The sequence below is a fragment of the Sprattus sprattus genome (assembly GCF_963457725.1).
Source record: "Sprattus sprattus genome assembly, chromosome: 16".
NCBI classification, from domain to species: Eukaryota; Metazoa; Chordata; class Actinopteri; order Clupeiformes; family Clupeidae; genus Sprattus; species Sprattus sprattus.
Window position 1 is genome coordinate 12525646 of NC_137914.1, and position 72089 is coordinate 12597734.

General features: G+C 42.5%; 4 protein-coding genes across 5 annotated transcripts in view; all 4 read right to left on the reverse strand.

Annotated features, from left to right (window-relative positions):
• Positions 1-3303: 3303 nt before the first annotated feature.
• acss2 (acyl-CoA synthetase short chain family member 2) lies at positions 3304-18774 on the reverse strand. The gene is given in 21 exon segments (XM_080853358.1): positions 3304-5023; positions 5250-5324; positions 5855-6031; positions 6253-6321; positions 6725-6833; positions 7382-7462; positions 7614-7670; positions 7958-8090; positions 8273-8346; positions 8348-8407; positions 8662-8832; positions 9342-9479; positions 11104-11151; positions 11633-11741; positions 12117-12192; positions 12737-12809; positions 13089-13192; positions 13539-13630; positions 16974-17169; positions 17999-18165; positions 18651-18774. Coding segments are annotated over 20 exon segments (2097 nt in total). The 5' UTR covers positions 18126-18165; positions 18651-18774; the 3' UTR covers positions 3304-4895.
• A 3549-nt stretch (positions 18775-22323) lies between these two features.
• LOC308377205 (WD repeat-containing protein on Y chromosome-like) lies at positions 22324-36804 on the reverse strand (the record flags this gene model as incomplete). The annotated part of the gene is made up of 24 exons (XM_080853789.1): positions 36729-36804; positions 36292-36410; positions 35271-35374; positions 34042-34228; positions 33074-33191; positions 32577-32661; positions 32351-32369; positions 31411-31541; positions 31050-31117; positions 30825-30973; positions 29076-29213; positions 28886-28993; positions 28035-28262; positions 27634-27704; positions 26382-26586; positions 25915-26094; positions 25486-25611; positions 25147-25362; positions 24580-24735; positions 24162-24333; positions 23801-23933; positions 23410-23581; positions 22848-22946; positions 22324-22536 (listed from the first exon to the last, which is right to left on the reverse strand). The coding sequence occupies exons 1-24, from the start codon at positions 36760-36762 to the stop codon at positions 22324-22326; spliced, it is 3231 nt and encodes a 1076-aa protein (XP_080709915.1). The 5' UTR covers positions 36763-36804.
• An 890-nt stretch (positions 36805-37694) lies between these two features.
• mapre1b (microtubule-associated protein, RP/EB family, member 1b) lies at positions 37695-46555 on the reverse strand. Of its 2 annotated transcripts, none has more exons than XM_080854389.1 (7): positions 46460-46555; positions 45391-45518; positions 45080-45225; positions 44059-44257; positions 43647-43756; positions 43365-43517; positions 37695-39616 (listed from the first exon to the last, which is right to left on the reverse strand). In XM_080854389.1, exons 2-7 carry the CDS (start codon positions 45509-45511, stop codon positions 39554-39556), a joined length of 792 nt encoding a protein of 263 aa, XP_080710515.1. In that variant the 5' UTR covers positions 45512-45518; positions 46460-46555; the 3' UTR covers positions 37695-39553. The 2 variants fall into 2 exon arrangements, with proteins under 2 accessions (XP_080710515.1, XP_080710516.1); XM_080854390.1 differs by lacking the exon at positions 37695-39616 and adding an exon at positions 40702-41612.
• Positions 46556-71042: 24487 nt separating this feature from the next.
• The window catches only part of dnmt3bb.1 (DNA (cytosine-5-)-methyltransferase 3 beta, duplicate b.1), a gene marked incomplete at both ends in the record, with an annotated part of 28091 nt that continues 27044 nt past the window's right edge, over positions 71043-72089 (reverse strand). The window contains 3 exons of the mRNA XM_080854165.1: positions 71043-71205; positions 71711-71829; positions 72073-72089. The exon at positions 72073-72089 is cut by the window's right edge and continues 53 nt beyond it. Coding sequence (XP_080710291.1) covers positions 71043-71205; positions 71711-71829; positions 72073-72089 — 299 coding nt within the window. The remainder of the gene's footprint in view (positions 71206-71710; positions 71830-72072) is intronic.

A 72089-nucleotide genomic window follows, 5' to 3' on the forward strand; every position in this document is an offset into this window, starting at 1 on the left:
CATTCAGTCACCTCCACCTCCCTCCTTCTTCCATCAGCTTAAGCTCCACTCTTTCTTTCACACCTCGAGTTCCTGCCTTTTTTTCCTGCTCCAGTATCCACTCCCCCCTGCCTTTTGATCCTAAATTGATCCATCCTTTTCCCCCCCTCTCCCAACCGACTGCTTCCCCCCCCCCCTTTTCTCTCTCCCTCTCTTTCTCTCCTTCCCTCCACATACCCACCTGTCTCAGCGCATCTGAGAGTCGTGGAGTGTGACGGCTGACGCTGAGCACAAACAACAGTGGCCTCTTCGCCGCGCATATGCTCCGCGGGGTCAAAAGCCCACGACAGCTGGGCCAACATGTACCCCTCCTCAAACCTCCCCATCACACACACACTCCCCATTACCACACACACACACCCAGGGGACCCCCAAGCCTTTGCCCTGCAGTCTGCCAGCCCTACCCTGCTGCCTGACTTCTCCTGCCAGACTGATATGGGGGAGAGGGGCAGATGAGTGGCTGTGTCACTGCCCCTGTGTCTGCCTCAACAAGGGTCTCAGTATACCTTGTAAATGGGTGACACGTGAGTGACAGGTCCTGCTCCCCCGAGAGTCAGACATGGCATTCGACCCATAGGTGTTGTGTAACCTTACCGTTAATTATGAATCCACCCGAGACTATTTCTGTACTGGTGCATTGTGTAAGCGAGACTGTGGCTCCGTGTTTGAGTGACACCTCTTTGTGATGGCGACGGCATATAAACATTCATGCAATTCAGGCAACTCTGCAAAAGGCACTTCAACCCACTGAGAATAAATATACTGTGAAGGGCCAGTCTCCCATTCATATGCTAAGCTACAGAAGTAGCCTGGGGGAAAGCTCTTTTCAGGGATGCGGTTCACCATGGATCCGCCGCCAGACAAGTAAGATCAGTTAGATTGGATATAGCCTTACCCAACATAGAGTCTGGATTCATAGGGATATTCTATGCTCAGCCTGTGGTTTTGGTGCATGCTTGAGTTCAATGGATTCCCAACAGAACCATACCCACGTGAAAAAAAAAAAAAACAGGATGGAAGATCATCAATATCTCTAGGAGAGAGGAAGAGGATGGGAGGGAAGGCAAGGGAAGGGGAGAGAGATGACGGATTGGGAGGACTGGTGAAAAATAGGACACGATAATTAGAGACAGGGGGAGTGTGGGGAGAGAGCAGGTAGCAAACCTGCCTCCGGTTTCTAAAAGAGTGGTGTGACAGCTGTGTCAGGACCTGCTGGGAATGGATGTGGACTCAAAAGCACAAGGCTGGGGAGAATCCCAAGAGTTATCTCACACCTCCTCGCAGGGCAGTGGGAATCTTAAAGCTAACAGTGAATCAGTGTTAATGAATGGGTGAGAGCTTTTGCGGCTGGTGCTTTTCCCCATTCGTCTAAACAGTGAGTTGATATAAACACACCATGTCATACTGTAAAGGAAAGGAAAACACCAAGCACATGTCTGTCTGTACATAAGTGTGTGTGTGTGTAGGTGAGTGACCATATACTCACAAAAACCCTTTAGTCAGTCACACACATGGCAAGTAGAGATCCTCACGAAAACCTGACACTCTAAGCATTCTTCTCCCTACAGCTCTCCTTCTTTCTCTCCAGAACAGGGACGAAGGGAGTCCTCCTCTAAAAGCTGTCGTGGTGATTAATGATCAGAGCTTTGTTGCTCATGCACAGGCCAGCACTTTGGCAAAGAGCGCTAAGCTGCAGAGAGACGAGATGGAAGACATATAAACCCAAATACACAGGGACACACCCACACATACAGACAGACAGACAGACAGACAGGCACAATCAGGCTGCAGGCTGTTGCGGTACGGCTCTCCCCCACCTCCATACCCTTAGACACCAAAACAAGCAGCATGACATGAATTATTCAATCAGAGGTAACCCAAAGAGCAGCAGATGGCTTGTGTGCATGTGTGTGTGTGTGTGTGTGTGCATGTGTTACTGTGTATGTATGTGCACAGATTCATAATTTGAGACATCCACCCCAGTTGTGTGTTCTCATGTGATGGGTTAATAACCAGAAGGAAGGGGTCTCACACTGTAAAGAACTGATTCTCTTCAGTTCATCCACAAGGCTAACAAATGAAGCACATTGTCATTGTGCATATTGTCTTGACTCTACTGCCATCTTGTGGTCTCTCTTTGTCCAAAATGACAAGACACAGCTGCTGTCTAGACTCATTACTGAAGGTTATATCATGGTTATAAACCCATGGACAAAAGGAGGTGGAGAGAAATGCACTTTCATTAACATTCCATTTATAATATACTATATCCTGCAGGTCCCAGGTGAAGACTTATATGTCACCTTGTGCTTTTGCCGCTTGGAGCATACTGGACAGATATGGTTTATGGGTTAACTATGGTGGGCGCTGGTTTTCTTTGAAAATGGATTGATGTGCAAGTCTCATCAGTTCCTGACATAAATGGGGTGCTGTGTGCTGGTACATGTGCTAATGGGGCCCTGGGGTTGACTCAGTTCACCAGCTTGATGTACTCGGGCCCAATGAAGGCTATGGGACAGCTCTTATTCAAGGCCAGCAATTAAGAGAACTCAAAACATCTCATTAGCCACCATTTCAGAGACAGTGTAAGTAATTGTTACTTATAATGGCCACTGAGTACAAATGCTTGGACGTTCCATCTTCAAACTGAAATGAGAATGGTTAGAACACTGATAAAAAGAAGAAAGATGTGGAGCGAAATCCAAAAGATGGAATAGAGTAGAGTGGGTCAGCAGAGGACAGAGGTAGGGACAAGCATTTACCCCCCACCTCAGTAAGCTGTTGTCGGCAGGTTAGCCTCTATTAATTAAGGTGGATGGGGAGAAAGACTATTCATTATGTGACCACAGAGAAAAACCAACAACATAGCCCTTAATGGCCTTTGCACACTGCCAGCCATCACCAGCCTGGTCACAATGGTCAGGCAGAGGCTAATGAGCGTCCATCTTTACCAAGATTCCCGTAGCGCAGCACAAAATAACAAACAATAAGCAACACGGCATTACCCAACTAGACTGCAGACGACAATGGAGATGACTGTGTCCAGGCCAAATATTAAATCTGAACAGGACAATGGCAGGAAGACAGAGTCAGATACCCAGAGTGCCAAAAGACTTTCACTGAAGACATAGCCAAAGGAGGAAGCAGAATTCCTTTAAGTTGTTTGTTTTATTCTTTCACACCTACGATCATTAAACATTGTTTATGACCCTTGGATGCACTGAGATGATACGAACAATAACAACAAAAAAGGATTATCAGAAAACAACAAAGAGCATTTCGTTAACTCAAAGGCATGACATCTGAGGGCTCCGAAACCTGTCTTTGGAAATGTATTTTACAGTGTTTACACAAAAAAGAAATAAAAATGTTTTGACAGCTGAATGTCTGTAGTTAACAATAAAGTGGAAATGTCTTTTTTTCTTATTTGAGGCTGAGGTCCACTAGTTGCACTACAGGCTTGGAATAAATCAAATCTGTTAATTCTCCTACAATAGGAACCTCAATTGCAGAGCCCAAACACAATGAAGTGAAGGAGCACCACACTCTTGTCTCATGGTAAGACACCGCTACAGGCTTGACTTGACAAACACAAAAAGATTACATTTAGTCATTTACCAAAAGATGTCACACTGAACTCATTTATTCAAGCGATACAATGCACAAGGAATAAAAGGTTCTAAAGAGGAACCACGTAGCTGACGCGAAGGCTCGGTTTGGTAGCATTGACACGTCAGGGATCTCCTGAGGAGGAGAGGAGCACTTATGTAGACCCACGTCACATCACGTCACGTGTGGCAGGTGGACAACCGGACATGAAGCACAAACACAACTCATGCATGAGTACAGGAACCTGAGGACAGAGGAGTGGTTTGTATGTGTGTTTGCGCGTGACTGTCTCAGAAGCGTCCTCTAGAAGAGAGAGAACTCAAGCTGAGGTGGAAGCAAGTTTTGACGAGGTTTTAACATTCTCCACTGTAAGTCTACAGACAATGTTGAAAGATTGAGGCCTCTTTAGAGAATAATGTTATTGCCCTGGGTTTAAAAAAGAAAAGAACATTAATAAAATAAAAAAGGACTTTCACCCTTACAACAAGCTAAGGGTATAATATTATTTCATGGTAAGGAAAAAACATTAGGACACAAGCAAAACTCAACTCTGTTTGTCAAAACAGACACACTTATAAGGAACCCATTTTCCAGGTTGTTGGCACATTCACACACGAGCTTTAAAGTCATGAATACGACATGCATGACTATGACCACAAAAAGCGCTTCACAGAAAAAGAGAAATAAAACCTGACACCCTGACTGCTTAGTCCTTTCCTTCTATTTAAATACAATCAGTTGTATCATCCTACACAGAGAATGACCCACGAGCGGTTTAAGCAGCAGCCTACCGGGTCAACTCTTGGAGAGGACCGGGTCTGATCTCAGTCATTGCAATGTGAAGCGTGTCTAACAATGGTTAGAATGGCATGAAAGACAAAATACATCTACAAAAAAATAAAAGGACACATTGTAGAAAAAAAAAAAAAAAAAAACATGGTTAAAAACAAAATAATGCTAATATACAGATCTACTCTGTCCCTAGTGTAGAACAGAGATATTTCTTCTCTTCTTTTCATATTTTAGTTTCCTCTCTATCTGAAAGGATCCCAGATGTTCCTGGCAGTCTGGTCTTCACAGAGCGATTTATACATCGCCACGGTTCTTCTGGCCCTTTCCTTCACCTATTTCTCTATGCTTTAGCCTAACTCTACTCTACTTTACCCTACCCCATAGACTCTGCTCTCCCCCATTAGCCGCCCCATTGGACATGGAGTGTGCCACTGCAGGCCGGCTCCCCCTGCTGGTCAGACGGTAGTGCAGCAGCGGTTCTGGAAGAGTTGGTCGATGACTGAGCTGTCGGCCAATGTGGACACGTCGCCCAGGTCACGCTCGTTACTGGCGATCTTGCGCAGCACACGCCGCATAATCTTCCCTGAGGGAGAAGGAGGACAAGGTGAGAGAAGACAAGAGAGAGCAGAAAAAAAGGTTAAGTTAAAAGAAGAAAAGTAACAAAACCTACATTCATTATGAATTAGACAAAAAGGTACATTCACTATTTTGAAGCCCTGTATCACAGCTTCATTTAACAAGAAAAGACAATAGATGGCCATACAAATGAGAAAGATCAGGACAATCTGAACTTTTAAGTGTCCAATCACCTGATCTGGTTTTGGGAAGGCTCGGAGCATTCTGAATGTAGTCTGGTGTGGCAATGGCACCAATCTTCTCCCTCACTGCAGAAGAAAGGACAGCACATTAACAGAGAACGCCCACCACAGCAGTCAGCAGTGAGGGCCACCAGAACATAATTCCTCAGCACTTCTGCTGGGATAAAGACATTATGTGGGATAACGACATAATGCTCAGGAGACGTCTTATTTGTGGAGGTGGTTAAAGCCAAGAGGGGGACCCTTTGTCAGGTCTAATGTAATGCCACGTCTGTTCAGTCCCAGGGCTGCAGTCACTATAACCATGCCTGAGAGATGCAATTGAAGCAAATTACACTCCCAGACTGTCTGCAGTACATCATACTCACAGCTAAATATAACCAGTGCAGTGCGATTATGTACACACATACACTCAGATTTTCCACACACACACACATCCTTTCCTTTTTATGTATAAATCATATTGTCTCACACACACACACACACACACACACACACACACACACACACACACACACACACACACACACACACACACACACACACACACACACACTCTCTCTCTCTCTCTCTCTTTGACAGACAGACACACATACCCTGCTGCTTGAGTTCGGCCTCCAGCGTGCGGTTGTAGCTGACTCCGTCGTTGAGCGTGACGAAGCAATATAGGCTCTCGCCTTTCACCGGGTGAGGCCGTCCCACCACCGCTGCCTCCGCTACCGCCTCATGCTCCACCAGTGCTGACTCCACCTCCGCTGTGCTCAACAAGTGACCTGAGAGAGAGAGAGAGAGAGAGAGAGAGAGAGAGAGAGAGAGAGAGAGAGAGAGAGAGAGAGAGAGAGAGAGTGAACAAAAACAGAAGAGCAGAGTTTAAAAGGGGGGCACATGGGTGGAATAGATTGTCTCAAAATAAAATGTATGGACCAATTTCCAATAATGAAGTACTACTGAAGTATGCATGTGAAGAACATCAGCTAAGACAACTGCAGCTCACCAGACACATTTAGCATGTCATCTATCCTCCCCGTGATCCAGTAGTACCCATCCTTATCCCTACGGCAACCTGGAGGAACAATATCAGATTGTACATTAAGTGGGTCTCCATGACAACTGGCATTTACATTTTTCAACAGGGCAGGAGGGGTGAAATGCTTGCAAAGACTCTCATCAAAAGGAAATGTTACTTCACTTAGCCACAGCCCTAAACGGATCAACAAACAACAGAGCCGGGATTGACGAGAAAAAAAAAGCTTGGTTATGTTTGGTGAGTCCTCTAATCCTGGAGAACCGTGGGGAGGGGGGGGGGGGGGGGGGGGGGGCAAGAGGGTCACATTCAGCCTTTGTCTGATTGGACTTGAAATCCAGTGCCTGTGTTGCACACTAAATGATACGGTCCTATTCAGACTACAATGATCTGCTTGTCTGATACCTCCACAAGAGCAAGAGCGAGAGAAAGAGCTTCTCACCATCTCCTGTGACATAGTATCCAGGGAATTTCTTGAAGTAGGTGGTCTCAAACCTTGGGTGGTTGTTGTACACCGTCCTCATCAGGCCTGGCCATGGCTGTTTGAACACCTGTGAGGAGGGAAGGGAGGGAAGAAGACCTTAAACTATAGCCTCTAATATGGGACTATGGCCGATGCAGCCTCTAAAAAAACCCTGTCTCTTTCAACATCATCCTCACTAACCTGTCTATCTGGAATTGGCTGTCCTTTCCTCATTCACGGTCTAACAGATTACAATGTCCTTGTTGTCTGCCAAATAACTATGCATTGCAAAATGTCACCACCCCTAGGGTGATGACCTGGAGCATTGGTGCAACATGTATAATGTCTATTTCTTCGAAGGGACTCTATAAACCAAATATTTGGCAAAACAAGTGTGTCTAGAGTGAAGAGGTGACAAGTAGAATTTGGAGGGGGTGATGGTCAAAATAGTCTAACTTATTTCACTCTTTTGCAAAAAGGATATCATTTTTGTTACAAAGATTTTTTTATAAAATGAGGTTATAAATAGCAGATTATAAAGCCACAGGAAATGTCACTGGTGTGAATGAGAATGAGGAAGTAAAAGAAATAAAGGAACTACAATCAAGCAGAAATGTGGATAGTGGGTAGACTTACCAGGTAACCCTCACTTGGTCCCTCCAGCTCCTCTCCTGACTCATTCAGGATAGCAGGAACAACTCCAAAGAATGGAAATGTCTTTTAGGGAAACGAAACGATGTTACTATGCATACGCAACACGTGTATTACAGATATATTAAAATTAGGAACACACTCATTTGCTGTTCTAGTTGATGAAGCTGATTTTCATCTTTAAATCAGAACATCTTCCAAGATGAGAATAACTCACTGCTGATCCCGGCTTCATGGGTGTAGCTGCTGGAAGCGGTGTCAACACGTGTCCACCCTATTATACAGGATAAAGAGCAGCAAATGTGAGGACTGATGGGAAAGGGATAATATTCTAAACAATATCAGGGCATTAAGTGACAGTGAAAGATTCTCAATGTACAGTATTTACAGGCATCTAAAGACATTAAACTTAATAAATATAATGAGGGCACATACTGGGCAAAGTGTGTGTGTGCGTATGTGTGTGTGTGTGTGTGGGGGGGGGGGGGGGGGGGGGGGGGGAAAGAGCGGGGGAGAGTGATAGAAAGATGAGGTGAGTAAGGTGAGAGAAAGAGTGCCCACCGTTTCCGTCTGCCAGAAGGTGTCCACCACCGGGCACCTCCTCTCCCCCACCACGCTGTAGTACCACTGCCAGGCCTCCGGGTTGATGGGCTCCCCCACAGTCCCCAGCACCTTCAGAGAGTCCCGCTTACACCTGAGGGGCAGACGGCAAAGGACATGTCAGAGGAGCTCAAGGACTTCAGGATGACACACACACACACACACACACACACACACACACACACACACACACACACACACACACACACACACACACACACACAGCTCCTAATTCCTGAACACAGAGCTGGTTTTGCTCACAGAGTAGAAACTCACTTCTTCACGGGATCACTGCCGTACTTCATGAGCAGGCGGATGGCGGTGGGCGCTGTGTAGAATTTGGTCACGCGGGTACTTATCAACAATCTCCCACATGCGGCTCACCTCAGGGTAGGTGGGCAGACCCTCAAACTGGGTTAAACAGGAAACAGAGACAAAGCACAGGCCGATACATTTTAGCATGTAAACCCTTAGAGAGGCCTGAAATTATACGCCATAACCTCCTCCCATTACTCTACTGTTTTGTTCCTGTCGTAACCTTAGAAACCTACAGACCTCTGCCCATACATAAAGCAGTATGTATGAAAATGGCAAATCCTCTGACTGTTCACAGTTAAAGAAGGCAAGCTGAGTTTTGAATGGATAGTTAGGCAGTGTTCCCTCACCAGCACACTGGTGGCCCCATTGGCCAGGGGGCCGTAGGTGATGTAGGAGTGACCCGTGATCCAGCCGATGTCTGCTGTGCACCAGTACACGTCTGACGGCTGGTAGTCAAACACCAGCTTGAAGGTGGTGGCTGTGTACAGCATATACCCACTCACTGTGTGCAGTACTCCCTGAGAGAGAGAGAGAGAGAGAGAGAGAGAGAGAGAGAGAGAGAGAGAGAGAGAGAGAGAGAGAGAGAGAGAGAGAGAGAGAGAGAGAGAGAGAGAGAGAGAGAGAGAGAGAGAGAGAGGATGACACAGACTGCGTTAGAAGAAGTGAAAGTTGGCCAGGGAGGAGGAAGGATGTCAACTTAAAGACAGAGAAAAATATGACGGAGCCAGTACTGTAAAAAGCCTCTTACAGGAGCATTAGAAAGGGTATGCAAACTGGATCACAGTCGGGGGAAGGGAAAAATAAGAAAAATAAGGAAGCAAAAAGACAACCATAACAACACAACCATAAATGGAGACATAAGGAAGAAAAGATAAGGAAAAAAGGAGGGAGCGGCCACATATAAAAGGAGCTGAACCGAAGGAGGGGGCTACTTAGAACTGCAGGTTTGAGGAAGAGAAACATTACGTGGAGGGGGATGGGGTGTGTGTGTGTGTGTGTATGTGTGGGGATGAGGGTGGAGTGATACCTTGGGTTTCCCGGTAGAGCCGCTGGTGTAGAGGATGAAGAGGGGGTCCTCCGAGTCGCACCACTCCGGTTCGCACTCCTCCGACACTCCGTTCATCAGCGTGTGCCAGCACCGGTCTACGTCCGGGTTCCATGGCACCTGGGCGCAGCGCAGAGGCACGAGTTTACCACAGCACGCACCATCATCAACATCTCCACGCGTGTCTGTGTCTGTGTCTGTGTCTGTGTCTGTGTCTGTGTCTGTGTCTGTGTCTGTGTCTGTGTCTGTGTCTGTGTCTGTGTCTGTGTCTGTGTCTGTGTCTGTGTCTGTGTCTGTGTCTGTGTCTGTGTCTGTGTCTGTGTCTGTGTCTGTGTGAGAGTGTGCATGCAAGTGTTTATATGCTGAGAAAATGTACGGAGACTGCACATTTTCCATGAACACAAGACTTGTTAAAAAAACAAAACAAAAAATGAATAAAAAAAAACCACAAGACTTGTTAATGTTTTTGATCTGTTCTGGAAGCGCTCTGGGACTCGACACCCATCTGGTAATTCTGTAACTGTCGAGCAGAGCGGTGAGTTATCAAGAGACCCTGTGAAGATAAACTCCACATCCAAAAGCTATGCTAGATGACAACTACTTAATCTATGCAGAGAGAGAAACATGATTAGATCACCCATGATCTATCTGATTCTACTCAAAGTGACAGGGGGAAAAAAAGAGAGATTAAATATGACATGTGGATGAGGGGCTGAGAACAGATCAAAGAGGAGGGTGGGGGGGATGATCAGAAACAGGTGACTACTAATCACTACTGGTTTAGCAAGAAGACATGTAGTACAGAACCTCGTAGACTACCTCATGCAGCCCTGTGCAGTGTGCAAGAGGTGCACTAGCTCGGAAAGATATTCGACACCATTTCATTTAAGTGACGGTCTCATTTAAATGAAGCTCAAGAGGAAAAAGTACAAGTGGCAAGTTGTACCGACTTCACAGCGAGCGTTCAAATCGATGAGACAACGAAGCCAGTTCTACATAGCATTGACTTAAGGGCCCTCATTCACTTCAGAATGATCTGACTGAGTGAGAGGATTTGTATCAAGGGTGGAGGGTTCAAAAAGGCACTGGACAGGAACACGGACCAGTGCTGCAATGTGTTGAAGTCGGATCAACAAAATAATAAGGTCACGGCTGGGGGTCAATATATAATCAAAAGAAGATAAAGACAAGTACTATTTATTCAATTTATATACTGTATATAACTATTATACTAAAAGATAAATACTGTATAAAACATGTATAAGATAAGTACCGTTTAAGCTATGTTAAACAATAAGCACTAGAAACAAAATGGGAAATAAACCAATTGCTTTTTGCTTGCAGAACATCATTATGGGATTCATTTTGGGGTTTGTATGCCTACAGTGACCTCCCAGCGGTGACATTGTCATGATTAGTATGGGCCGTTAGTGGACACAGGACAGTCAGCCTGTCAGTTGTAAGCATGTGGCAGGAGCAAGAGACAGGAAACAGCCTCCCCGCCCTATGGCTGCTGAGAAGCAGACAAGACAGGTGTTAAAGGACGGAGAAGGAAACGAAACACCCAGGGGTGAGAGACGGTGTGAGGGTGATATAGAGATAAAAAAAGAGTGTGTGTATGTGTGTTTGAGGGGGTGGGGGTGTTGTGTGCGTGTTTGGGTGCTTGAGGGTGAAATATATATACAAAGAGTGAGTGAGTGAGTGAGAGAAAACAGTTGAGCACAGGGTGGTCTATGTGAAATACCTGGGGGACGGGGCGGACCCTCTTTACTCTTTCTTTCTGTTTCTCCTGCTAGAAAAGGGGTTAATGGAAAGGTTATTTCAACGTAAAATTTGAAAAAGGAGAAAAAAGGGGTACATGGTAACACTTTAAAATGCAGGATCCAACACATAGCTCCATTTCAAATGCTGACACAAGCTTTCAAGTGACAGCAGACTGTTGTGGAACATGCTCCACCTCGCATAAGGCCAGCAGTGTCAGGGAAAGCTTCTGTGAGCATATGACGGGTCTATGACATCAAACCCTTCAGCTTAAATGTTACCAGTCATTTATGGTTCTACTGCACTGGTACAAAACCATACAAGATGAGAACAAGAGGCTTGCAAGCTTATTGGATACAAAACATGACAGGGAAAAGGGTTTCAAAAATAATGTACACATGAAGAAATAAAGATGTTATATTAGTTAGTTGGGGCATAGATAGAATAAAATGTGAAAAGCCATTGTTGAAGAACCAGAAGAACAGGTGATGAGGGGGAGGATTAGCCCTCACCTGCAGGTCAGGACAGGGGCGTTTGGCAGGAGGAGACTGGGAGCCGGGGGCAGCGGCCTCCTCTTTAGACAGATGCTTCAGTATGATACACCTCTTAACAGGAACACCTCTGTGTAGGGGGAGGGGGAGATGGAGAGGGAGAGCGAAAGAGAATACTCATTAACCACAAATCAGTTGCGTAACATTTTCCTGTTAGAAACTCCAGCAGTATTGTAATAAATACATAGTGAGGAGAGATGGGGCAATACATGGGATTTGCAATGAATGGGCAATCCTCCAAGGCGTGCAGACAATAATTGGACAAACTCAGTGACATTTTATGTGTGCATGCTGGGTGTGTGCAACACAGGCTATGCTATACATACGGTGTATGTCTGTGTGTGTACGTGAAAATATGTGTGTGTGTGTGTGTGTGTGTGTGTGTGTGTGTGTGTGTGTGTGTGTGTTAGGGAGGCTGTAAGTAGGGTGTCTGCGTGGCTCTTACTTGTCCCTGCACTTCTGCAGTGCATCGTCAGCGATCACCTTCAGGTTGATCAGCTTATCTCCTCTATAAAAGCCATCTGAGATTGGGGGCGGAGGGGGGGGCAGGCAGGGAACCATGAGAGACAACATAATTAAATACAGGACTTAAACAGACAAATCAAATAATTGGAACACACAGGCATTTCCTGTGCAGAGTGCTTTTCACAATGGCTCAAAATAGCCATGGACAGGAATGACTATTCATAAAGCCCATATAACGTGTACAGTATGCCAGCGAAATAATGTGACAAAAGCACAACAACTTCTATCACAAACATTCAGCTGCTAAATATCCAACACAAATCATCTTAGGTCCCTGATTAAACTGGCAGCCTGTGCTAAGGAAATGCTAGACCTTGACCACCCCTTTAGTCAAAACCAAAGCCCCTCACTAAATGGGCTTTGACCCTAATCCGATTAGTAGCACTCCAAATCCACAGTCTGGTGAGGAGTGTGGTTTGCAGACCTTTCCCTTTTCAAAGGAATGAAAATCAGCTAATTGACACCAAGATTAAAAAGGCAAGGATAATCTCAGGGAATATAAACCATCTGAGCAGGCACATTCTCAGTTTGATTTCTTACCGGCAGTGATAAGCAACGAACACTGCGAGTCCAAGATCCTCTCGCACAGGGATTCCGCCGAGAAGCCGGCAAACTGAACGTGCAGAAACACACACACACACACACACACACACACACACACACACACACACACACACACACACACACACACACGTCAGTGAATCTACACACTGATATGGGAAATATCTATTACCCATGAAACACCCAGTTTATGAAGTCATACCATAAAAACCCTGTGGCAGAATCATCATAACACAACAAATGTCAAGTTATACCATCATGCTGGTGTTTCTAACACATTTCTTTGCCCATTCCTCTAGTCCAGCCACAGTGCTGATGACTGGCCACTCACCACGATGGAGTGCACGGCCCCGATGCGAGCACAGGCCAGCATAGCCACCACCAGCTCCACCACCATGGGCATGTAGATGGACACACGGTCCCCCTTCTTCACACCTGTGGGAGGAGAGGGGGGACATGAGTCATTGGGAGAAAAATAAACCCCCTTTCACTCACACAGGAAAAAAAGGATTTCAAATTCTACTTTTTTATATCCTGGCTGAGATTACAAGCTTGACATACAGAGCCAATCATTTTATGAAACACTACACATGACTGAATAAACCAGTAGAATGTTGTATATTGGGGAAATATTTAGCATGTTGTACTAATACCCTAGTTGCTTATTGTAAAAAGTTGGAAAACCAACAAATGAGGCCACCATATAAAACGCACATACAGCCACACACACACACACACACACACACACACACACACACAGAAAGTCCTGAAGCTGTTGTACCTTGTGACTTCAGGACATTGGCGAACTTGCAGACTCGCTGGAGAAGCTCCCTGTATGTTATGGACATCTCATCCCCTGGCTCATTCCCTTCCCTGTTGGAAAAGATGCACAGTTACATCAACAGACAATGAAAATCCATACTTGTTTTGAGACCCAATACTCTATTAGGGCTGTATTCAGAATGGTCTAATTTCAGTAGTAACAGACTGGCATTGAAACAAGTGTGGACAGCACTCCAAAACTATTGTAGATCTTACAGACAGACATATAAAAATGTTTTATCACATTTAAACGCTGTGTATTTGGTGTCCACTGTGTCAAGAAGTGCTCATAAATACAGCAATGATTAACGTTTGCCTTTTAAGAGGCCTGACTTATGCAACATCACTGGTGTAGCAATCTTTTCAACTGAAAGCACCCAGTTGCGATTGACAAAAAAAAATGTGCAGCTCTTGGCACATAGCTGAGAGAACAGGTTATACCCGGAGTCAGACTGTGTTTCTGAGTTTCAGAGTAGGACAGAACAAGGTTCACAATAAGCAACATGAACATCAAGTAGGCTATTTCTATAAAACCCCCATCAATGGTAAAATATATTCAGAAAGAGTCAGCTGAACATACACACAGAGCTGGAGCCAACTTTGGTAGCAAACTCCATCCTCCACATCTTAAATGAGGAGCATTCAGGAAAACAGAAGAAATCAACAGCACTGCCTACCACTCTTATTACTTCCAAACACATTGACCTAATATATACCCGTTACAAGCACCAGGACCTGAACGCAGAGACAATACAGGCCCAGATGTGCACAAACACAACCCCCCCCCCACGCTAACATTCTAAAAATAGCACAGGGCGGAAGAAGCAATGATAAATGCAGGTACTGTTTCTCCCCACCACCTGTGCCAAGATCAACATGCAGCATTCCATCAGCGCATGGGTCTAAATAGTGAACCTTGTTGCATAGAGTGGATGACTTGATGGAGCAATTTCTGCCCTGTGCAGGCACAGGGGACAACGGGGGATGTCGTAATTTCCCCCCACACAAAGTCTCCCTTGGTAGGTTGGACTTCAACTGTAACAGTAATTGAATTTCAGGCAGCAGGGCAGCAGACACGTGCTCCATTCCAACACAGAGCAAGGCTCACTAAGGCCAAGTTCAACTTTTCAGGCCAGGTCTTTTCCCCTCTGCCATATTTAAAAGTCAGAAGTCATGGTGCAATCCGATGAAGCCCTGAGCCCTGAGCAATTGCAAAACACACAGGAGAAGGAAAAATATTGTCATGGTGCCCAAAAGCAACCTCCCAGTACCGCCCAACCCGCACTGCCCAGATCAGGCTGACGTTTACATAGTGGCACTGCTCCTGTTGGGGCCGATACAAGAGAGATCCTGTATGCTGCTCTGTACGCAGTCACAAAGTGTCCTGCCTTCACCTTTTAAGCTGCAGTAAAAGTCAAACATTCTTTCTCTGTGGAGGGGGTGGAGGCAATATGTGACACAGAGGACATGACAGCAATGTAGTCGTGCTTATTGACACATCTCTGTGCAAGGATCCACATACAGAGAGATACAACAGACACGCAGGCCTACTTGGCCGGTGACGCCCAAGTTGCAAGTCAGCTGACAACAGTGAAAAGGTGCCATGGGGTGACAGCACAAATCTACCATGAAGACACAGGGAGCCTTTACACTTCAAAGCACGGGCCATCTCTCTGTGATAAACCACGAGAGCTTGAACTGCTTGGGAAATGTTCCCTGTGCACACAAGGCCAAAGAGTAAGTAAGCCTCTAAGGCTTAAGGATATTTCTGTGTTACTTCTGCATGGGTGCAGACACATCCATACCTTTTGTCTGCCTGTGCTGAGGCAGAACTGAGTTTGAAAGCCCATTAGCAGTAATGCATTTGCAGGTGCGGCCTATCAGAGCAGTGCAGCGGCCAGAGGACGCAACCCGGCCCAGTCAATTTACATGAGCAGATGATTCACTATGAGTGGCCTCTAACCAACATTAAATCATACACCATGGCAAAGCACTGTACCGCCAGGCAATGCATGCTCCTTAACCAACCTCACTTTCTGAAAGAACCTCATTTACACAACTGTTGCCCATAGTATGTCAAACAAAGGGTATGTCATTTAGGAAACAAGTAGGTTGTGTAACTGATAACTTAGTTGAATAGCCATATGACTTAGGGCAGAGTCCATCACAAATGCCTTCTGTAGGTTAGTGTTGAGACTAATGCAGATAACTTAAAATGGGGAACAGGACACAGTAGATCCACAGTGGAGATGGCACAAGCTGGATGAGGGAAATGAGAGTGAACAGGCCCAACGATGGGAATTAAAGCTGACAATGGGAATGGCTGACTGGACCTAGCCTGTCCAAAAAGACATATATTTTACACTTGACAGATCGCCAACTTGAAAGGCTTGAGGAGGAGCAGCCCCCACTCTCTCTGACACCAGCGTGCTAACACACGCACGCAGACACACACGCAGGCAGACAAACACGCGCACGCACGCAGACACACACGCGCACGCACGCAGACACACACGCGCACGCACGCAGACACACACGCACGCAGACACACACGCACACACACACACAGGTCAGGCAGAGAGGATACTGGAGGCAACATTGACTGTCAGGCTATATCTCAACAGAAGAGCTTTTGCTGGGATTATAGTCTAGAAACACTGAATTGAGAAGAGTTTGGGCAAATCAATTTCTTTGCCCGGCCAACCAGCGAGGTAAAGATAGTAGTTCAGTTGATGACAAAAAGGAAGCACTGACATCCTGCAACAACAACCATGGTGAGGAGAAGTGTGGTCGGTAAAGATGAATCGATTAGATTTGTTCTATTAGACATTATATTGATAATACAGTGAAGACCTGGTGTCTGTTGGGGTAAATAGGCTAGATGACATAACTTCACTCTTCTTTATTTAGTACGATTGATTAAACAGGCTCTGCCTCAGGCTTGCATAGTGAGTTTGTATTAAAATAAATAATTTTCATTTGACGTTAGAGTTAGTGTAGTGAAGAAGAAATTGAGCAATTCCAGACTGCAATGTGCATAGTGAAATTTCTTGTATGGTATATAAGAAAAACATCTAGTCCTTATCTTCCAGACCAGCATATCAATTGTGAGGTATTTATATGGGACCAACTTGCTATACCATAACAAACCTAACAACCTAGATGACCAAGAGTTATTTCAGAATGAAATGAGTGGCAAGGTGGGTGTGCTGGTGCATAGATTGGAAGATCTAGTGCTGGTGATTACACGTGGCTCTAAACATAATACAATGAGCCAACACCTTTAGACAAGTCTAAAGTCCATAGAATGAACACCTTCAGTCAAGTCTAAACTCAATAAAGTGAAGGTCAAGATGCCTTAAATATTTACTCCACTCAACACACACAGACTGACCAGTAGAAGGCAATGTTGTCCCCCAGTTTCTTCTCATGTACGTTGCGATCCAGCACATTGTAGCAGATGTTGGTGGTGGCCCCTTCCATGCACTTGACGAAGATCTCACCCTTGGTGACATCGAAGTTGTAGTCCATAAACTGCCCTGTGTGCTTCGTTTTCCAGAAGAAATCTTTGGAAATGTCTCCCCAAAACTCTACAGAGGAAAGAATTTGATCTTTAAGTCAACGACCATATAAAATACTCATTCCATGAATCTACGAAAGATCTTCTCAGACCTCATAGGAACACTAATTATTTATTCACACTTGCCTTCCTCAAAACGTTTTGATCTATCACACTACATCAAAGTCAAACATAATAGCAGAAGTATTTATAGCGACCTCAAATTAAATGAAGTTTCGTTTTTGCAACCATAGAAAAAAAAGTATTTCACTCATACAAGCTAGTCAATGCTTTAAATGGACTATAGGTCCCTAGGCACAGTTTCAGTGAAACAGGGTAAGTGCAGGCCTAAAGACGTGGATCATCACACACGAGAGCTGCAAGTTGACAATGAACGTCTAAACAACAACAAAGCTCCATTTGACAGGCCGTTTTAAATATAGATAGACAGAGAGGCGCATTACATGCTATTTAAAAACGGAAAGCTATTTATCAGACCCTGCAGATGACGAACATCCAATAATAGCGGGTAAATGTTTTAGAGTAAAACAAAGCAGACTGCCACCGGTGAAGGCAACTTAAGTGTGCATTTGTGCACAATAGTTATCGCACGAAAACGGAGTGTGAATGACAAGGACACCATCTCCATTACAGAACACTGCATTTGTAACGTCAGGTGAATAAGCACTGCATGATAACTATTATTATAACACCCGGGTGTGCAAATTAATGAAAATTAAGAATGCCAACCACTCCAACTCAAGTTAACTCGCGAAGGGAAGCTAGTTTTGGTCACAGATAACTCACCCCACAGAGGAAACGCCAGCTGCCTCACTTATAGGGAAATTGAGGCTACTTACCGTCAGGGTTCTCAATCGATTTCATATACATTTCCTTGTATTTCTCAAAGCTGGGTATATGGGCCTCCTTCTTCAAATCACCACCAGCATGATATACGTCCTCCCTTGGTGCTTTGTCTGGAATCATCTTGACTTGTTTAGCTAGCTAGTGTTCACCACTGTCAAGTCTGTAAAAAAAACCTGTTATGAGCAACCTGGCGGGAGTAATTACTGGGTAACATTAAATATCCCGCAGTGTTTGATGATTCAGTTTGGTTTGCCAACTGACGCTCTATTCTGCTCTTGATTCAAAAAACGTCAATTAGCATATTTGACTGGTACTTAATAAAAAAGGCTAGCCATTTAGCTAACAGTTAACTAGCGAGGGACTGATACATGTCAGCTAACTTATCTAGCCTGGCTCTCAAATTGTTTGATTTAATCTACTTTTACCTTCCTCGTCATTATTCCATGACTGTTAGCGTTACAGATAAAGCTTGTCAACTAGTTAGTAGATGCAAATCAATGGTTTACGGGTCATACGATAGTATTGAACATCTATTAGCAAGCCAGTTACCAGCAGTTGCGAGCCCTGTGTTGTGGCTAACCTTCGACTGTCAGAACGCGCGAGATCAGGCCGTAAGCAAAACCATGCTTTCGATAAAAGTCTCACCTTTTTTAGTTTTACTGCAAGTATCTAACAGTGTGCGCCAAGAACACCATCAGCCCCCAGAGTAGACCTATTTTACTCTGAAAGCTTAAATGTTGCTGTGTCCTCTTCCCTCTGGCTTGAATGCAAGACAACGAGACGTGCTGCAGCCACGGCCAGAGAGACGAGGCTTTGCATGCTTGTCCCTCCTATTTTTTCCTCCGTGAGCAAACAGTAGCCCCTGATGGGTGAAAAGGTAACCAATCGGCTGAGAAAATGAAGATGACGTAAATGTCTATTTTGCATGTGGCAGTACGAGTAGCATACACACGTCTGTGAACTTGTGGAAGTGGTTACTTTGGGTTACAATTGTTTTTTGGGGTATTTATGTTTGGTCACAACCACAGACACGTTAGAACTAATTGGATAGCAGTTATGGGGGAAAGTGTATCGTACATTAAAATGTAGTTGTCATGGAGGGATTGTTTAGTTCATTCTCAGCAGAACAGACAAAGCATAAATGAAACATTCTACTCAAAGACAAGACAGTGCCAGGCTGTGTCAGACACACAGTCACTTACTGTAGCCCACAGAACAAGAGCTATCTGGTCTCATAACAGCCTTCAGAAACCACCGGATCACAATCGCCCTCAGTCACACAATCACCCCCAGAAAATGAGACTCCAATGCTTCCTTTCAAGGGGGAAAAGGAGCTGCACATGCAGTGAGAAGACATGGGTGTGGTGCAGCTTCTTAGATGACCGTAGAGGAACACCACCAGAGGAGGGTTATTGGTCATTCTAATAGTTCTTTTCAGTGTTCAATCACAATTTTGGTACAGTCACACAGTTAAAGTACTAAAACACAAAATGTGACATTAAACTAGACGTAACGCAAAGCGTTACAAAATATGACCGCCGAACTGTTCAGTAGGTTTTGGCACAGAATGAGTCATGGTTGTCAGTGTGTTTGTTTGATTTTATGTGTTTTGTGTGTAAATTGGTTTGTGTTTCATTTGTATGTATTAAAGGAATTGTTTGTGATAGATTTTGATGATTTGGTTATGTAATGTTTTGTGTACTACTTTTTTGTGGATTGTTTTGGTATATTTTTCTTTTGCAATGTAGTTTGTTAAAACAGGTCACATAAAGAGGTGTGGAAACAAAGTGAAGTTTCCAACCACCAACAGGTGACGCTATAGGTGATATCAGTCAGGCCGGATCCAGCGTCCACCCTAAGACATTTTCTCTGGATCAAACAATGTACGCAAGAGTTATAAGAGACTTTGTGTTTTGTGGCAAGCACTGGCAAGTTGGCAACGTTTGAGGGTCTGCCACGCCCACACCTTCCAACTAATGAGAAAATCTTCTATAACTTTTAGTCGCCCATGGCTGAAGAGTAACCTGACCACATTTCAAGGCGTTACCATTAAATCTGTCTGAGGAGTTCGATCAGAGGTGTGCAAACGCCGTCAAAACGCATCTTCCACTCAAAATGGCGACTTCCTGGGGACCTGCCACCATGGCGTCAAGAGACTTTTTGGTGCGTCCAAGCATAATGAAGACGTGTACCGAATTCCGTCAAGCTACGCCAAAATAACCCCAATGCGCAGGTTTTTTTGCAATGTTCTAGGGGGCGCTACAGAGCCATTTTGCGCCATCCATGGACAAAAACTCTACTGAAGATGGACGGTTACAGGCTTGATGTCCCTGGCAAATTTGGTAATTTTTCGAGCACTTTGACATATATGCCATTGAGTTATAATAGACTTTGTGATTTGTGGCAAGCACTGGCAAGTTGGCAAAGTTTGAGGGTCTGCCACGCCCACACCTTCCAACTAATGAGAAAATCTTAAATAACTTTTAGTCGCCCATGGCTGAAGAGTAACCTGACCACATTTAAAGGCGTTCCCATTAAATCTGTCTGAGGAGTTCGATCAGAGGTGTGCAAACGCCGTCAAAACGCATCTTCCACTCAAAATGGCGACTTCCTGGGGACCTGCCACCATGGCGTCAAGAGACTTTTTGGTGCGTCCAGGCATAATGAAGACGTGTACCGAATTCCGTCAAGCTACGCCAAAATAACCCCAATGCGCAGGTTTTTTTGCAATGTTCTAGGGGGCGCTACAGAGCCATTTTGCTCCATCCATGGACAAAAACTCTACTGAAGATGGACGGTTACAGGCTTGATGTCCCTGGCAAATTTGGTAATTTTTCGAGCACTTTGACATATATGCCATTGAGTTATAATAGACTTTGTGATTTGTGGCAAGCACTGGCAAGTTGGCAAAGTTTGAGGGTCTGCCACGCCCACACCTTCCAACTAATGAGAAAATCTTAAATAACTTTTAGTCGCCCATGGCTGAAGAGTAACCTGACCACATTTAAAGGCGTTCCCATTAAATCTGTCGGAGGAGTTCGATCAGATGCGAGGTGTGCAAACGCCGTCAAAACGCATCTTCCACTCAAAATGGGCGACTTCCTGTGGACCTGCCACCATGGCGTCAAGAGACTTTTTGTGGTGCGTCCAAGCATGATGAAGACATGTACCGAATTCCGTCAAGTTACGCCAAAATAACCCCAATGCGCAGGTTTTTTTGCAATGTTCTAGGGGGCGCTACAGAGCCATTTTGCTCCATCCATGGACAAAAACTCTACCAAAGATGGACGGTTACAGGCTTGATGTCCCTGGCAAATTTGGTAACTTTTCAAGCACTTTGACATATATGCGATTAAAACACCTCATTTTTGCTTTTTAATTTTTAACTAGGTAGCACTATACATGTAATGACTGGTTATGGTATGGGCTGACATGGCCCCTTAACACAAACATACAAGAACAATCTGGCCCTCCTAGGCCCTACGGTTCTCGGGATATTAGAAGAAAATTGTGTCGCGCCACCTACAGGCCAGTTGTTGTATAACTATATAAATCAATTTATTGCATGAAAGTGTCATAATGATCCCACACCTTCGATTTCGTGCAGTTCTGACCTTGTCAACTTACAATTAACATTTTTTACAACACTCCATTTTTGCTTTTTCATTTGGGTGGCGCTATACATGAAATAAGTGGTAGTGGAATGGTTGACGTGGCCTCTTAAGACCAACATTCACGGTTTTCGACATATTCACAGAAAACTGAATCGCCCCACCCTCTTTAAAAGGGGTCCAGTCCGACGGGGGTGCAACGGATCAAAAACGAAAATCAATGGTTCCACGCTTATCTAGTGGGGCTACATGCCCACCAAATTTCGTGCACCCCGGTGTTCGCGCAGTGGTCATAATAATAGGCCTACCTGTTTTGTAAAAGACTAAACATGCTGTAGGGCTGCATAAGAATAGTGAATGGATTCTGTTCTGCTGTATCGATGTTTCCCCATCCTGAAGTTGCACACTAATAAGGAAATGTACCTCAATGCAGCTTTGCAACAAAACCCCCTACTAATTATATGGTGTGCGGTCATGGTAACAAGGTCAAGGGCCAAGATTGCCAACTGGTGGCCTCTTAGCTGTAAGAGGGGCAGCCGCCTTTTCAAATCAGCTACTGTTGGGGTACATTTTCACAGTGAGAGTAAATGCAACCAAGGCAAAACAATAATCTCAATAAACAAATATTTTGGATGTTCTGAAGTGTATATTATAGAAATGCTTTGTAAATTTGTTAATTTCAGGCTATGAGGCTCCAGGTAACAGACTCATTTTTTTTGAAACCGTGCCATAACAGCCTTTTTTTTGATCAAAGCATTGCAGGTGGCCAGAAAGCGCCTGGGCATCCTCTTTGGCTTGATCTGCTTGATGGCATCTGCACCCTCTTGGGTCTTCTGCAGCTGTTCCTTTAGCAGGTCGGGCACTGGAGGCTGAATTATGGGTAGGAGGCTTTTCATATGTATTGTCTTGTAAACTCTTAGCTACAGAAATGGCAAAGAAAGAGAATAATGGCAGTTAGTTCGGCTAACACATAAACAGAGAGAGAGAAAAAGAAAGAGAGAGAGAGTGAGGCGAGACTCATAAACATTAGTTTCAACATATACGTTCATAAAGCAGATTTAAACCATACATTAGCCAAAACAACATTACCACTATGAATTTGTCGAAGGAATAACTGACTGAATTCCATAGCTTAATACCTTACATAAACAGTCATCCATACTTAGTAAAACACAATATAGAACTTTGTCCATTTGGACATCTGAGGTGAAAGCTTTGAACTATGACATACCTGCTCACGGCTGCTGAAGGAAGTTTGCAGATCAGGGGGGAAGGTGGGTAAATGATGCCTCACTTTCTGTTTGTAAGACTTTCCCAGAATGCAGCTCTTCTACAAAAAAAAGATACCGTGTTACTTGTGTGACCTTCCTGCCCACAAGAGGAAGGAATGTTAGTCAACCGAATGCAGATGTTGGACCATTACATCTGTTGCACACTGCATTAGTAGAAATTACAGTGAACTACAACACAGAACTGTGACATAGAAAAATTAAGATTTATTGTCATTGGCCAATTGGAGAATAGCACTACCCTCAGGGGAAACTGGTTGTGTGCTCTGAGTAACTGGTTGTCAATTAATGGACAGGTGATACAAAGAAACATCAATGAACAGAATTGTTTAGCAACATAACGTACAACAAAGTGGCTGTACATGTGTACTGAAAACTGCCTTGAACAAACAACATAATTTGATAACGTTTCCTTTGACATTTACAATGCTTACATCTAACTTTATTTGCTTAAATCTGCTACATCTTTTAGCTGTATGTTCCCAAATGGCGACATGTACAAACCTGCTTGCCCTTAAAAGCCCATTTATCCCAGGTCGCTTCGATCTGCTCATCAGTGTACTTGGCAATGCGTGGGTCAGTGGCCACCAGCTCCTGCAGGTGATCTGCTGCGCTTGACATTGAGGAGGCCTGCTGCCGTTGCAAAGTGAGTGTGTACAAAATACGCCGGGCACAACTACAAAGAGGGTTGAATGGAAAATGAGGGATAGCTAAGATTAGGGGCTATATTCTGCATTGTTGACATATATTGTGCCTTGCACATGAGCAAACATGAGAACTGACAAACTTCACCAAGGACACATAAGTGGGAATGGGATAATAGACACAGAGAATCATATTTAGGCTACATTTTCTTTTTTTTAGTTCTTTCTCACTCGTTCCCACCCAAACTTACTTCCAGTGTGGTCTCATGCCTTGATTGAGCACCTTCAGCGTCTGGGAGGACCCTACCCTGCGGAGATCTATGGGCACATCTGAGGGGATATCCATACGATCTCTCACACGCCAGGTTGCCTGCCCAAACGTACCTGAAAGGCATCAACCAGCGCAGTTCAGATTACCTTGGGCTCATTCTTTTTATACACATTAAAGTAGTTTCATAGTGACAAACAGACAATGAATAGGATGAAACAATAATTTAATCTACTAGCTTCAGCACTTCTCTACCTGAACACACACCCAGTTTGTCCAGTCATGAACTGTGTTTCAGACTTTATGATATATTCACAACGAGTTGCTATTCTCAGAACACTCACCCACGTAGCCTCCTTTGATGGTCCACACGCGTACGTTACAGTCAAGGCTTGCCGTGACGATGAGACGGAAACGTTCCACATACACAAGACTGACGATGCTCTTCACGTGACCACGCCAGGAGCTCAGCAGACGGGGTGGGACCAGGGAAATGGCCCATCCATCAATCACCTGCTGAGGTGAAAATGCAGACACATCCATGTATGAGCACACAAAATCCACATACTGTAGATAACACAGACTGACAAACAGACACAGAAACAGAAAAATATGCCTATATCAGAATATGCCTTTATCAGATATGAAAAGAGAACTATTTAAGAATGTTCTGACTAATGACAGAACTGTGCATTCAAATGAGGCTTAGTAGTGAGCTTTAAAACATTCTTCCACTCCCACTCTGCCTCCTCCCAGCCTTACTTCTGTTACATTCTGTGGCACAATCTTCCGTGGCCCCTCCAGCTTGCAGTACTTCGGGATAAGGCTGTGTAGTTTAACGGTTTCTTTCTGTTGGGCTTGGGCCAGGACCTCCTGTCCCCCTTGCATGCAGTAGCAGTACTTCCCAATATCCCAGAGCTGGTGACAGGGAGAGTGTGTGCATGAGGGACATCAGTAGAAAGGCCCACAGTGTAAGAAAAATACATGTAAGACTTCCAAGTTTCAGTTTTTATTGTTTGCTTTATTTTTGCACTAACATGTCCAACTATGGCAAGCTTGACAACACTTATATTACTGCCCTTACATTTAAAAAAAGCATTCCACCTCTTGGAGCAGCCATTTATGTAGGTTAAAGGCTAACTGTCAAATCCAAATATCACAGAAGTAATAATTTACATATGGTTTACATGCCCACCCCCAACTGAGGAATTATCTCCCAAGAAACACCATCATACACACATCAAAATCCACTGTCACACAGACACAGCGTCAGTCTAAGCTCTTTAAGTAGTCTAAGCTCTCTGGTCTCAGATCTCCAGACTGGCTCACCATGATGTAGCCCTTGCTGTCCCCAGTGAGTAGCATCTGGTCCTCGAGATCAGTAGACATCGAGCTGATGGAAACAGCTTCTCCGTGCACTGCTTTAAACTTGCCGAGCAGCCCCCCCTGGTGGTGGATAGACCAAGCGTAGATGTAGCCATCAGCAGCACTGGTCAAAAGGATGGCTGTGTCAGGACTCCTCTCTCGTGTACCCAAGAAGAGAGCCTGTTGGGTAGGAGAGATATCAGAATTCAGCTAGATCTGCTTGAAGCTAACAATGATGGAAGTGTCACATTTAGACGTGTGTATGTGTGTGTGTCATGAAGTCTGAATGACTGAGTCTGAGACCTTCTCCACAGCAAGTCTAGGCTTATCCAGCTGCTCATCACCCATGGGTCCTAGCTTAGCTTTCCTCTCCTTTGGTTTTGGTCCAGGTGACTTAGTGGACTTATTCTCCACCTCCTTTGTGAATTCCTGTCATAGAAATAAATGTAGTTGAAGTAAAACATCTGCAACAGCCCTCGGAGAACTTATCGTTTGTAATAAATCACAAGGAAGGGGTTTTGTATATGCAAAAAGATTGTATGATGGTTTCATAAATGGAACTTATGGAAGACATAAGTGAAACATTGTATAAACGCTAACTTCTAACTGCACATAAGTAGATATGCCAATTAGACATGTAGGCAATAAAGTGTAAATTAAGGTTGAAAGACTGCAGCTCACAATGTGAGTATAACTTTTACACATGAGGGCCTGGGTCGTATCATCACTGACCTGTGGCATCTCAATCTGGCTGGTGCTTGACCGGCCTGCCTGGGGAGAAGAGTTGTGGAGGAGGGTTTCACTGAAGCCCTCAGGTCCTTCCATGCTATCCTCTTCATCATTCCTACTCAGTAATGATGGGCAAGACTCACAGGCCTCATAGGCCTCAAAGCTACGGCTGTCGTCAATCACCTGCAGATAGATGACAACTGAAGCCAGAGACATGGAAGAAAGGGGGCATAGTACCAGCAGCTTAAACAGTCTAAATCCAGTATAACAGTTAATCACAAGGATCAAAGGCTAATTACCTACAGAGCTAATGTGTACTTATACTGTCCTGTCAGGGATCTGGTGACAAATGTCTGTTAGGAAATGTAACGCATTGTAAGTGTTTTAAATATAATACCAATGGTATGGAAGGAGATAAGTTAAAGTTGCTGAGTTCAAAATGGTGGATAGATTCAGTGTTGACATCTTACCCGATTTGGCATCAGTGGTCGAGGGCTCTCAGAAGCATTGAAGCGAAAGAAGGCTCGTCCGGAGTCGATGTTCCAGACAATGATGTCACCACTGTATGAGGCAGTGACTAGCATCTTATTGCCATGGGCGTCCATGGAGTAGATGTCCTCAGTGTGATACTGGTTCCACACACGGTACTCCATCTCATCGTCCTCTTTCACATCTCTGTAGAGGGCAAACTCCATTACATCGCATTTGTTTGCCATTGTGAACATTACCTTATATGCAAGCACTGGACCAGAGGCAGTGAGTTAAGGCTGATTCATGGTCGTACGTTTACGGAGACACGGAGAGCCTCTCCGACATTGCAAACCCTCTCTGAGCACCTCTCCGTGGCGTGACGCGCCCCTCCTAATTTTTTTTACTATCTGACTCTGTCAATCCGTCAATACTGTACATTGCTGTTTACCTTGTGGGTAGTAGTATGCTAACATTAGATAGCTGGCTCAGACATTTTTCAGTCACAATAACAGGGTTATTACATTGCACAGTTTCTATTTCTCGGTAACTTAAAAAAAAAAAATCAACTTTTATGTACAAATATGTCCATCTACGGCAGGGGTCACCAACTCAGGCCCGCGGGCCAATTCTGGCCCCCCAAGCGATTTGATCTGGCCCTCAAAGTTCCATTGATAAAAAAAAAATAGAAAAGTTCCCTTTTTCATATCCATATATTTTTTTGTGTTTGTATTAGGTTATCCCAACCCAAAATTGCATTGTGTGATTGCCTGGAGCACAAAGGACCTTGTTTTAACCCAAGAGAGGTGCTAAAGACAGGTAGTAAGAGTGCCCCATAGGTCAAGACAGCATACACTTGGTTATAAGCAACAACATATGTTCATGGTATAGTATTTTTAACAATTAAAAGATGATTCTGAAGAAACAATACTATAGTTACTGTGATAACATTTAGTATTTTACATTTAGTCATTTAGCAGACGCTTTTGTCCAAAGCGACTTCCAAGGGAAACAATAATTATTTGAATTATTTGCCAATTTAACGTTTTAAAGGAGCCTGTGGTGTATTACTAACAAGACGGTCGTATTACACACGTTGACATTTACTGAGAGAACTGTAACTAAACACAGCATCCATTTAGGCAGGTAACGTTCAACTAACGTATACATGAGCATGCGCAGTGCGCATCAATCACTAAAGTATAATGATCCAATCAGTACATCACAGAGCCCACAAAGAAAGCATTTACTCACAGATACCACATGACTTTCTTGCTCCACCCAGACACATAGATCCTTTGGTTAATGTATAGGATCCCTGTCACCTTGGAGGACCATAACAGAAAGGGCACAAAGTAAACTAAATGGTTCATAATGTACAACATGGTCAACAACACTGTCTTTATACTTCTTATGAACGTGAGAGTAGAGAGAGTAGTCAGGCAATTTCTCTGAGGTGACAAATACAATAAATGGGGCACAGTGTGTTTTTCCTTTAGTTAAGTTGAATAGTTTTGTTGGGAACCATAAAGATCCACATGTATCTATTGGTTTTCACTCCACTATCTCTACTATGACCAACAGAGTGTTCCAGTATAAACAAACTGGAGGGTTGGTATCAGTAGGAATGGATCTGTGTTAGTGTGGCATAGGACCTCATTTTCGTCAAGCACAGGAAGTGTGAGCAGCAAGGCTCCGTTGTTGTAGTTCCACAGGCGGATAACTCCATCTTTAGAACCGGTGATGAGGCGTCTCTTGTTCCCATCAATCGACATAGCAGTCACCTCTGCAGATTTCTCTGTGGACGTCTGGAACTGCATGACCTTGTCACCGGTCAAGATATCCCATGCACTAACAATGCCATTATGACAGCCACTCACCACCTAGACATAGACAGGTCGAAAGGTGAGATTAAACGTAATCTAATGTATTGCTGTACTTGTTGTTTTATTTTTAATTTTATTTCACGTTTCCGGCTTAACAGAGTGGGTTAATAAAAACAGTCTGAGCAGTATACACAACATTTTCTATTTGAAATTTGATAGCGCTCTGCTGATATCTCAGAGGTCAAACGAAGGTCTGACAAATCTGACAAAAACTACAACTTCATGTGTCATGTCCATTACATATAACATCAAATTTCCCCTAAACCAGAGACCAGTATCACTGTAATTTGGATTACTGAAATCCTGTTATCCTTGTGAAAAATCCTGTAGGATTATCTTCTATAAGAATACCTGAATATTTGAAGGACTTTGATTAAATACCTTTTGGTAACTGGAGTCTGGATTTGCTTGGATCTGGTAATGGCAGTGTGTGACCTGAATCATCAGTGTTGTGTTTTTAAACATGGAACTGGCCGTAATACAGAAATGTGGTGGACAACATTAGAGCCCCTGACCTGTTTAAAGTTGGAGTTGTAGATAGCGGTACACAGAGAATGTGTATTTAAAAATGGAACTGGCCGTAATACAGAAATGTGGAGGACTACATTAGAGCCTCTTACCTGTTTAAAGTTGGGGTTGTAGATAGCGGTACACAGAGAATGCTCATGGGACGTCTTCAGGTTATCAAGTGTATCCTCGTCATCTACCACTCCATGGAGAACCCCTATCTGTTTGAAAACATAAACACACAGGAAATACCACGGCATATTGTCATAGTGACAAGCAACTTCAGGTTGAATGTTTACCCACCACAAAGGTGCCCATCACTAGTGTGTGGGTGTCCTGGTTGTAATGGACGCTGAAGATGGGGAATCGGCCCAAGGGCATGTTTCTGGAGTGGATGTTCTGCAGGCAGGCACAGTCCTGCAGGTCCCACACGCGCACATTCTGGGGACAAAACCACGAACACAGTTAACATAAAGATCTGTGTGTCTGATTTGATTATCTATCAAATACTGTCTAATAAATCCAAAATTGATAGATTTTACAGTGGGTGAGTCTGAATCTCACAGAACTAGACGTAACGCAAAGCGTTACAAAATATGACCGCCGAACTGTTCAGTAGGTTTTGGCACAGAATGAGTCATGGTTATCAGTGTGTTTGTGTGTTTTTATGTGTTTTGTGTGTGTACATTGGTTTGTGTTTCATTTTTATGTATTAAAGGAATTATTTGTGATAGATTTTGATGCTTTGGTTATGTAATGTTTTGTGTACTACTTTTTTGTGGATTGTTTTGGCAAGCACTGGCAAGTTGGCGAAGTTTGAGGGTCTGCCACGCCCACACCTTCCGACTAATGAGAAAATCTTATATATCTTTTAGTCGCCCATGGCTGAAGAGTAACCTGACCACATTTCAAGCCGTTACCATTAAATTTGTCGGAGGAGTTCGATCACATGCGAGGTGTGCAAACGCCGTCAAAACGCATCTTCCACTCAAAATGGCTGACTTCCTGTGGACCTGCCACCATGGCGTCGAGAGACTTTTTGGTGCGTCCAAGCATGATGAAGACGTGTACCAAATTCCGTCAAGCTACGGCAAAATAACCCCAATGTGCAGGGGTTTTTGCAATGTTCTAGGGGGCGCTACAGAGCCATTTTGCTCCATCCATGGACAAAAACTCTACCGAAGATGGACGGTTACAGGCTTGATGTCCCTGGCAAATTTGGTAATTTTTTGACACTTTGACATATATTCGATTAAAACACCTCATTTTTGCTTTTAAATTTTTAACTAGGTGGCGTTATACATGTATTGACTGGTTATGGTATGGGTTGATATGGCCCCTTGACACAAACATACAAGAACAATTTGGCCCTTCAAGGCCCTACGGTTCTCGGGATATTCGAAGAAAACTGTGTCGCGCAACCTACAGGCCAGTTGGTGTATAATCGTATAAATCAATTTATTGCATGCCCCCCCGTGAACGGAATTCCACAAAACTTAACGTGCAGTCAGAAGGTGTCATAATGATCCCACACCTCCGATTTCGTGCAGTTCTGACCTTGTCAACTTACAATTAAAATGTTTTACAACACTCCATTTTTGCTTTTTCATTTGTAACTAGGTGGCACTATACATGAAATAAGTAGTAGTGGAATGGTTGATGTGGCCTATTAAGACCAACATACAAAAAAAATTGGTCCTCCTAAGCCCTACGGTTTTCGACTTATTCACAGAAAACTGAATCGCCCCACCCTCTTTAAAAGGGGTCCAGTCCGACGGGGGAGCAACGGATCAAAACGAAAATCAGTGGTTCCACGCTAATCTAGTAAGGCTACATGCCCACCAAATTTCGTGCACCCCGGTGTTTCAGTGTCCCGGAAATCGTTGACAGAAAATCGGCAAACAGAAAAAGAAAAAAAAATGCGCGGCGGTCATAATAATTTGCCTTGATCTTACAGAATAGGACTTTAATATCTGAGAGCCCTTACTATCTTGATCATCGCTTTTGTCTTCTCTTATAGTATGTCTTATTTAAGGGGTTACTGAGTTTCACCTTGTCTTTGGAGATGCTGATGATCTTGTTGATTTCGCTGTTGACAGAAATATGAGTGACAGCCGTGGAGTGCCCCTTCATCTGGCAGGTGGCACAGTTGGTGACGTAGGGGTTCCACACCCTCACAATCCGGTCAAAGCCTCCAGTCACTGAGGGACATGACTACTAGTTACATCGGGCAAACACTAACTTTCCATCCTCATGCGGCTCTACAGAATGACTTACCTATGATGTTAAACTCTGCACAGTAATCAAAACACAGGATCCCTTTCCTTAGCTGAAAGGCAGAGTTGCTGAGGAATAAAAACAAGTGAGAGTGTATGTCAACATTACATGTAATTAATTGTGTTGGGACTATTTAATTCAGTGCTGACAGGAAAACAGTTTTTGTTTTTTTTCATGACAGCAGCTAGTGACATCACATAGAAATGAACTGCAGATTTGTTGCTATATTAATTCACTTAACCCCCACACAGTTGCACTGATTTCATGATGCTTGTGTTTGGGTGAACCAGAAACACTCTTACTGGATGTTATGTGGCAAGCAATGTGAGGATAGGTAGACTGAGGAGGCATAGCGACCTACTAGACTTTAGATTTGTGTGAGTGGGGAATGCTGGTCAACACCATGGCAGTTTGGTCAGAGGCACAGCAGGTGGCGACAGCGTTCAGTTCCGGAAAGAAGCGGATCTGATGGCACCACGTGCTGTGCAAGGTCTGCAACCAAGAAGAACCAGAGGAATGGATAAGTAGAGGCAGAGGAAGAGAGAGTGAGAGAGAGAGAGAAAAGAAAATGGAAATAAATGGGAAGCTGGGAGACAGTGTGCAGAAATGGAGATATATTACTATGAAAGACACAGTTATGGAGGGACACAAAGTCTGGACTGGAGGAAGCAAAAACAGTCAAGAGGGCAGAATTCAGCAGCACAAAAGTATGAGCAAACTGAGAGCCGATGCGCTACACTGTCCCTCTCTCACACACTGGCCTTTGTGGTCTATCTGCAAAATCGAGAAATTAATTTACACACATAATGCACAGAAGAGAAATGCGCTGCTAATGGATTTTCATACCTTATCAAGAATAATGTAGTAAATATTATCTACAGAGAGATATAGACTGAGTGACAGATTGGAAACTCTCTCACCACTTTAAAGCAGAGGAAGTACTTAGAGGTGTTCTTAAGCAGCGCTGGGAAAGCTAGGCGAGACCGCCCCCCTAAAATAATTGAGAGAACAGACCTCGGTGCATTTAAAATTGCATTTTCTACATGAACACGTTCTCACACACAAATACACATGCACAGGCAAGCAAACACACACACACACAGACACACTCAAGTGTGAACACTCACACATATATCACGCTAACATAAATACACACACACACACATGAACACTCACATAGAACATATTAAAGTACCTGGTTTTATGGATTTAATGGCGCCACTGTTGAAAAGCCCGTTTTGGAGAACATTTTGTGAGATAAACACTGAGATGGCACCATCCACATCTCCCAAACTAAATACTCCTTTGGTTCCATCGGTCCTATAGGGCAGAAATGACCCAACACCACATTGAAAGACATCACACGTCCTCTACAGGCTCCGGGCTGGAGCTCCAGAATAATGCAGACATCCTCCGGAATGATTTGTATAGGAGAGATGGACTTCACAGTACAATGTTACACTATATTACTGACATTTTAAAGCCTTCTCCTCCCATTTTGTTGGTGTTTGGAATCACACGACTCACCAGTAGTCCATGACCACCACATATCCCTCTAGGCCAGTGAGCGAAAACACAATGTCACATTTGTTGGCGCTGATGTCAAAGAATTCTGAGAAGACAGACAGACACACACACACAGACACACACAGACACACACACACACACACACACACACACACACACACACACACACACACACACACACACACACACACACACACACATAATGAAAAGCATATCAAACTTCCTTTTCTCCGTTTATGGCAGCAGTTATGACGGGTGAGATGTTACTCTATTGCTTGTAGCGTGTCAGCAGTCCGCCAGGGTCCGCCATTGCCAACGCACACACACACACACACACACACACACACACACACACACACACTTTGTATCAGCTGCTCTTGTAACACTACCTCTGACACAAATCGTGCTTTTTGAACATGTTATTAGGGTTTTTAAAATCATGCTAGAGAAACCACTGGCTTAATACTTGATGATAATTAATTGAGTTGCACACACACCCACATCTCTTCCTGTGGAGGCCAGGGCCAGCAGGTTTAGGTTGCTGAGGCAGATCATGTCAGTCACCCAGATCTGCTGTGTAGGAGGAGTGAGCTTGGTGCGCCTCAGCTGCTCCAACTGATAGGAGAGAGAGAGAGAGAGAGAGAGAGAGAGAGAGAGAGATGCAGTACTTAAAGGAAATTAATTTCCAGTAAATCCACAGAAGCTGATGTTCAATTCACACACTTAAGACGGCACTACGCACCTGCCCCCTCCATGATCATGCAGTATTTCCTATTTTACTCAATAGCATTTGTTTGAACACAAATGCGACTTAAACTAATTTGATCACTCAAATTCAATGGGGCAGTTTATGCAGCGAGCTTAAATTGTTGATTCAGTGGCGCTTAATGTGTTTATCCAGCTGATTGTCCTTCACTGATCTTAAGACAGCTACGAGAATAGAGAATTTGATCCTTTGGCAGCCTGCTAGTGGCCAAACTACAGTGGGGAGCAGCAGCAGAATGGGCTGGCCCAGCACAAGCATCCTGCCGAACAGCTGTCACAGTGGCCTGTGTCTGTCCAGCAGCAGGGGCTGTCTCTGCCACACACTGTCCCCTGGAGCTCAGCTAAGCACTAGCAGCGGTGATTTATCTACGTGGCAGATGTCCTAATCCAGTCAGGCATTGGGGCATTGGAACTAAAAGAAAGCTGGGTAACTATTGGGCAGGAAGGGATGCAGCATTGTGGGTGCTAACAGGAGCTGAGCATCTGGAAAAACAGAGCCATTCAGTAGTGTCTTCTTCTTAGCAGGTTATATGGAAGCAAATGAACATAACATATCAATTTTGGTCTTTTAGTAGATACATATCTTATCACAGGCAAACAAATACCCCAAACCACAAAGTTGCAACCGCACACAGATACACACACACACACACACACACACACACACACACACACACACACACACTCTCAGGGGACTGACATTGATGGTGCGGGTGAGTTTAAACCTCTCGGTATAGTAGTTGAGGATGCCATCACGGCTAACGGTCAGGTAGCGGCCTAGCTTGCTGCGTGTCTTAGGCACCGCCCCTTCCTCCCCCACCTTCTTGACGGCCTGTGGGGCCTGGTATGGATGGAACTGGATCCTCACAATGGGCTCACAGTGGGCACTGAATACACACATACCCACAAAACACAAACACACACACTATAACATACCAAGTACATATCTGAACACAAACAACACACACTATCACACTGATCCATTTCAGCACTGAAGAAGCTAACGCATGAGTTTTCATTTCAGAATATACTTGATCTTGACAACACTATCAAAAAATGTGAACATTCATGTTTGCATGTTATGAGTGGCGTGTATTTCTTTGCACATCCTTCTGAGTCTGCCCAGAGGGTTATATGCAACTGGTGAGATCTGATCTGAATTCACAGCGCCTCCTGTCTCAAAGAGACAAGCTTCCTGAAAAGCATACTGCAGTCTGCAGCCATTACTGAGTGATTAAGTGCACAGTCAGGGCATGTGTCATCTTGTGTGTGTGGCGGGGAATTAGTGTGGTTATGCACACACGCACACACACACACACACACACCTCTACAGATAGGCTGTGGAAAAGAAGGGAAGTGAATCATTATCACTAACAGAGAGAGCAAAACGTCTGTGACACACACGGACAGATATTAACGGATATGTCCTCCACAAATCTGGAAATAGCTTCAGAAATCTATAACACTTTTATGTTTCATATTTGAGAGCAAGGGATTTTTTGCTTGCTCTAAACTGGAAGTGAAACTTAAAAAGGAAGAGAAATGAAGAGACTTAGAGGTAATTAAGGTGGGTAGGGTAACCAGTCTGCGAACAGAGGATCCATAAACCCTCTCTCATCTCTCCTGGAACCTGTATTCCCAGCAGGTCCCAGACAAGGGATAATCATTACAGCACTCTGCCATTCCCTCTTTCACCGCCTCCCTCCATCTGTCCAACCATCCTTCACCACCTTCATCCCCATACCTACCCCGCTCCATGCTTCCAATCTACCCTGATTTCCCTCAACCAATCTATTCATCTTTCTGTTCAACAATATCAAACCCATATTTATCCTCCGCATCATTCCCCTCATATCTAGACATAACATATTACGTCTGGCTGGGAAGCATGTCCAACACGCCACCTCCCCTAGGGGAGAGGACACTTACACAGGGACCACCTTCAGAGGCTTGGGGAAGTAGAGGGGTCTGTTTTGCTTCTGCAGGGAGTCTTTCTCTCTGTACTCCAGCAGCATGTAGTTCAAGTACTCGTCCTAAGGTGGCAGAAAAAACATTGTTAGATTTAATGTCATGATTTGCATGACGTTAATAAACAGAGGTTGCTGCGCAACAGTGTATTGTGCTGTGCTACACTTAATTATACTGCACTTAGCTGCTCACTGTTATGCTATACTATATTATATTACACTACAGTGGAGAGAAAGTCGACCCTTTCGTGTGTCTTACAGTACTAGATAAGCCATTTCAGACAGTTTCAACATTTTATCGCTGTGCATTTTTGTGGCTGTAGAGAGTAAAGATGCTATACATATGAACTGCAAAGCATCCTCTTGGACTGTAGCAGGGCAATCAGGACAGCTGTGTGTATGACAACTAAATTAATTAAAACCCCATTTAAATTAGATGAATGGGTTTATTACTCCCTAAAGGAAACTGAGATAATCATCAACACACTATTGGTCACATCCTTCTCTTAATGGGTACCCTGTTCAATCTTACGGTCTGTCTATCTGTGTCATGCAATTACAAAGAGATGTTGGGGGTTGCACTTCTTGACAAGGCAAACCCTTTAATTTCTCTTGGAAAACCTCCACTCTCTTATCTCAGAGCACAGCCTCTTGGGTCTACGGCTCTCTCTTCGGAGGCCCTAGACTTCGTGTGCATAGCACCTAAGAAAGGGGGTGGGTGGAGGCATTAGCAAAGGCCTGTCATAAATAATGAATGTGCTGGGCAGCTGGGAGTTTGACTAAGTCTCTGCTCTCTGCGACCTGGGGGTTGGGGGGGGGGGGGGGGGGGGGGGGGGGCGCGTGCCGATGTTCTGCGTTATGCAGTCAGGCTTGGATACTACCCTAACCCTCACACACATTCCCTCATTCTCAAAGTGAGAAAGAGAGAGCAAGACAGTCTGCAGTGATATGTAACAGCTGATGCCATTGAAGCAGACACCCACCCAATCTACAGTGCCATCACAGTTTGTGTCCACTTTCATGAAGAGGATGTCCACGTCCTCGTCATCAACCACACCCATGATCTTTGTCATTGCTTCTCGAAATTCCTCCATATCCAAACCTAGTAGAAGAATTTTTTAAAAGCAACATGTAGAAAGAACGAGGGAAGACAGATGTATAGAAATAGCAAGAGAAAGAAAAGAGCGAGAGAATGAGAGAGCGACGAGCAGTCAGAAAATGGAAAATAATGAGAACACTAAAGATCTTAGACAGGCCTCATTATGCCCCCCCCCCCCCCCCCCTTTCTCTTGATCGCTCCTTTGTTGAAAAAAATTATGTGTATTAATTCAATTAAAAAAAAGAAAGAAACTCAGTAGCTCCTGGGAGACTATGGCAGAATAAGAACACTCGTATAAAGTGGTGGTGGGGTTTGACTGGCCTCCTCCTCCATCCGTGTCAGCCTCCTGGAACATGCGTTCGATGTGGCGGAGGTGCTCATTGTTGATCTGATCCTCCACGCGGACCGCCTTCTCGCCCTCTTGAGACGGCTCGCAGGCCTTGGCTGCCCCATTGGCAGGCTGCCATGTCACAAGGAGGAGAGGCGAGCAGAACCAAAACATTTCTTCTCATTAGTTCTCTCACATCATGAGAGACAGTGGGTCAAAAGAAGATACCACCCTAATGATACACCCACTTAATATGCATTCTCATCAGAGAACCTGTTTTTATATTCAGTGTACCTGAGCTCCATTGTGTTTTTGCTTGTCTCCTTCTGATGAGAGCCTGAGATCAGATGTGCAACAAACAGTCAACGTGGCAACATGACATTTCCCCCAGCTGCAAAGCTAATAAGTTAGTGGCATGCCACTGCATATTTATTATAAGCTACTACGCCTACGTATGATAAATGACGTACCTATTCTCAGTCACAGAGATGTCATTAATTGAGGAACTTCCCATGATCTCAAGAGTCTCAGATTACTCAAATCTGCCTTTGAAGTTCAGAAATGAAATCAATATCTCAAGTATGATAGAATGACCAGATTCCGGAATGTGTTAAACATCTATGATGTCACTGAGGAAGATAATGGTTTGTGACAGAGATGATTTTGATCATCCATTGGTGCTAGTCAACACCACACTACAAATCCACATTTAGATCAATTGAATTAATTAAATCATTTAAGAAATTCAGTGGAATATTCCATTCGATTTGACTTCTGAAGACCAGTGTTTAAGCAGAAAGTTCCAGATTGTTAGGAGTGAGTGGAGATTAAAACGGAACCTCAAAACATTCATCTTTCAACACATTATAAACATTTAAATTTCCCTTTTCCATTACGCTCTACAACCTACTCTTCTGTCATAACTCAGTCATCTCAGTGAAATAATACAAATAAAAACCTTTTACATTCATTCACATGTAAATACAGATTTATTGTTTGTAAGAAACAGACTTCAGTAAATACTATTTAAAAAGGAAAAAACCTAACAACCTGCAAGTACAAAAGGACTGTGAGTGAGTGAGCATAGAAAAGATAGAAAAAGAAAATGAAAGCAGTTGTGGCCATTGGCCCCACAGTGTACAAGCATCTCGCTGCAGATTGTTCCAGAAGGCCACAGGAGACAATCCTCACCCCTCACACTGTAAGAACATGGGACTGTTCTTCAATGAGCATTCCTTGGCCTAACCTCCCTTCAAAATTATAATCTAAGATAAAAACTATAAAAACACTCACACACAAACACACACACACACACAACAGAATGGATTTAAAAAAGAAGGGTGGGAGATCAAATTGGCACAGAATACACCAAACAGGTGCAGTAACACGAGGAGACATCAGCATCTCCAGAAGTTGTTAATGTTGAAATGATTGTGCAAGATGTCCTTCCATTTTAAGTCCCAAGCAAATGTCAACGGAGGGACGTTTCTTACTAAGTCTTAAAATTAAATACAAAAAAATAACCTGATATCACACCAGCACCGTTCACATGATCATGTTTAGAGCACTGACCAAAGGCAATTTAGCATGATTCAATCTGGTTGCAGAGGTATGCTCCCTGAAGGGAAAAAAAAAAAATCCTTCTGATACATTCCAATGAAATTTACTTTTCTTAAATAGTGAATGAAGTTCACGCTAGAAAATTATACTCTTTTAAAAAGGCAGCTAATTCATATCCGAAAACCAAAGTAGGAGCAGGCTTCCTGACATCTATTGGGAAAGGGAAAAAACAAACACAAAAACAGCAACATTCAAAATCCACACCACTCTGGTCTGTAATTAGGGGACAGGTATCAGATTTAATGAGGAAACACTTTAAAGGCAGTTTCAAAACCGGTATAAAAGTCTCAACTCTCTGGCCTTTGTACAAAGACTGGCAGTATCTCTCTTGTAAAGGCATGTTTTGAGGAAGGTACCAGTGACCACTGATTCTAGTTTGCTTTGAGAAAAACAAAAACACATGCCCTACAGTCTTGCATCATCTTTCGCAATGGACCAAATACTTTGGCAAGAAGACTTTTTTTCCAGTCCCATTACTGGGTGTCTCCAAACCTGCTAAAACATTATAAAACTGCTACAGATACTTGAAGAAAACTCAAACTGCATTTAATTTTGACAAGGCAAACAGGCTGAGAGGTGAGGAACTAAATTAACTAAGCGTTATGGGCCCAAAAGATTGAAAGCACATGATGGTACTTCTGTAACTACAGAGTTAAGCACCACGACATCATTCTGTCCGGAAACAACAAAATAAGGAGTTCATGATGCATACCATAAAAATTTCAATATGTAAACTTGAAAATTGAGGTGGTCAAACGTAAAGATGGGCGACACTGGGTTGACTTAACATTGCAGGTCTGAATGAACTTGATACTGTGATATTGCAAAAGGAGCACTAAAAACAGACAAAAAAAAGAAGAGAAAACGCAACAGGAAGTTGAATCTTACAGACAAACAACCCTTTCCTCTCAACCAGGGGCGGAACACAGACGGTGATCATCTTGTCCCTGAGCTCCAAACCGAAGCTGACCGGAGAGCAGCCAGAGGAGCCTCACAGGGGATTCTTCAAACTCAGCTGGTCATTGCTGCATGGTTCTAAAACATGGTTTGATGTGACAGTTCATTTGGAAAGACTATTTCCCAAAGGCAGAACACATTTGGGATTCATTTCTCTTTAAATAGCCGTGGGGCAGGGTGTCCAGAAAAAAGAGGAGGTGGTTGGTGGTGATAGGAGTGACGTTGTATCCAGTTTGAAGTGTTAAAACTCCTCCTGGTCCTGGTCTTCTGATTCTGCATCTGCATCAGGTATGACAAAGCCCTCCTAGGAGAAGAGGAAACCATTAAATCAGCAATAAAAAAAAAAAAAAAAAAAAAAAAAAAAAAAAAAAATGGAGAAACAAGATTTAGCTGATAACACAGACATGGTTGTTGGTTGTATTGTGTAACCTCTAGAAACTCAGTTGAGGCTGACAAAAAAAAAATCCCTTACGCAAAAGGGCAATGCTTTCCCTCAGGGCCTCACAACTTTTCAATTGGAGACCAGAGGACCAGACCCATTCATTAATGTTGCCAAAATAACATCTCAAAAGATCAGCATCAGGCTAAGAAATCCTTCTGTCAAACAACATTCCCACCACACCAATCAGCTGAGTGGTTCAGGTGATTGCATGAAGTTAGAACCATGCCTGCAGTTGAGGAGGCTAGCATCAATACCAATGCAATAATCCTAAACAATAAATCAGGAAACTTCACAAGATGCCATCCTAATAAGGTGGTGTTATACTTCATACAACTGGGTGCAACATTTAGCTTAGCACTGCATGAGTGGAGTGACTGATAAGATCGTGGTCTAATGTTGAAAGTGCAAGACCTCAGTTTCCTGTAGGACTATCTTTGAGTGATTATGCAGAAAGTTTGAAGTCCATAACTTGGTATTTCTGTTTCAGATACTGAAAATTGGAAGTTACAAGCACTGTCTGAGAAAATGAACATCATCGGCCTTCCTGCAGTCATCCGCTTCCTCTGCCTCAAAGGCTCATCACTGACCGGCTGATCTAGAAGCTAGCTCCCTTCAAAGTATCACCCTCTCCAAAAATCAGTCCCTCTTCTGTGTTTTCATTGCAAAACCCGTTTCAAAATGGTCCCTTCACACTTTCCGTGTTACACAAAAAATATGCCTTTCAAGCTGGCAGTCATTTTTGATAACTGATTTTATTATTCACAGGAGCGAATCTGTGTTCAAAAAACAAATTATGCTATTAAACCATAACATTTTAATTTGAATACACTTCTTTTGTGTTGATCCTACATTTATTCTGGGATTTCAGTTTCCATTATTACACACTTCAGTCTAAAGAAATTAAAATCACAGCATCTATTAAATCACAGCAAATTGTGAGAGCCTAGAGAGGCCTACACTTCATTTAAGTTTAACAATAGCTATAGACCTACTAAAGAGCCTATTGTGCATTATAGGCACTATAAGTGGTTTAAAAAGTACTATACACTGCCTTAGAAACATCACTCAAGACAGTCAAATACAGCAACACATGAATAGGCTCTTAACAGCTGCCTTCATCAAACTCTGATCATTAACACTATGTTGGTCACTTAAAAAACATGCTACAATTACAGCATATTGTCAAATGGGGAGGTAACTGAGCAGCACTTGCTCAAACAGTCACAGTGTTACTATGCCATCATCTGGTACAATAGTCATGGTCCAGAACCAGCTTTAAGGCCTTCACAAGTCAAAAGTTTTGCATTTCTACAAGCGGAGGGACATTAAACAAATGTTGGCAACAGTACACTACGACGTACAAAATAGAAATGTAAAGAAAACCGTTGAGGCATCATTCTACCTGTGGTCACATCAAATTACAACCACATTAGTAACATCAGAATGGAGAAGCCTAGGGAGCCCCCCGTTCCTACTTTCTGCAAGTGATTTACTGTATAAAGTCAGTGACCAAGACCCTCAATGCAGAGCCATGTGAAGCAGCCTGTGGGATCGCTATATGCAAGACTGTGTGCTAGTTGTTCATTCAAGGGTTTGCTACGTGTTCCTACGAAGCAGATTTATATTTTGTGAATTATATAGCAGCTATGAGGCTACACTTAAAATAATTAATTTCCCTTCACACAGTTTAACTACATCTTTATTTTCTATAAAACAATATCTTTATAAAACAATCTTTATTTTTTATCACAACACTACACTGCAAAACGATTTGTTGTCCAGAAGATACTGCTGTTTCTATCTTGTTTTATGACCTGTCTTGTATTTTGCCAGCTGATGGACTTGGTATTCACTGGCTCTGAAAATATGGGGAAAAATTAACATTTTAGGCAGTACAAGAACTAGACATCCCCCACAACTACAGCCCTTTGCAAGTCACCCTTATGAAAACAGGATGCAAACCGAGGCCAGGAGGATTATGTATATGATAAAACGTTGGTACTCGGATGTACACATTAATGGTTGGTAACCTTTACAGTGGTTTTCCTGAATTATAATTCAGTTATTTTGACAGCAAAGTCCTTCATTTTTACTTCATGACCAATGGTAAATAATCACCAAGTCAGAACCCTACTTCTACAGTTGTATTTGATGTCATGACCGGACATGAATCCAGCCTCCTGCTCAGTACAGAAAATGTTCTCTGAAGATGTTTGCCGGGACATTAAATGTTCATGTTAAGACCTTCAGGTTGGCTAATCTGAAAATCCATGATCACAACAAACAGATTTGGTGGAGATAGCAGCATAACACTTCCAAACAGCAAGTATCTACAGAGCATTTATATGAATGACCCTTGGCCTGATGATATCGGCTTTGTTATCCTTGAAGACCACTGAAGCCTGCCTTCTGCATCGAACCCCCTCTGAGGAGGGAGCAGGGGTGAGTCAGAGATTTTATTCATTTTGAGCAAATGGGTGGTGCTCCACCTGTTCTTACTAACACAATGATACAAGGTTCAAGCGAACTCTCTTTGTTCAACCAAACACCTCATAAAATCACTAATGGCTTACACCATTCCGATTCGACACAGTACAGGTTTAATATAAAGAGTATTTCATATATCTATACAATGTAACTTCAGTGTTCCTGCAAAGAATATTAGCAAATTAATGCAATAAGATAACGGAATTTAAACCATGACACTTGATAAGCCAGTGAATAAGAGGTAAGTATAACAAAGATACAAGAGTGGCCAGAGCACACACCAATCATGATGGATTTCATTAGACAGCTTCCCATGTCCACACACAGCCTTCTCATTGGCTAGATATTTTCCAATGTAGATGAGCCTTTCAAGGTGCTTGGATGACTCACATTCCCAATAGTGTGATGGGCATCATTATTTAAGCACCTAAAACAATTAAATGTAGTTGCTCTCACTTAGTCATGCACATGACATTCCAGTAAGTCTCCAAGTAAGCATACTTCTAAAAAATGAATGCCTACAGAGACCTTTCCTTTCAAGTGGTGAAGATAACTAGTAAGGTGATATCACCCAATGCCATGACAAAGGATTTACACATGTTCCAAAGCTTTTAGTGAACGCATAGCTGGGAGGAACCCGGAAGGAATAGCTTTGCTAGAAGGAATGGTGTTGAAACAACTGAGACCGAGCCCATTAAGCATCCCTGACAAGTTAACCTGGCTCCTTGACCGGGTAACTCAGTAAGGGCTAAAACCTCCAAACAGAGCAATTCAACTTTTCTGTTAGAAGGTTTACCAGAGTTCATTTACCTAGGTTTCTCACACCCCCTGATCCCAAACAGCACAACATTCTGTATGGACCATATTGCTATTCCTGTTCTTATAACGTGTGCACCCCAAGAAACATGTTCTATTTATGGGAGTGCGTATAAAATCAACTACAGACAGGAACAAATTGGAAGATGTGGGTAAACTCTACAAACACAGAGTATACTGCCACTTTAAGCCTGGCATTGAGCCACCCCAAAATCAGGCAGGTGGCCCCAACTACTCCTCACCCTCGAATTAACCCATTGAGCTTCTCCCAGTCAAATGAATTAACTCAAAGCGTCATCATACTCACATCTGTGGCATAGAGAATATCAATAATCCTCGTCATTGTGGGGTCGCCTTCCCCTTCCTTCTCTTGGCAAATTAGCTCAATGTTTCTCAACTTGCCAAAATAAAAGTCCCTCTCCTTCTCCATGTCCTGGATTGTGGATTTCAGTAGATTAAGCTGAGTAAAGAGAAATTCAAAAACTATTTAATTATACGTACATGTAAACTTAAACATTCAACCCATAACATTTATTTAGGGACAGAATTCAGGGAAGGAAACATTGCATGCATTCAATGGTAGGTTTACCTCCTGGACAAGTTCTGCCCGCTCTTCATCACCACCACCACTGCTACCTGGCCTCCTTAGACCGCTAGGTGCCATCTTGGGGGCTACCTTTGCAGCTGGGCGCTGTGGAGCTGCAAAAGAACATTCAGCATTGGTATGTGGTGCACAGGAGGTTGTCATTATAAACAATATAATAAGAAACTTTATAATACTGTCTCAAATCAACCAAGGGACTAAACCAACCATCTAATCTAACCAATCAAAGGTGATATAAAATCCTCTGTATAATATAAATCCTATATAATTTGGTGTGTAAAGCCATATCAAAAACACAGTCTTGATACCCAATAATGCATATAGTTGGAGTGTTTACATCAGACAGAGTGAGAGGTTCTCATGATGGAGAAGTGCAAGTGTAGAAAAAGTGATTTACCAGCAGCCATGACTTTCCTGGGCTTGTTCATGGCTGGCATCGCAGGGCTGGGTAAAGGTGCAGAGTCCTGACCCTGACGTGCCTCCACAGGATCGTACTCTTTGCCATCATAGTTGGCGTCAAAGAATTTCTTAAACCATTGGACAAATTCAAAGTTGTCCTGGAATTTGCCTTTCACCAATTTGTCCACAGGAATAATCTGGAGGGTGCAGGGCAGGGTCGTCAGAAAGCTAGTAACACTTTCTTAACGTGCACAGCAGTCAAGATACAATATCAGGTCCCAAAACACAGAGGACAGTAGTAAAACAGCTAACATTTACTCACAGATCAACCCCCTATAGCCTTCTTGCAAAATTGACCTTTTTGCATAAATAAATCGTAATCAAGGCCAACAATAAGTTGACGACTAAAAACAAAACAGAGCCCTATCTGTCTGGGATGCGATTCTGACCCTTTCCTCTGGCTCAGGAAAAGCTAGGGAAATGCGTGAAAGAGCAAGGGAAGGCCTCAAATCATTTTGCCAGAGCTACTCAGTGGTAAACACAATTAGGATTCTCCTGGAACATGGAGACCCATGGCTGACATCATGAGGGCATTTGGACACACAGGCACAGAACAAGCAAATAGGACTGCAAGATTAAAGAACATCTCATGTAAACTCAACGAGCAGTGAGGACGACTGAAAAAGTGCCGTGGAAATAAGCAAGCTTGACGACTGTCAAGAAAAGAAAATTGCCTTTTTGTGCTTAAAATCTATTCAAAAACATGCTCTCGTCAAACTAATTGTGACAGTAGTTTGTATTCTGCATTAAGGGGGTCATATATTAAAAGTGAAGCCAAATGTATAGTAGAGCTTAACTGGGTTCCATCACACCATGCATGTAACTATTATTAATGCAGAAGAACACAACTTTGAGCCCACTCAGGTACAAACTATTTGCAAATGAGCTTTGCAGTTTTATATCCATTAAAAGTACTGAATTATTGATGCCTGAAAAAGGAATAATGTAAATGTACTTACTTTGTCAACACCCATTCTCTTGAAGGATGCTTGCAGTAGCTTGTAGTTCTGAATGTATTCATGTTCTAGCTTGGCTGCAAATTTTACTTTCTTCAAAGGCATACAGCCAGGGAACAACATATCCATGAACTGGCAATATGCCGCACCTATAAATTGTATTTATTTGAATAACAGGTATGAGTAAAGACTTGTAATTGACAGAATACACATAAAACCAACACAAAATAACTTTATTTTCAGCCTATAAAAGTCTAATACCTGTTTTTTTTTTTTTACCTCCCATGAATCATTCTTAATGCAAACTCGCTTACCTGAACACAGATGCTCAATCTTGGTCAAGTTGAGTTGCAGGGATTCATTGATCCACGCCAGCATGTCATGGCGACTCAGGTTGTCGCTGGTCACGGAGGTCGAGTACACATTTACAGCCATATTTAAGCTGGGACAAATGGACAGAGAAGAAATTACATTCAATTGACACTCATGGCAAGAATGGGAGCAAGGTGTAAACCGAATAATGTTCAGATGCTAAACTACAGTCAGGGATGTCTTCCTCCTTACAGTAATGTAGAAACAATAAAAGTAGATTTTACACCGCCGTAAGAACATTAAAATTAACAATCAAAATGTGTTGACCTGTGCCTTGCTAACACTGCCTCACTGCGTAGACCATTAAAGTACCCAAAAAACTAGAAGTATCTTTCGCAGTTAACGGTCAGTGGGCTACTAGAACGGGCCAAATGATCATGTTGCGAACTGTTGGATACATTCTACTGGTTGTTCAGTTTAGCTAGCTTGCTTGCTAACGGAAGAGAGGTCTCATTCCATGGTGATGTAGCCAGCTAGCTTAATGAAGCGGATTATTATACTCGTGAGGCCGACTAATGACGTTGAGCCGGTTTAGGACAGCCGAGGCATTCACTGGAAGTGGGAGTAGTTCAACTCACTCGATGCAAACAGCCTGACGTTTGGTCACTTCTATTAGGAATTAACGTAGCGGAATGCTAGCTGGCTAGCTAATTATTAGTATAACTAGCTACGTAGTTAACGTTAGCTGGCTATGCGGAGTGGGTGGCTTACGATATCATTAGGTGCTTTATGATTCGATACAGACTCAACTAACAGCAGGTAGCGATTCAAGGCCTGGTCAGTTGGTAATGGAATGGACTGGAAGTTTGTATTACACAGAGCCAGTACAAGCAGTACAATTCCCCCCACCCTCTTGTTAGCTAACTTGCTAACTTACAGACTGACTAGAAGGCTAATGTTAGCTTGCTAGTTTCCTCATTTAAGATTACATGCTAAATGTGCTTTAGTATCGTTCGAATGCATCTATTCTGATTTCTTATCATTGCCCTTAACATGACATGCATTTATTACCTGGTTGTTGCGGAGATGTCAATTTATTTTTAAAGAAGACACATAAAAGAAGCGTGGATGCGGCTTGTTCCTCCCTTGGTATTTCAATCTTTCTTGCCGGCGGGTCTTCCTGTGATACTGCCAGAGACGTTATATAGTGCGCGGTGTGTTTGCGGCAAATTGCGTCATCGCGTAGCTGAGTAACGTTAGATCTGAGCATATTCACTTAACTCAGACAGGGTGCGGCATTTTTTCATAGGATGGTTGAAAATGGGTTGTTGTCATGACCATTCTCTTGCCAAGCCGATTATTACACACACATTACAAAATCACACAAGAAAAACAATACCAGCAATACGACTACTATGACAACTATTGATTAATAACTATTAATAATTGGTAAAATTATTCAAAAAATGACATGGTGGAATCATTTTTTGATCGTTTCTGTTTCCTCTGTTCTACACAGAATCCATAGGCTACTTGGTAGTTTGGTATGTTTCCACACATGATTCCTGCAACTTCCTTTTGGTGTTTAATGTAGGCTATACTTCTTTTGCATGTTGGGCTGTTTTTAAAGTCCTTTGAATTAAAATGTAGAATGATGCGATGCTGAGAGATACTCTGGTTATAGAATGCTGCACAATCAAATCTTCAAACCAAAATGGCACTTCAAATACCCTCAAACCAACCTGGTATGTGTAATGATTCATGAATGCTGTTCAGGTCATGAACTGCAGTGACCAGAGGAGTGCTTCACCGGGTGTTCTGTGCAAGATCCAGACCATCTCAATACTCTTTTGACTTGACCACCATTCAAGAGTGTATGGCACTGTCTGGCATACACACTAATGAGTGGTTTGATAAACAACTTGTTATAAAATACTGAGATATTATACAACCTCAAACAGAAATGTCATACAGCGATTCTCTGAGGTAACATTTATTTGACAGCACCAATATCCATTAATTTCATTGGCAACATTTGTTCTCATTTACCGCTTTAGCAAATGTATTTTTCCCAAACGACTTACAATATAGCTGAGGTATTATCATTATGTGTGCAACCTTTGAATAAACAATATGACCCTGTCTTAGCAGCTTTGCTCAACCAGTTGACCTGCAGGAACACCTACAGTTACTCATTGTCAATTATTGTTGAGTAGGTCTCCAGATAAATTATAATCTCACAGCTGACATTAAAAAGGTAATTACTCAATCTGTGTGAGGTCTAATGAACAACTGAGACTTATCAACAACAGCAAATCTCAACTCACAATTGATTCAAGCACTTCTACATGTTAATGTGTTTCACATTTCATAAATAAAACCGGCTGGCAATGATTGTTTTACAAGATCATACTGTACTTGAAATTCATGAATACATTAAGAACATTCTAAAACATCTCAAATCAACTGAGCACGTACAATTTAAACTAAAACAGAATTAACAATTGCATATGCACATAAAATTGTATCCTAAAATTGTTTAAATCCTAAAATGTTTAAAAATCGAAATAAACCCAAAAGGTTTAAAACACCAATGACATTCAATTTAGTCAACAGCAAATCCTTTCGATGCTGCCCAATTCAATGTAAACAAATATTTTCATTCATAGAAAACCATTATCAAAATTTAAATAATAAAAATGTTAAATTTCATGAAAATTCAATTGCATTACTTCTGGACACAGACATGCCAGATCATTCCACTGAATTACTGATGGTGGCCGAAGCCTTATCATAACAGGCAAAATAGTCCTTGAGAGGGGCAAAGAGATGCCTGATGACTGGAACACTCCAGGACTTGCCCAGGACCTTCTGCCGCTGCTGACGGTTCATGTTCTTCACATCCGTATAGTGTTTGGGAAATCCAAAGATGCTGGAAATGCAAATAAAAATGTATTCAGTGTGTATTTAGTTTATTGAATCTAAAAAAATATTAATTACATAGATCAAACATGTAGGAAAGTGAGTGAATCATATATGATTAATACATTCAACCAAATTGTATGCTTGGGTAAATGGAACCAAATCCCATAAAATCTTTAATCTAGTAATCTAATGACTATAATGTAAAATACCTTTCCAACTCAGTGATCCACAGATTATCATCTTTCCCATTCATTGAGACTGGAAAGATGTCTTCCTTTGGGCCTTGCTTCAGAGAGTTCGACCTTGTGGTAATGGTCCGCACCTTGGTGACCTGTTTAAAAATTGTGTCGTCACACACACACACACTTTAACTTTAGAACTATGTATGAACTAGGAAATAGCTATATTGAAGGTTAAGTTTAAAGAGCCCAATGACTGACCTTTGCTGTGCGGCCAATCTCCAAACAGTCTTGTAGGTTCACCTTGTCATTCTGAGCAGCAATGATGGGCCTACAGAACATAGAACACTAGGTTTTGTTTTGCAGGAACATTCCACCATATGCAGTTTACAGTGTTCCTGTTCACACCTTAAATACAGCTTTCAATGACGCTGTTAAGGGCTTCACTCTGCAGAGGAAACAGCGACTCGCCAAAAATGTCCACACTACGCCATCTCAAGGATAAGCACTTTTTCTAAGCAATTTCCATAAACTCATTAGAACAACACGGACTACGAACCGGTTCATTCCAGGAAGGTTTCCCCAAAAGCAGCGAGCTCTATGAGCGGGACTGACTTTCACGGCATCGACCAGCACTGGATTACACTACAGGGCACAAACACAAGGATTACTCGGGATGACAACAGAGGAGGCATTTTAACTTTTATATGAAGCCATACCTATATCAACATAAAGCACTTATCTAAACACCCAAATTTGACAAGCCTCACCTCCAGAAAGCGGCACATGTCATTCTTGTCCTTGTGAGCCATGAACGACACGTTCTCGTACAGCCAAAAGAACGGTTTGGGGTCATCCTCTTTGGGCTTTAAGACGTGGAGCACTCTGTAGTACTCAAAAAAGAGTCTACCCGTTCCCTCTACAGAAGAGGATACCGTTAAGAGGACAGGCTACAGATATAACATAACAGCAATAAAATTCACATAAGCATGGAAATGAGACAACATAAAAGATTACTTTTAAACGGTTACAATACTGCCCTCTGGTGACTTATGAATACCATCACACCTGGGTTTTTTGTTGGACAGTGCTCATTGCAAACAATTCATCCTTTTAATTCTTCTACTCAGATTTCCTATCTTAAGGATAGCTATTTAATATTTTAGCAAAAGGCAGTTCATGTTTTTATGTTCAGTTTCAACAAGGGGCGCTTTTTTTTAACTGCTCTAAATTAATGTAAATAATAATCGTAACCTGTATGCCAAACAAATGCATATGGCTCAAAACACACGGCAACCTACCAAATAATCCTTTCCGTGCAGGATTGACAATGGACAAGTCATTGCATGGACTTCCCCCAATGAGGAGATCAAATGGGCCCCATTTCTCTACCTATGCAAGACATATGAGGTTGCGTTATGAAATACAGTTCAGCTTAAAACTATGACTCAGATCAATCAATTCACTGGATGAATCCTTTCACAGATTTAATCAATGACAGAACTGACTATGCTCCAATACCAACTACAAATATAGTTAAACATGACTGAGGAAGGGTTTAGACACATATTGACATACATGTTCCTTCGTTATGAAATACAGTTCAGCTTAAAACTATGAACTCAGACAAAAGCACTGGATGAATCCCTTTCACAGATTTAATCAATGACAGAACTGACTATGCTCCTTTACCAACTACAAATATATTTAAACATGACTAATGGAAGGGTTTGAAGACACATATTGACATACATGTTCCTTCGTGATGAACCGAACATCATCAACGTGCACGATGATGCCTTCATGGTTCACCATGGATACCGCAATGGACTCATCATCAATCTCAGATGCCACATACGTCTCCACTTTAAATCCCATGTCTTTCAGAACCAGATAACCTGAGAAGCAAACACAAACACACACACACACACACACACACACACACACGAATTTACCATTGTGCATTCATTTTAATTTACAAACCCAAAGAATGTATCTGTTGAACAATATTGAATAGTTTGGCTCATTAAATCCCCATAGACCAACCTGTAGCTATGCCATCAAACAGGGAGAGAACTCTGATGGGCCTCCGCTGGCTGGCTGGGATTGAGGGATAAACCCGATGGGGTTCCTGAGAGGTAAAAGAAAATTACCATTTTAAAAACAAATCTCATTCTGGCTGGGCGACTTCGCTTTGAACATCCAATCGCTTTAATGATTAATAGCAGCCCCTGGCCTGGCCTTGTAACACACACTTACAAATGCCAAGCCGCTGTCGTGAGCAAAAAACTCCTGGACACGGATGCTCCAGTCCCCCCGAGGGGTGAGGGCACCACCTGCGCTGCTGGGCTCGCACAGGTAACAGATCCAGGGGTCCACCTCCTTCAGCTTGTCAAAGGTGCCTGCACCCACCAGGATATTCAGACAGTCCACACAGAACGACCTGTACAGTTGAAAAGATGACAGTGAGTATGTCTGTGTGTATGCACTATTTTACAGCAAACTTCAAAAAAGAGATAGAGATGGAGACAGTGACAGAGACAGAGAGAGACCCCTGCACACGTACCGGCAGCAGTTGGAATTTCCACACAGGATGACCTCCAACCCAGCGCAGCACACCGTGCAGTAGGACTGGTAGCCATCTTCATCATAGCGGTAAAGTGTCTCCGTGAAATTATCCTGGGAAAAACCAGACCAGACAGGCCACTTCCAGTCAAAATAGGAAGTTCTTGGACGTAATCTTGAGGTTAAGACAGACTCAGATGAGAGGCTTGGAAAACTCACCTTGCACTTTTGACATAGACTCCCTTCAAATAATGGATGAAAAATGTTAACCTCAGCTGTTCCACAGGACAAGCAGAACTCTTTAGGTAAAGAAGGAGAAACAAAAGAAAATGTCACCATATGTAGGAAGCAAGGAGCACAATGATCATTTCTAAGGTAAACCACACATATTCTTTTAGAACCGGAAACATTGAACATATTTTGAAACCTTACCTTTAATATCCTTCCCATTCACTGAAACCTCATGTATCATTTGTTCTGAAAAACAGTTGACAGACCACTATAAAATGAGTGTCGTCTAATTCAAGCAGTCTGAAACCTTGATGGGCAATGTTATACACATAGCATGCGTGGAAGATGGCAGGCGGTGGAAAATGAATTTTGTTAAACAAGACACCAATTCTCTGTAAAACATCTCATGGGATACTATGCAACACAGAAGTGTATGATGACTCCTTTAATGAGTTTAGTAGGGACTCACCTCTATTGAAGTCTGGTTCTGGCTCTGGCTGTTTTTCTAAAGCTCGTTTCTGGGGGGCCTTGTACTTCTTGTGGCCAATTGGGTATTTTCTGGGGCGACCCAGAATACCACTGCGCGGAAAGATGGGCTTCGGCTTCAGGGCTATGGAGCCATTCTCAAGGTTTAAGGTCAATTTCGTCAGACGCACAGACACTGGCTTCAAGCTGCCCAGGGTAGCCGTGTCCAGTTTGCTTTTCACAGGGGTAGTCAAGTCGTTCAGATAGTTTGGCAAGCCTTTCCCATTCAGCATATTTTCTGCAATTTTATTAAAATTTGTATTTAGAATTATACAAATGTTGTACATATATATTCAAAACAAAGGCTTGTGTTCATAAAGCGTTTTTGTCTGGCTTAAGTGAAGGACCTCATCAGAAAAGCAATGAGCAGAAAAACCCCACGATTCCACAAGCAGTTGACCACAGGCAAGATTTGACTATGTAAATTCTCCCCCTAAAGTTTGGACAAAGGCAGAAACACAATTTGAATATATGAGACAAGCTTGTCCAGCACATGTCCATACTGTTCTGTGGCCCTGTAAATAGGGTGCTGTCCCTGAGGGCCATACTGTTCTGTGGCCCTGTAAATAAGGTGCTGTCCCTGAGGGCCATACTGTTCTGTGGCCCTGTAAATAAGGTTCTGTCCCTGAGGGCCATACTGTTCTGTGGCCCTGTAAATAGGGTGCTGTCCCTGAGGGCCATACTGTTCTGTGGCCCTGTAAATAGGGTGCTGTCCCTGAGGGCCATACTGTTCTGTGGCCCTGTAAATAGGGTGCTGTCCCTGAGAGCCACCATAATAAGCACTCAGAAAAACTCCTGTGTAGGGTCACCCTCATCCACTGCACCCTCTGCCTGCAGGAAGACATCCATAAACATGACACTTAATTTGGCCACTGGATTGAAACTCCTTCTTACATAAGCTTGCATGGTACCATCCATTATGTTCTCTCTGTATACATTTATCACTGCTGGGCATCTCTCCAATCCAGATTTGATACCAGAGTGGTCAGTATGGAGTTCAGAAGCAGTCTAGAATAATAATGCATAACAGGAAATGATACTATAAACCAGGTTAACATGAAGTTAACAGACCGACCCATTATTTTATTGTCATTAAGTGAAAAAAGTCTGCTGCTATTAACAAGGAGCCGGGCTCCATGTGTGTCTGAGTGACAACTTGTTATTGGATCTCACTTCCTCGCTCTATATGCAAATAAAACACATCATTTCCTCTTGCAACAACCAAATACGGCAGGGAGCAGAATCATCTGACATTTTTTCTTAAGAACCATAAGGATACTAAACACTAGACCAATAATGTTCGCTCAGACTATTTTGCATGACAGTGAATAGAGCTTTGATTCTGTCAGTAGGCTAAATCCAACAGCTTTCTGAAGCATCAATATTGTTGCAATTTGATTGCAATCTTGACTAAGATGAATCATATTTGATATGAGATTAATTATTTCTATTGCATTATCCAAGAGCAACTTCTCCCAACCATCCAGGAACAGTTTGGTGAAAAACACTGCCTTTTCCAGCATGATGGAGCACCTTGCCATAAGGCAAAAGTGATAACTAAGTGGCTCGGGGAACAAAACATCGATATTTTGGGTTCATGGCCAGGAAACTCCTCAGGCCTTAATCCCATTGAGAAATGATGGTCAATCCTCAAGAGGCGGGTGGACAAACAAAATCCCACACATTCTGACAAACTCCAAGAATTGATTATGCAAGAATGGGCTTCCATCAGTCAGCACGCCAGAGCGGATTGCAGAGATCTTGAAAAGAAGGGTCAACACTGCGAATATTGACTTTTTGCATCCACTTCAATTGTCAATAAAAGCCTTTGACACTTATTAAATGCTTGTAATTATACTTCAGTCTTCCATGGTAACATCTGACGAAAAAATATCTAAAGACACCGAAGTAGCAAACTTTGTGAAAATGTATATTTGTGTCATTCTTAAATTCTTTTGGCCACAACTGTATAGTAAATTAAATAATATTATAAAAAAGATCAAAACATAAGCCTACAGCAATCGCCTATGTTTTCTAGGAAAACCAAATCACCCAAGACGTTTGATGTTTTTTACATGTTGTTTAAGCTGGGTGTAGCACTTTTTTGCCAGGAGGCCCCATATGCAAAAAAGGATACGCTATTTGAGAATATATATAAAAAAATAATATACATACACTATATGGACACAGGCCTTATTGTTATAATATTTTCTGCTGTTCACCTGTGAGGCTGTTTGTTTGGGGTGCAGGTTTGAAGCCATCTGGTCCAGTGGGCTTGAAGCCAGTAAAAGCCCAATCCAGCGTTTGTCGCAGGAGCTCCTCTTTGTTATCTGTCTGCAATGAGAATTCCTTCCCACAACGCCCTGCTGCTGTCTGCAAATACAAGGACAGAAGACGTTTTAGGGACATTTTAAAACAATAACATTAGTGTTAAGCAGCCTGGGTCAGCAGTAAGTAACTACAAAACTGTCAATGACATGATATATAAGCATGAATAAAATAGATGCGAGTGAGCAAGAGTGCACGGTCACCTGCAGGGAATGGAGGATAGCAGTCTTATATGGGGCGAGGGTAGCAAGAGAGTTGGGGCAGAAGCACTCAGCGAAGGCTGAGAAAGGGTGAAGTCCACCAACATGAATCTATAGTGATAGAATAATAAAGAATAATGTACCCATTATAAAACATTGATGGTGAAAGCGTAACAAGTAATACGGATCAATCAATAATCAACAGCATGCAAATCGTCAATGACTGCCACAGGTATCACTTTGAATATTGCAAATGTAAAAATATATTCAAATTCTAAAAAATGAAATGTATTTTGTTTTGTTCTCACCCTGGAGAACAACCCGTCCCCAAACCACTTCACTTTGCGGATGGACGGCTTAGTGGTCTTGGACCTCCATGGCTGCACCTCCCCTGGCCACCGTGAGTACCCGATTACATTACCCCAGACCAGCTCACCAACTTCAAAGCCCTTTCCATCCTGCATTGGAGAAGAGCATAGTTACATGACTTTTACACAGTGGCAGCGCTAACCGTATATGCTTGGCGTAACAGATCTACAGGCAACCATGCAACGACAACATGTTTAAGTATTAGATTATTAAATAGAATCATCTAGTGTAAAAATGCACATATGTTGATCACTTGCATGTATGGTAAGGTGGGTCTAAAACCACTAGCGTAAATGATACAAGTAAGATGAGTCAGATACCAATAAAGAATTGCAAGACAATTTTTTACCACAATATCAAAAGGTATCTCACCTGGTATGAGTAAGCTTCTTTTTGCCCAATGGGTGTTGATGTAAGGCTCTGTGGAAATTAAGTTGATTTTCACATATTAAAATTGTATGAAGAATACTATTATAAATCAAAAACAGCTAAAACACGATGAACTACCTACCTCACTGTAAGATGTATCTGTCCAAATGATCTCATCACTGTCATTGTCATCATCATCAATAACTATGGCCTCAGGTCTGTTTGGGTGTGTTACTACAGACAAACAGGAGAATGATATTAGATACAAGATATATATTAGAGTTCTACCAATACGGTTGGGATGCCCTTGTATCGTTCACTTACCTTCACCTTGCACAACATCTGGTGTATCCTCCTCCGCAATATCCATCTCGCTAAGTTCCATCACATCTAGAAATAACATAATGACAATGAACAACTTGATACCATTCAGGTAGTGTAACACAATTCATATTTTTTTCCCATTAACATCATGCATCATCAACAGCCAAATCTTTTACTAGCACCATTTTTCCAACTGACCTGACAATGAGGATGCAGATTCTTTACGAGGACTCTGTGTGATAGCGACATCTGTACGGACATCTGTGGTACTGCCTACCCCACCAACTGGTTTCTTGGGATTCTCTTCAATCTTTTTCACTGGTTCACCCTTCTGGTTCTCCGCAACCCTCTGAAATACCTGCAAAATATATAGTTCAGGTCAGATTTCTAGGAAGTTCAAAATTGCAGGACAAGTCAGCCACAAGCTCTATTTCAAACACAAATTGTGTGATATCTTCCAAGCTCCAAAAAAATCCTGATACACACCTGAGCAAAGACCTGGTCCTCTTTTAGTGCTCTGGGGAAAGCCATGAGGCTGAGGATGAGTTTACCGAACATGGAGGACTTTCCCATGATCCTCAGTGCTCCTCTCCAATGCTGATCCGCATCCGGCTGGCTTTCCACAGCCTCACAGAGCTGATACTCAAGGAAATCATCGGAGAGCTGGGTGACTTCCTCCGGGTTCTGGCAAATGCCCATCTGGCTGGCGATGTCTGTCACCGTTCTGCTCGTCACCTCTAGTCTTCCGTCAGGTTTCAGGATGGCAGCCATGTTTACAAAGGCCACAGTGGTAAGAGGCAGACTCTTGACAATGCTAGACGTCACTGCTGCATAGAAGGAGACAGTGCTCTTGTGGAAATCTTCCAACAAATCCACGAGTTCTGCCTTGTGCACCGAGAGGAAATCTTCCACTTGCTGGCCCACCTTCACCTTGCCTATCGGAAGATGTTCTGCCTTGGCATTCAGAAGAGCCTCATCATATTTCCTGAGGTAACGTGCAATGGCTGTCAGCTGGAGGAAACTAGAGGTGTAGACCTGGAGCAGACCAGAAGAATCATGGAGCATCTTGCCCAAATTTGCACCCTTCTCCAGTGTCTCCTGAAAAATAGCCAGAGGTTCCAGGGCAAAGCTTAGGAACATGAACATCAGCCTTAGCCTCTGATCCACGAGCAAGGAATGGATCTGACCCATGGCCTCTTCCTCAACCACCTGAGAGCCGAACAATTTGGTCAGTGTAGACCACCGGTTGGATATTTTACAGACAGTCCTGATGAAGAGCAAGCTCTGTGTGCTTAAGGGCTGGTTGGTGTTTAGGTTTGCCAGGTCACTGAAGAGCTGTTTTAGAATGTCATCGCTGACAGAGGAAGAGGTGTGCAAAGACAACTTCCTGATGAGTTCTAAGACCTGGTCATACAGTCCTGTTGCCGTGAGGCCCTCATGACATGCTTGTGCTGTTAAACTCACAAGGCCACACAGTGACACCATTGAAGGCTTCATGGCCTTTAGACCCAATGTGAAAACATTGCTCTGTTCACAGTCCACCAAATTGGAGTAAAATGCAGTGAGGTTTTCCACAGGAATCTCAAACTTTTTCAGTGTCTCTATCAAACTTGTCAATTGGGTTGTCTCTGTATCCTCCATGGGCTGGATAACATCCAGCACGCGCAAACAATAGGCTCCCCTTGTCTGATCAAAGAACCCGATCAAGATCACATTTGCCCTTTCGTTCTCTCCCAGTTCCACACCCACATACAGATACAAGCAGTATGGGGTGTGGGAACATATGGATGTAATGTCCTCAGGGTATCCGTGACCAAGAGTGGACCTGGCATCTCTGCAGGACGTTGATGAGCTGGAGCCAGCTGATAATTCTGGCCTGTGTCTGCGGATGAATCTTAATGTGGCTAGGCTGCAGGAGAAGGAATCCATCGAGTCAGTCTCCGCCATGTCTGTGTTGGTGAAAAGAGTCGGTGTGGATTCACAATCCTCAGAGTTATCGGATTTGCCCTCTTCCTGGACTGTGACCAGGGGAGAATAAATAAATAATGCTGATGTGAAAAGTATATCTCAATGACAATCAAAACAGTGTTATTTTCCAACAAGTTTTGCATAAAGGTTCAACAAGAAATGTTAAAAGAAGCGCCTTACAGAAGTGCAGCTGTGTGATTGCTCTTGCTCGCTGAGCAGGAAATGACACCAACCCCTCCGCATCACAGGTATCCAAAGTAGTGCATTTCTGTCCTTCAATGTTGAAAAAGTCCTTGAACCAAAGCAGAAGATTGAAGGCATCTTCAGATTTTCCTTGAACTAAAGCCTCCACAGGGATTATCTGCAGAAAGAAAAGTACAAAAAAATACCTTAAGACACGTCACTCAAAGTATAATTAAATGAATGATAAAATGGACTGCACTTACATCGTGCTATTCTACTCATTAGAGCACTTAACAGGTTAACGCCTCATACAGCTACACATTCACACACGTGTTAGGCTGCCTGCCTAAACCTTAATCACTTAAAAAAAAAAAGAGTAAGAAATAGAAAGTGTAAAGAAGGGAGAATAAAACCACAGCACACCACTAAATGGCTGACACAGGGTGGACTTGTTAAGCTACAACTCAGCAACATGGCCTTATAGCCAGCTTGCTAACTAGAAGTGAAACACACATCAATGAAGACAACTAAATAAGAAATAGAGTATAGAGCTGTAGCTATAATCACTTACTTTAGTGATGCCCTCCTTCCTAAAGGCAACCTGAAGAAGGCTGTAGTTGTGGAGAATATCCAGTTCCTGCTGTGCCTGAACGTTGACCCGTTCCATATTTACAGAACCAGGGTACATTAAATCCATCAGCTGGCAAAAAGGAGCACCTAAAAGTCAGAAAACACATGGTCATGATTAACCGCTGGACATATTCAATACAAAGATCTCATAAAATAGAAAGGTTCTACCAACTAAAAAAAAACCATATAAATGTTTCCCCTCCTGACTAACCCCAATTATTGAAGTAACCCAAGACATTAACTTAACACCCCAATTGTGTGCTCTAATGAAAAATAAAAAAAAGCAATGAAGGCCTGACAGTGCAGTAGCCAACAGAAGGTTACCTGAGCATGTCTCCTCCACCTTGGTGAACCCTGCTTGCAAGGACTGATTGAGCCAGCACAGTAACTCATTTTCACTGTGCTGCTGGCTTGATGTCAGTTCCACTTCCACAACCATCTTCTCACCTGCATTGAGGAAATTGTATTGACCTGGTTAAAGAGGGAAGACAGCGACCTAGACAGAGTCCTACCTTAAGGTTAAAGCAAGTATTTTGCTTCTGTTTTGAATGGGTAAAGATTGTGACAGTAACTAAAAATATGAAGGCAATTACAGACAATAACTTGGAACACGTATAGCAGGTAAAAGTAGAACATTGTCATATATTTGTAACACTGCAAAGCCGCAATAGAACTGTAAAAGGGAAATGCGAATTCTGCATGTGTATGAAAACAAACACAGAGGTAAACAAACACAGCATGGTACACTTATGTTAAATATCCAAAGAGCCTTTGCAAAATTCAAACGGACACTTCTGAAAGATTAAAAGACACGTTAATGCAGACTATGTTTCACCCCGAGAAACTTACCCGTAAATCAAAATAGGCTTTACATCTGGTCTTAAAGCGACAAGCGTACTCCCTACTCTCATGCTCAGTGGATTTTTCCCGCGAAAAAATACGGAAGGAAGAAAACTGTTGACCAATCAAGCTCTAACCAATCCCAGAAGTTACTGTCAGACACATGCGCGAGCAGTGCGCGAGCAGCCATGTTCCACTTTGCATTCTGGGAAAAAATATTTCTATTTACAAAGAGTACGACAAACCAGTTATTCATGTCGAGCCAACATAACTACGTAGAAATGTATCTTCAAACACTAAATTAAATAACCTCTTCGAACCTCAGATTTCCCGTATGATATTTACGCTTGTTTTGGGCGTAACCGAGTCTACTCGAACCCGCATTCAAAATTTAAAAATCCCTTTGTGTGAATATTTGTAAATCAGACCAAATTATAAATTAGATTAGTTAAATATTCTTCGGATAATTAAAACTATCACATGTCAGAGCTGCAGTTTTTGGCATAGCCTTATCGATCTAATTCAAATCTGTTCCAAACATAGGGTAGCCTACTTTGTGACACAATAGCGAAACTGAATTAATGTTGCACTATTGTGTTCTAATGTTGCCAAAATGTCAATGTCCGATGTCATTCCGTTGGAGTTTTTTTGGGAAAAAGTCAAAGAACATAAATATTAAAATGTCTGTTGTCATTACAGTCGCATGTATATTTATATAATATTCTACACGTGTTTCTGTAAGAGCTCAGAAAAGTCATTTGGATAGTGTGATTTAATGTTGTAGGCTAATGCTGGCAAAGGCAAGCTGGAACCATTTCCCGCATCCTTGGTCGTCCTTGTGCACAACCTCAGAAGTACTACAGATGTAGCCTAACTAACAAAGTAGCCTAACTACTAGCAGCCCGTAATTACACTCATAGCAGTCAAGAGAGATCCGTGACTTACCACCACCCGAGCTTCGATATGTGACTGGTTTTAAAGTTATGCTATACCCTGAAATCTTTCAGCGTCCTCCCCCTGACCTTTTGGGATAACACCCTTCCCTCGTGATTGGTCTGGCAAAGCATGTGGGAAGAACAATTGATCGTAAAGAATTCGTTAGCTGTGCTTCAGCGAAAAGGCTAGCTAGCCAAGCATGATGGAAGAACAAGTGATGGTAAAAAAAAAAAAATCGTAAGCGGTCTTTCATTGAAAAAAGGCTAGCTCATGCATGTCATACATGGTGTTTGGTAGCCTAGTGTTAAATTGGTAAGACAATACATAACGTCTTGACACAACGTCTTGACTTGAAGTTTGCAAAGATGCATATGACAAGTATCCCTTAAAATATCACATTGCGACACAATTAACATGAAGCCTCTGCAAATCAAAGCTATGGTGGAATAAATGCTATAAATCAGACCTTGGCATTGTCAAATTCATCCTGAATTGATCTGGGCTAGCTACATTGTGTCAATTGTCGGGAATGGACGCAGGGTAGGCTTCTCAAAACAAAGAAACCCCCTACATTAGCATGTAGTAACGTGAAGTTGATTAAACGCCTATCTGGTTTAACTGTAAGGCTATATATAACATCATGTTTCTTATTTGAAAACTGGATTCCGAATCGGAAGAAATCCTCTCAGTGCTAAGTGTCTAGAGCAGACAGATTACAAACTGTCCAGTCCTGCAGTGCAGGCGGTTTCCAGTCCACTGAGACGCAACTCCAGACAGCACACGAAATTCAAATAACAAGAACAATTGTTATCTGTTATTTTAGGAGGTTTTCTGCCATGTAGGCACAACAGTTTAGTAATTAGTGTTCTGCATGGAATTATCGTAGGCTATATGTGATCGACTGAAAATATAGCCTACATATAGCGTCTACACTACTTATTGGCTATCTTTTTTAGGCTAAGTAAATGTGTAAATTGAATTGTAGCTAGCTTTATGTCGCCAGCCCCACATGTTGTTTGATTGACCAGACGTGTTCAATGACAATTTTTCCGCTATATCAGACATGGGTTTAGGCCTAAACCAAAACGTTGCTTAAGTTATCATACGACTTTACGTAATTATTTCACAATTAAATATATTTTAGAGTTATGAGACTGTTAGAGGTCCGCGCCGAATCACCAAACTCGCTAATTTACCGAACAAATACTTTCACATTCATTTCCACCACTTGTTAGTCATGTCATCCATTCATATCGATGTGAATCAATCAATACTAATACAACTTTAACTGTGATGTTTTTGTTTCATTCCGTAACTTATTTACTGTATAATCCACGAGGTATGCTTGGTATTACGCTACACTGAAAAAAAAGAAAATTGGTCATGATATATAAAATCGTCGAACTAGCTGTTGGGTAAAATGGCGCATCGGAAAAGTTGCAAAATGGCCAACTTCACTTTGGAAAATTAGCTGTCACTCAGCTATTAACAGACAAATACATTTCCAAAACAGTGATAGTATTCACAACTAATTTGTCCTTCATTCCACCAAATATGGATGAAACGGCACATGGTATTGCACCTGTGAGGAAAGCACGAGTAGAATTTGGTCCAGTTTTGTAAGGTTATTTGGCGCAGACCTCTAAGCCAATCAGAACTAGGCCTACAGGGCTAATTTTTGAAGGAACAATACATTATCACTGATGTTCTGCTGTGCTGGGCATTGTAGAAGGTCTTTAACCAATGTTACATTCCACTCTTTCTCCTTGTTTTCTTTGGAATAAAGGTTTTCCGTTTTGTCAACAACCCCAATCTCATAGCCTAGCTATATTTCAGGTGTCAACTTTAATCAGGGCCATTAATGACCACTGTATAACATTAATGAAATTTAATTATTTAAATCAATACGGTGTAATTACATGGGCTAACTGTGTTTTCAGCAGGGGGGGGGGGGGGGGGGTGTGATTCAGTTATGGGGTCAAGACCATTCAGTTACACAGGGTCAAATCTGTCCTTTTTGCATCATCCTGTATGACCTTGTATATTGTAGGCTACCTAAATGTATCAGTGGCGTCTGGCGTATGAAGCATATGAATAGTATTTATTGTTACACTAGGTCTCTATTGCTCGTAGTTTGAATGTTCTCTCCCCTTGAACCTCACTTTGGACAAAAGTGTCTGCTAGTAAATGTACAGGAAGATGTTACCACCTGCTGGGCATTGCTGCCTGTCGCACCTCCTCCGGTGCCCATGTGTCAGCTGCAGGGTCATCAGCCAGAAACCACCATTCACCAACGTTTCACTCCTTTAATTCTGGAACGTCTCCTGGTGACGGAGCAGTGACAAGGACGTCTCCCTGTCACCCCCTGCAGCTGATAGTTGTTCTCCCCTGCGTCTGTTGTCTGGGGTTAGGTGTTCTTCCCCCTCCTCTGCCAGGTCCTTTGTTGCCCTCCTTAGCCTCCCTCAGGTCACTCCTGCATCCCTCAGGAGGCGTGTGGTTGACAAACCCAAGAACCCTCGGCATCCGACCTCCACTGGGTAGATGGTAGCCTTCCAGCCAGCCTCCCGGCACTCAGCAGCCGGCTCTGAGTACTTGGCCTTCTTACGTTCAAAGGCGGCCTCAATCCCCTCCTCCAGTGGTACTGTGAGCTCGATGAGGTGCACAGATCTTGCCTTTGTTGACCACACAACTATGTCTGGCCGGAGAGATGTGGTGGTGATCTCCGTGGGGAATCGGATCTACCTGTCGAGGTCAACCCTCATGTTCCACTCCTGGTCGGGAGAGAAGGGCCTTGATATTTCTCTAGACCTGGTGTTTCTCCTTACCCCTCCTTCTGAGATAAAGCTGGTGTGGTCCTCTGCTGGTGGTTGTTCGTTGTGGTCCTGTCGACACACCTCCAGCACTTTCGGCTAGCTTTCTCAGGACCTGGTCATGGCGCCATCTGTAGCGCCCCTGTGATAGCGCGATCTTGCAGCCTGCTAAGATGTGCTGGAGGCTTGCGTTGGGGGCATTGCAGAGTGAGCAGCATTCTTCATTCCCAAACCACTGGTGGAGGTTCCGAGGACAGGGAAGCGTGTCGTAGGTTGAGTGGATGAGGAAGCTGAGTCTTGCCTGTGGAATCTTCCACACGTCTGACCAACTGATGTTCCGGTTTGCAATTCCCTCCCAGGTTGTCCAGCTTCCTTGTGACACCCTGTGACACCGCCTTGATCTTGTAGCGATCTTCCTCCATCCTCGTCACCTCTGACACCACCATCTCCTTCCTCTCTCTACGGTTGGCCTTGGACCAGAAGCGTGGCGCCTCTCCCGATCCTAGCCCTGCTCTTCCTGCCTGGACTCTGCCCATGATCTCCCGATTGGCATCCCACTTGCGGCCGGTTGGAACCTTGGCGTTTGCATTCCTTACCGACTGGTCTGTGGACTCCCGTAGTTCGAGAACCAGCCTGGTCTTCTCCTGCATGTAGCCCAAACTTATGGACTGCAGTGGCAGCTGCAGTGTGTTCCTCCCAAAGAGACCTGTTTCAGATAGGCACCGACTGGTCTATGGACTCCCGTAGTTCGAGAACCAGCCTGGTCTTCTCCTGCATGTAGCCCAAACTTATGGACTGCAGTGGCAGCTGCAGTGTGTTCCTCCCAAAGAGACCTGTTTCAGTTAGGCACCGTGGCAGCCCCAACCACTTTCGGATGAATGAATTGGCTTTTCCATCCATCTTACTTGCGGTCGATGAGGGGATCTCACTCATTTTCAGGGGCCACATTACCCTCCTGTAGAGTGTTAACTGGTAGCACCAGACCTTGTACTTCCCAGGGAGTTGGCTTTGGTCGATTCTTGTCAGGCCGTCAGAGAGCTGTTTCATGCGGTGTTCTCCATCTGCTTGTCAGACAGTTCTGCAGTGTACTGCCTCCCCAGGCTTTTGATGGGTTGCTCTGATAGAAGTGGGACAGTACAGACTCCGGAATGCAGGGGGCAGACTCCGGAAGTACAGACTCCGGAATGCAGGGGGCCCAAGATGACATTTTTGAATAATAAGCTCTTAATTTTTAACCTAATTTTTTGGCGACAAATTGACAAACTGAGTCTTACAAATGATGAAAGGCTTATTTCAAATTCTAACCATTATGGTCATGGTCTGATAACTGTTAACTGGCTGTAGCAACTACCTAGGCTACATTGTGGTTATGTCCCTCACTACTCATGGTGTTTGGGGAACATAACCAGCATGCCAGGTTACTCACAAAGCCTTCAAGATGGGGAAAGGCCAAGTACAAGTAGCCTAAGTAGGCCTGACGATAGAAAATAGCTATTTTGAGTGGAATAACTGTTAACTGTTAACTGTCAAAAGTCAAATAAACAACAGGAAGTAGCCTATTATAGCCTATACAAAACAGGAGGGCAAAAAGTGTTAATGAGAAATTACTCCCAACCTCCCCTTATAGCCTCCAAGTACGTGTTGCAACACTTACGTGTTGCCCTCTGATGCTCTTTTATCAGTAAACACAGCCTGCACACCATCAGGGCTCACAGTTACTTTTACTTTTTTACCTGTCAGCCTTTGTTCCTAATTCCAGACCGTTTTTCGGTATTTTTCACTGGGATATTCAGTGTGGACATCCAAAATGTCCAAAAGTGACAGTATGAAGAATTCTGTGAGCTTCCTCTTTTGTGTTGTTCTCCCTCTTTCATCTATGATGGAAAACTTGCACATGGAAATATGTCACTTCCCCTATTGGTCAATGTTGCCACAATAAGAAGATGTAATTGAGTTTGTCAGCTAAACGTTTTTTGTTTCCCCTAAATCAGTAGGTTAGATGAAAACCTAATTATTTTTAAAAGCAAAATTCCTGTAGAATATTTGGTGGGACAACCACCACTGAGTTGAATATTGGTAAGAATATGTCCCACCCGTCCATCTCCTCTCCGTGAATTATGCCTAGGAGTAATTACAAATTACAGTAGCACAGGAGATTTACAGGAGAAGTAAATAACTTAAAAAACAGGTTTTTAGGAGTAAAAAAGTATCATTGAATAAAAGACAATTAAATTACATCAAGAAAATGCCTTTAGAAGCCAACAGTTGAACCTACTTTATTTTGTGAGTGTAAGAAATCAGCAGAAGAATATCTATTTATAGATAGATTATCGATGTATTGCTGATGCCCCAGTACACTGGGAAGGCAGCAATAGGTACACATTGCCGTCTCATCAGATGTCCTTAACCAGTGTCTCCTTGCAAGAAATAAATGCTAAGGCATGTTATGAAGTGTGTCTATTCAGGGAGAATTGACTGAGCACAGGGCTCTTTTTCAGCAATGCACTGACTGAGGCTACAGAATACAGAAGAACAATAAATAAATAAACAAACCATAACAAAACAAAACAGACAAAATAAAAAAAAAAAACATGAAAAAACTCAGAAATTAAGTATAAAAAAATGACATAAATTAAAAAAATTAAATCACATTGAGGCACATCCTTAGCATCTAAAAGGCTCTTAAATTGGCTGACAGACTAATACTTTGTTAGTTTCAAATCCACTTGAATACCGTCCATTTATGGGAAACAAATAACTTAAAAGCTACTTTATATTCGTTTTTGTAAGGGGGATTTCAAGGGAGATTAGGCTTTGTGTGTGTGTGACGTGTGTTATGACAGATGGATTTTAATTTTAAAAGTGACATGAGATAATTAGGCAGTTTTCCCACTAAGGCTTTATAAACAAATAAAAGACAGTGTTTTTCCCTCCTGTCTGCTAGAGGGGCCTAACCAACATTCTTGTATAAGTTACAGTGGTGGGCAGTGGTGTAGTGGTCCCTGGAGAAGTAAGTGGGTATACTCTTAATTTTTTTCAAGCAGCCCATACAGCACAGGTTAAATGCCCTGTTTTAAGAAGTGGGTATACGCAATGCTGATTGAAAAAAAAGTGGGTATACTCCGTATACCTGCGTATACCCTGGACTACACCACTGGTGGTGGGTCCTGAAAGCGTCTCCAGTAACAAAGCGAATAGCACTTTGGTAAACAGAGTCCAGGACTTTTAAGGTAGAGGCTGCAGCATACATGTAAACAATGTCACCATAGTCAAGAACTGACTAAATTGATGCTATTCAAGTGTATGGAAAAAGAGATGATATCTTTGACAGGCGTCTGGCTTTATATATTTCTTGATTGGCAGAAGTGATAATAGGATAATTATGATGAATGCAAGACCAATATGGCACTAAGTGAGGTTTAAGGCATATTCTTCACAACTCTTGCATGATAAGCATCTTATTAGTGTGCATATATCTTTAGTGAACAAGCACGTTTGCTTACTGTTTTTTAGTGGTTGCTTTTACTATTGTGACCATGATCCAGTCATGATATAGCCTACATAAGTTTCTCATAAAATATGTATTTGATGCTTTAATATTTCAATTACCATTGCTTATCTGAATTATATAATGATAATGAAAGAGAAACTTTCAACTGTCTCTTTCTCTACTATGGCTTAATATTATGGATGTAAGTTTTGGTAAACTTATCATTATTGTCTTTATGGTATGTGTTTCAAAGAGCCCTGAATGTGTAACATAATGTATGCAAGTCTGGTGTTAGTGCTTTGTTACTGACTGCAATTCTGCTAGATAGATTTAATACTGATAAAATGGCCATATTAACTTCTGTTAATTGACTACCAAGTATCTCCTAATTTGTTTATCAAATTGATGTCAACTAACAGAATGTTTTTCTCTCCCTTATAGCATGATCCAAATGCTGATGGATGTGGAAACATTGCTCCTCATCTACACATATTGACAGCCAAACTCCACCCACTCACTCTATCTCTTCTATCTCCCCTCCTAGTTTGACTATCTTCGCTATGGCACACTGTTGAAACCCTCAGCCCATATGCACTCATTACCACCATACTGCCGGATATTTACTTTACCCCATACCCTATGCTAGCTTTATATGCAATATCTATTATTATTGCCACCACCGACCTTTCTGTTCTATTTCTACTTCTTTCCCCTGTAACAGTTACCCTATAGCACACTGTTTACCCACTAAGCTGTTTTTGTATGCATTATGGATCATACCATATAATGTTTGTATATATATTATACAATTTTTGTGTATATACTGTACCACACGATGTTTGTATATATATTATGTACACCTACCAAATGCATGCTGTGTACATCTACCACTTGCTGTTTCCCTTTTGCCACACAAACCCAACCCCCACCGCACTCCTCTTTCCTATCTCCAACCAGCCGACCTCAAGCAGATGGGTCCCCCCTTATGTGCCGTGGTTCTTCTTAAGGTTCTTTCCTGATTAACAGGGAGTTTTACCATGTACCTGTTGCCATTGTACTTGCTCTAAGGGGGACCAGGCACTGGGCTCTGTAAAGCACACCGAGACATAAAATTTGCCGATTGTTGGTCTTTCAGTCTGCTTGCATATTCAGCTTTCTAGAAAACAAGAAGCTGGACGCTTAACATGTTTTTGTAATCAAACAGGTTTATGCCAAAATCATTTTCTATTAAGCACAAATACATTTAGAGTCGGCAGTATTTTATGTCACTCTACAGGCAAAATCTTGTAAATCTTGTTGGAGGAGATAAATCATGGGGCCGGAACTGCATAGGAACCCCTCTTGCCACTGAACTATGGATTGTACCACAGGAACATTTTAGAAGATGGATTTTGATCGCTCAGGAGACCTAGATGTGATGTCATTATTGTTTCAATTATGTCGCAATTTAATCACAGATATTACACCTAAAAAGTCCTGAGGAGAAACCGTTTGAGGTATAAATGAGACAAAGCACTTAACAAAAAAAGGTTAAATGTTAAATATACTTTCTAGAGAAAATGTGTCTTGAGAGAGAAACAGAGGAGGTCACATTGATATGTCTGAACATTTAGTAAAAACATTTAGTCCATATAGAAATCTGAGAAATATTTCTAACTTTCCCCATCTACAGCAGTTATGAATGCCTCCCTTGGATGAATGCCGTGGCTTTCAATAAATCCACAAATTGAGATGAAAAGCTGGACTGATAAGCAGCGAAGATGTTGACACCGACAATTGCCAGTTTAAAGGACACACAGAAAACTTGATGTCTGTCCATGGAGTACCACTTTCAGTACAGTAATATTTAAAATTCTAAAGGTAACATTTCTATTTTGATCTGGAGCCTAAAGTCAAAAAGCCACTGGTGAAAGATCTTAACCATAGCTGATTAGCTGTTCTCTTGTGTCAGGCCTCATGAAGTTCCAGCTGAGAATAAGTTCAATCTATATTTTTTGTTTTTAGAAAGATTTATAAATCTGACATACAAAGCTTGTTCATATTGTTCCTAGTCCCTGGGTCAGTGCCCTTATATTGACCATAACTCATGGCTTATTGACCATCCTTGATGACCGTCTGTCACTCACTTGCACTCACACTTCATCCAGAGTCAATGAGGCAGTCAGTGCAGATGTTGTGGTGACCCTGAAAATGACCACTACATGATATAGGACTGCTATACCAGCGGAGGGCCAGCAGAGGGCTCTCTACCAGCTTTATCAAGAGTGAGTCAAATAGTTAGTTTCTCTTTTAATTTGTCTTAAATGAGAAACATGTTGATTATTTGTTCTGGATGGTTGCAATACTTGTGGCCCATCCTGAATTATCTTATATGAAAAGTGTAGCTTTACTGTAGGATGTCAAAACAAAATAAGGTTCACAACAAGCATATTGTAACATAGCGTCTTATCAGTTTTATTGGCAGTGTTCGACAATATACTGATCAAGTAAAAAGGTATAAAAATAGAGTTGTGGGTTGTTTTTATGTTAAAAGAAAAAGTCTTGTTTTATACATGTTTTATTCTTAGAATAAAACCACAACTATGGTTAAAGAAAAAACAAATGGGTACCAATACAGGAAAAGGCATGAGTATACCACAAACTATTCTTTCACAGAAGTTAAAGAACACAAATATATTTATATACCACAATATAAAATCAAAGACTACTCAAAGCTATTTAAAAAGCTGTTCTTTCTTCTACTTTGTTTCTTTAAACATAAAGGCTTTATGTATAGATCAAGCAAGCAAGTTTCAAAAACATGAGTAACAAATAGTGGGTTAGGAATATGATATCTGCAGGGCAGAACGCCCATAAGCCAAGAGAAAGCTGTTGTCTTTTCAAGCATATCCACTAGGAATTTGACTGGATGAGACTTGTGAAAGTTCCATATTTCGGTAACTGACTTGAAGGAATCTTTCATTACATGCTGTGATGCATGAGGACATATTCACTAAATCTGTCCACCAAAAGGCACAGGGGGTGAAGTAATAGACACCTTCAAAAGACTGAAAGACTAGAAAGAACAAGAACAGTAACTCCAATAATGTGTATTCTTGTAGTGCACTTAAGACTTATAAAATGTTTGTTTACAGGCTAGCACCTCTCTTGATAATGATCATATAAAACTCTGTAATGTCCAGTTGGCATGTAGACCAAGAAAATACAACCTACATATAGAGAATATACTAGCAGTTGTTCAAAAGACATAGTAAACATACAGGTAAAATACAAATATGCTAATTACAGAAATGATTAGCATTTAAAGCAAAAATTAAGTACACCAATTTTCTTCAATGTAAAAAGATACAGCAGAGTGCTCTGTTATTAAGGCAAACCTAACACCTTTTAATCTCTCCCACCACTAACACCTGTCACTACGGAAAAAGAGGTTTTTAAGCCATTAAAAGTGTTCTCTGTGTTCACTACCAAACACTGGACTTGCTGGACTTTCCATTTCTTAAGACTTTTACATTGAAAAAGCAATCGTGAGTTGTAAACATTGTTTTTGTCAAAAGACCAGATACAGTACAGTACAAATCTACGAATTAAAAATTACAATGACAGGTGATGTGTCAAGACAATGTATGGACATGCTTTCAAAAATCTTCAAAAAATGCAAGAAGATAATGCCCTCTGGTGGAGATGACATAAATGTCTCTTATACTTAAAATAATTATGTTCTCATTGGATACAAACATACAAATTTTAAAACAGGAGCACACACAACGGAACAATTCAGGCATTACTGAATCTATGGACTTTGAAATTGGGAACTCTTTTATCTGAGATTATACATATGCTAAGTGATTGGTCTTATTATTTCCCATATATCTTAAACTTTAAAATATCTTGCACTTTAATGCATTTCTTGCATGCATTTTTTAACCCTTCAAAGTGGTGACAATACTATTGTGACTTCTCTATTTCTTCTTGTATAATACTCTAGATGTTCTCAATTGGAAGACATTGCACAATTGTACAATTGCATTTCTTTTTGCAAAGGATACACACCACTCTAGCAAAGGGGTATGCCATGCAATGTACATGGAAATAGGCCAAAGTGCCCAGATCCAGTCCAAAGGTAACTGGTGCTAGTAATGGTCTGCGCTTAGTAAAGGCCTTTTGTTTTGCATTGATTACAATTTCAAGTATCTCTTTAGAACTAGACATAAAAATTCAAAATGTTCCCATTCATTTATGATGAAACATGTTCAGTTTTGATTATCTTTTTATACAAAGTGTTTTTTTTTTTTTTTGCTGCCATAAATGACACGGGTTATCAACAGCACAGTGTCTACAGACAATTATAAACGAAATGTATCTTACCCTGAGTTTGGGAATGATGCCGAAACTGAACTAGGAGCCTGACATGTGGTCACTATACAGTAACGTGACACCTGTTGTTGTTGGCTATTGAACTGGGTGCCTTTACATATAACCTTATTCCTGTCATTTAGTGAAGCCCCTGGCCATGCCTGACAACAAGTAGTTATCATATTAACCACAAACATTCTCTCTCACACACACAAAATCACATTCAGGGCCAGGTTGCTTTGCCTTTGCTGGGTGTTTCAAGCTGAGGTTCTTGGTTGGTCCACCAGAGAGGGAGAGTTACGTGGGCCTGGATGCTATTACATGGCGCCGTGAGCTCTGTTCTACCATCAGGAAAGTGCTGCGGTGACAGACGCCCGGTGTGTGTATGTGGCAGAGGAGGAGCAGGACTTCATGCCAAAGGGCTGATTATTCACAGGCATAGTAGTCCTTCAGTGGGGCGAAGAGGTGACGGATCACTGGCACGCTCCAGGACCTTCCAAGCAGCTTCTGCCGAGCGCCTCTTCCCATGTTGGACACGTCTGTGTAGTGGACAGGAAACCCGAAAATCCTGTGGAAATGCACGGTAAGACTAAGTCAAGGACACAAAAACACAAGCACAGACACGTCTTTAGTCTCAAACATAAGCAAGTACAAACCACACAATAAAAGCTAGTCATTCTTTAATTTCAGAATCCTGTTGGCTGAGTTGAACATAATGGTCAATCAATTTCCGACTAAAAGCTGACACTACAGGGATTTCTCAGGTTAGCTTCCACACAAACACACACACACACACACACACACACACACACACACACACACACAACATATCAGAAGGCTTGAAGATGTGGGATTACTAGGGGGAAATATAAGGAAATAAAATAAAAAGAGGCAGACATGTTCATTTTGCAACAGAATGACTAAATGACTAGGACAATTGAAAGTAGATCAAAGTTATGAACCAAAATACTGAGATGAAGGAAGCTTGAAAAAGGGTTTTGTGGGACAGACAGACAGACAGATGCACTGCGCTCTGCAGAAGTGTGAGGTATTTCATGGTAGCATGGGTGTGTACTGGTGTATAGGTGCCTCACCTCTCCAGCTCGGTGCACCACAAGATGTCCTCCTTCCCGTTCATCAGGACAGGAAAGTGTTGGTCCTTGCCCTGCTTGATGGAGTTGGAGCGTGTGGTGATAGTGCGCACCTTGCCGAACTACACAGAGAAGGGCATGAGAGTCAGAAACAAACAACTTAGCGTAGCTTCTTGTGATTTTGGAGGTGGGATCCCTTTCCCCCCCAGTTCAGTGTTTAGGTTGGTACTTGCTTTAATTATCACCCCTTAAGAATTTCTGACCTAGGGGTAAGAGGCTTGTGCCCCAATTATTCCTCCATACTGGTTCATTCTTTCAACAATTATTCTGTGCTGTTTTTCTTGGCAAGTTTACAGCTTTCTTACTTTTGCAACGCGTCCAT

Bases quoted from the DNA above. Each gene is read 5' to 3' on its own strand.
- mapre1b (XM_080854389.1), bottom strand. From the start codon at position 45,511: ATGGCTGTAAATGTGTACTCGACCTCCGTGACCAGCGACAACCTGAGT. The intron at 44,258-45,079 runs GTAAGTACATTT...TGCACCCTCCAG, and splicing joins AGAGAATGGGTGTTGACAAA to ATTATTCCTGTGGACAAATT. The intron at 43,518-43,646 runs GTAAACCTACCA...CTCTTTACTCAG, and splicing joins GGGCAGAACTTGTCCAGGAG to CTTAATCTACTGAAATCCAC.